General features: G+C 43.9%; 1 protein-coding gene and 1 non-coding gene across 2 annotated transcripts; both read left to right on the top strand.

Moving 5' to 3' along the window:
- Window positions 1-37216: 37216 nt before the first annotated feature.
- On the top strand, window positions 37217-37298 carry Trnaf-aaa. Its single transcript has one exon. It is a non-coding gene; the product is annotated as a tRNA-Phe (tRNA).
- Window positions 37299-48574: 11276 nt separating this feature from the next.
- Window positions 48575-60766, top strand: LOC120836524. Its single transcript, XM_040205476.1, has 4 exons — window positions 48575-48647; window positions 50264-50346; window positions 57559-57660; window positions 60665-60766. Exons 1-4 carry the CDS (start codon window positions 48575-48577, stop codon window positions 60764-60766), a joined length of 360 nt encoding a protein of 119 aa, XP_040061410.1.
- Window positions 60767-72089: the final 11323 nt, after the last annotated feature.

The following is a 72089-nucleotide window of genomic DNA, read 5'->3' as shown; positions in this document are numbered from 1 at the left end:
AAATTACAAAACCAAAATTAAGCATTTTTTTTTTGCAAAATACAAAATGATGACATTTGATACCAACTTCGTTAGTACGAAAACTCCAATTTGTAAAAGATAGTGCAAGACACGAGAACTTGAATCTATTAGTGGGAACGAATATTGGTTCGATCTTTAGTGTATTGACGGTATTAAAAAACAGCGTATAGTGTAACTTCGATCGCCGCGCCGTGCCGCAAAATTAGTGAGTGTATATAAGAGCAAACGCAATCGCTGTGCGTTTGCGTTAGCGTTGCATTCTTCACGCTGCGCATGCGCAAAGTCGCCATGCGACATTCTAAGGGCGCAGTTTAGGGTCGCGCAGTGTGGAACATGCGAAGCTAACACAAACGCACAGGGCTTGCGTTCACTCCTTTACGGAATGCTAAAACTCAGTATTGCCTAATGCGCCGTTCGCTTTTCCCGTCGTGCATTGTTGCAATGGCGAGCAGTGATTCCGGATATTACTTCTTTTTTTCTGTCTGTTCAAAACAGTATTTTTTCTTCTATTTTATAGAAAGATAGGCCAGCTTTCGCAAAGAAAGTTTGATGGTGTGCAAGGTCCCTCTGGCGGACGATAAAGTCGACGGAAAATAACACTTGCCCTTTGCGACGTGCGCCTCGCAAGTGCAAAACGGCGTCGATTGAATTGATGGTATTGCTGACAATGCAATCTCCGGATATGTTTCTTAATAATTGCGACATTCGGCTCAAGATAAATGCGTTTCTTTTCTTTCATTAGGGTTTGGCTCGATCTTGGAAGTCAGAGTTATATGGACTAAGATGAGGATTCCATTCGCGTCTCCAGCTCGACGCTCGCCCTCCCGCGGCGGTAACGGGAAGCGCTCTCGTGAGGGTCCCTCGTTTCTCCTGCTCAGCGGGCACGGCGGAACTGCTCGCGATCATGGCACGCGAAATGTCATTTCTGAATGCAAACAACACTCTTCACTGTCCGGGGTGTAGTGCTGCAGCGGGTATGGGATTGTACCTTACTGGAGAGTTTATAAGTATTGCGCATAGAAGCAAACGCAAGTGGTGTGCGTTTGCGTCAGAGTTGCGTGCCCCACGTTGTGCGCGTGCCTCATCGCCATGCGTCATCCAAGCCCGTAATTTCGGGCTCCGCGCATGCGCAGTGTGGAACACGCAAAGCAAACGGAAACACACAGCGCTTGCGTTCGCTCGTGTATGCATTACTAAAACTCACTACTGTTTCACCGGTTTCCAACGCCAACGAAACGAGCTGCAGTGAGCAGACATGCAAGTAGGTAGGCGTTCCTTCGAACTGGAAAAGCTAAAATTGGCAAAACGACGGAGCGTAAAAATAAAAGTAACTAAACGTTATAAAAAAATTGGTAATTAAAAAAAAAAATTTTTTTTTTCATTTTTTACATTTGGGTTTGAAAGGATATTGGCGGCGATTTTTGACGTTCTGTCGATTGTGAAAAGTCCCGACTTTGATAGCAAAATATACTTTACCCACAATTAATTTTACATCAATTTTTCACATTAGCTAGAACGTTTTCATTGGTTTTAGGCTATTCTTTATTACTTGGTAATTAAAAATGCTGCAATTACCACGAGTGATGATAATTAGAACACTTTTGATTGTCATATTTGTTCGCAAGTTTGAAATTAAATCGTAAGCAACAAATTACATTAGAGTTTAACAAATTACGTATTAAAATACCTTCGTTTTAATATTATTAGTATTAATACAAATCGCGGCCATGTATGCCCCCAATTAAGGCCAAGATCACGAAATTACGCCATTTAACCATAATAGCCTTTCCAGAAAGGTATAATTTTGTTTTCTTTTTAAGATATGAAAAACTGACATCGTTATCAAGATAAACAAACAGTCAAGCACTGGATACAATATAAAGTCCTATGCGTCACGCGTTGCCATAAAAAACACGCACAATTCGGCTGTCGGACTCTAATTCCGTCTTTGAGCTGTTGTAGTGAGAATAGCGTTTATTAATTTATACGCTTTGTGGACATATTGTAAAAAAATGATTTATTATCTTATTATAGTGCCGGAAATAACGTCACACCAATTAATCATCTAAATACCCAAAAGACCATTAAAAGACCCGCAGTTCATTATTTCCCATAACAATTATCTGAGCGGGAAAAGGCAGCGATAACGCAAAAATATGAGCACTGATGTTTTCAGCAACCACAATAAAGAGACACTGAAATCGCCAAAATATATTTAAGTGCATGGATCGACCATGTATGCCACAAAAGCAAAGTTTCCGCGGATAACTTCTCTAACTCAATAATTACGATGTGAGACACATTGAGTTCTAAAAGAATCCGAAATTAAGACCTATATAGAGAAATTAAATCTAAAATATAAATTATTTTCGGTTTCTCTCCAGAATTAGAACGTGCATCCTTGCGTAACTGTTACGCTAAACACCGTTTTTGTTTTCAGGATAAGGAGATTACTCGCGCTCATAACACCCTAGCTTCCTCGCACGACCAGAAATAATTTGTGTCGCTCAGTGAAGGCAGGCTCAACCGCGGCAGCATCTCCGACCCTTACTATAACCGCTATTTTAGAAAATGAGTGGCGCCACCTATAGTTAGTTGGAATCGCGCATATTGTTTAAATTGTCTTTTCGCGTATAGTTGCGCAGTCTCACTGAGGCAAGTGCTCTTGCAAAGTTACCGGCTGCTGTAATTAGAATTCCTTTTTGGTTTCTTTTTTTTTTTTTCGAATGACGTGAATGACGAGACATGTGCAACCAGACCGCGACAGTAAAGGTCCTACAATACTTCGACGTCAAGCGAAACAGACCCGGCGTAGCGCAGCGTATACAAATGTTAGCGAGTTTTAGTAGACCGTGTTTCCCCCTCCGCTAACCCTCCGTTACGATGAAACCGCCACTGCGCCTGCGTGCCGATGGCCTTGGCTGTAGAGTTCCGGGTAGCGGAGGGGCATAGCGGAGGGCGAGACACGGTCTACTAAAACTCGCTACTGATCGGTCGGCGATATCGAGTTCCTGCTCGTCGGCTAATAAGTGCGCGCGTTCTGAGCTACGCTGCGTTCGCTGCGCTTAACGTCGGAGCATAATAAAGCTTTAAAGGGGCCCTGCAACAACTTTTTGACTGGTTTTTAATTTGCACGGAACCTGAGCGCACTGAACATAGTAACTGAGAGAAACTTTGCTTTTCTCAAATTTCGCTTTATTTTAAATGTTATAGGCAAATTAGAATTACAAAAACAAGCAAAAAATAACCTCCTTCATGACGTTGTAGGTCCTGGCTTGAGTGACCGTGAACTAGAGGAGGAGCAGTGAACTCATCGAGCGCTCACGGCTGCCCCACTCCGTGTCGACGGCTCGGGAGGGCGCCAATAAAACACGTGTTGGATAGGCTGTATGAAGCGGGCGGTCAGGGCGGTTCGCATTCCATTTGCTGCGCGATTGAAGACTAATTCGGCATAACACTTCATTGGCCACAAACGACAGCAAACACGGGGTAAAGATCAGTTCAGAACGGGAGCCACTTCGCGCTGCCACACCGCTGAATGGCCAAATCGCCAGCCAAGCCCGCGCCGAAAGCCTCCGGAACGCTCGGAACCGGTCGGATCCTCGAGCCAGTATACGACCGCAGCGCCGCCGCGTCCATCCGGGACCTTTCTACGCTCGCCGTTCGTCAGAGCCTCCTCCCACTAGCTCTTTCTAGTATGCGCCGTTTTTTCGGCCGCATGGTAGCGGGTTTGTCGACGTGTCTTTCTTGTTTCCGTACTTTATAAACTGCATTTGTTTCTTTTCTGATCTAAAACACTGAAAAAAAAACTAATTTCATACATAATTGAAACGGTTCGTCACACTTATATTTTGTATTTCGACTATAAAAAAAGCTTTTAGCGGTTCTGACCAGTGGTAAGCCCAGGACCAAAGACGTCACATATTGCGCGCTTTCGGCAACGCGGGTCGCCCTCGTAGGTGGAGGAGGTTACGAAGCCAAATAGACGCGCAGTAAACTGTGTGTTCATTCAACGACCAACCTATCACTGATGTCTCTTCTAAGCAAAATTTTATAAATTGACCTATGTTTACAGGTGACCTGCAAACTTTTAAGCCATTTCACGTTTTAATTATTGACAAAATTCCCGAAGAATGTCACTAATGCCATAAGAAGAAAAGTGACGGAACGCCTCAACCGCAGGTCGAATTGTCTTGCGTAGTGGCCACAATACAGATACGGCAGGTACCTCTGGAAAGGCGACAGCGAAACTCAAAGTGGTGCGCGGATCACACGTATAGAATTACAGCGACGAGAAACACCTATTGTGAAATGCTAACAATCCACCCTTTCCACAATAAGCGCCTCTCTCTCTAACGTTTAACATTCAGAAAACAGACAAGAAACACATCTTTACTGATTGTTGACTTAAGGGGCACCTATTCCCCAGTTTTACAAGATTATTTTCAAAATTTTAGTGTGAGCTTGCCCGAGAAATAATATTTAAAAATGTGCGGGCACAGAGGCGTTTTTCATCTACGAGAAGCCGGTGTTGCATCATTCAAGCACTCCATTTCTTTAAAAGGCTTAAGTGCAACAGTAATAATTCATAGGCTTCATTTAATTTGTACAAATCAGCAAGGTAAATCCGCACGCTGACGAGCTTAAAACAAGCGTACACCATCTAGCTAGCTTTTTAGTGGAGAATCAAAGTGCACTAGGAGAAGAAATCACTGAATTACGTAATTCAATGAACAAATCTAAAATAGAATGATATGATCTGTCGGACTACCGTCCGACACAGATGTCTGCCATTAGGCATACATTTTTGTTTGTTTTGTTTGAAAGCATAGATTAATCAACTCTATCGGTTTCACTAACTTTAATATTTCGGCGCACGAGACAAACATATCTGGGTAGAAGGTACTATACTACTTTCTTCAGGCAATATCGCGTATCGTACGCAAAGAACCTTTTTTTTTTTTTTTTTTTAAACAGGATCAGTTTTTTTAGGACAGTTATGTTCAAAATAAACACAATATCAAAATCGTATAAATATGCACATGATTCAGACTGTTGCACAGGGCATAACTTCAGTCATTCCGTGCGGGTTCGTCATGCATTCGTTGTTTTCAGCAGGCACCAAAGTTATTAGATTAGCTAAGTTACGGAACTGATCATAGACCCTGCATGCACGAGCACTACACCCCCTCACTCACCACGACACGCCTCCCGTCGTTCGACGCGCCGGACGGCTGCTATAATAACTGCAGTGTATTCGATGGGACACGTACGTTTCGAAGCGCAGCATCTAGATGGCGTTCCACCGTACTCTATGAAACACACAGTTCGTAAACAAAAGTCTAGATGGCGCTCCACACGACGGGAGGCGGAGTGAAGTGAGCGAGGGGGGGGGGGGGGTACTCCTTTCCGCGTGAGTTCCACAACTGAGGCAATCTAGTAACTCTGGCAAGCACTCGACACGTCTCCAGGACTGAAGTTGCCATCGAAAATATTTAAATAACATTCGATTCTCGGAAAACTTTTGTTCTGCCAAGGCTGTATGACAGTTTTCTTTCTTTTTTTTCTCTCTTTCTCGCTTTCGCATAATATGCTTGCTGCCGAACGTTTCTGCGCTCTCGCTTGTTTACTCTGTTTATCGATACTGAAGTACATGCCGAGTTGGTAAGAGAAACTCTATGTACCCCACTTTTCTCCCAGATTGCCGTGCTTGTTTTGCTTTAGGGCCCCAGACCCAGTCAAGTTACTATATGGTAGCTTCTTGTCTGGAGATCCGCCAGAGTAAATTTCTGGAATATAAGATTTCATTTCATTTTATTTCATTTCATATAAGCTTCCTATATCTATTATTTCTAAGCCTTTAAATTCCCCGTTTAATTTTTGACCGATCGTTCTTTCGAAGAGAAATCCAGTCCACAACAACGCTCCTAGCAACGGTTTGTTTGGAGCAGTGACGTCACACTCATCGCGTCAATAGCACACGCAGAAAAAATGCGAGAAAAACGAGCAGCGTTCACTTCTCAAACTCGCAGTAATTACAAGTGGCCACCAGAGGCTCCCAAAGTCTTTCGTGGGATACTCGAGATGCCTGCTAAGCCACGCGTTTTGGTTGGTTCAAGGTAACATTTGGTGTCATATCTTTATGCGCACACGCACAAGAAGCGCACACACGAACACAAGCGCACGTACACGAACATTCGTACACTTAGGATCTGTTCGTATTTTAGCAAGCTACTTTCCACGAAAGACGTCAAATTGTAGGATCGGCCTTTCAACCAAAACCACATGAAATGATTTTTTTCTTCACCAACTTGTTCATCAAATTTAAGTATATGTCTCGATAGTTAATTCGATTTTTCTAAATAACTAAAACATTCCTCGTTTATGGTTAATTGATACTCATGGAAATAAAACAACTCCAAGCAAACGTGTTGGTAGAGTTTAGATCACGATGTGATAGGAAGCATTTCCTTCTTGTTTCTATAGGTTAACTAAGGTTATACGATAAAATATGTGAACACTTGTTACATAGTTATCCGTGGGCAACCTAAAACGGCTCTAAATAAGTATACGGACACTAGATAGGTGTAAGTTCATGACTATTCCCAACTGCTTCCAAATAGCTGCTTCGTGTTCTGTTCCTTATGTGTGATTTTTAAATATTAACCTCTTTGACCAAAGTTCTTGCATTTCGAATATATTTCGAGCTTGGCACTACAAAAAGACTTGATTAACCGCCTTTATACAAAAAAAAAGTGTACATAAATTATAAGAAACGATATCCCGCGAACAGGCTTTATTCAATTAAGTGGGTATTTACAATTTTAGAGAAGCGGCTTAATTACTCCACACGCAAAAGGAAACGGAAAGACATACCGGGTGTTTGTGAGCAATCCAAAACCGGCTTTTCGCACTGCAAAAAAACAAAACAAAAAAAAAACAAACACAATTAGACATTGCGGGGAGGAGCTCCAACTCCTTCAAATCGTAGTCCCAGTTGTTCGACCAAGATGCCAAAATGTCAACACTTACCATTACCGGAGTAAAAAGTTAGAGATAAAAAACTGTTTTCGTCTACGAGGAGATGCAGTCCGCGAGAAACAGCAGACGAAATGCCTCTCTTTGCGACCACCACTCACAGAGGGCGCCACAATCGGCCAAGGGTTTTGATTAGTTTTGGTTTCGGTCCGGCGGTTTACGGCACAGCACCGCTACACCGTTTCTTACGTGCTCTGCTAGGTTTGGGTACAATTCCAGGTTGTTAGTGGACTGTTCTTTAAACTCAGGTTAGGCTCGCTAATTTGTGTATTTCTATAGTGCTTTTGTTTATCGTGGATAAAGATGTTTTGTTGCTTCACCAGCTGGCTCTGCATTTCTGTTGGGACGTAAGCCTTTCTCTGATTTACAAGTGTAATACTGTGTGCGACATCGGACTGTATAAGATGAATGCAATAAAGCGAGCAATATCTAAGGAGAGAAGAGGGCACATACAAAGAAGCTAATTTGCATGGGCATTCAGAGACACGGGAGAGCAGGCGCGTCAAGAGTGGCCAGGCCTCATGACGACAGCATTTGGCGGCCCTAAAACGGGCCATTGTCTGGGTACTAAAATAAATAAACCGTACATTTGACGCGGAGGTGTGAGTTTGTTCCGTAGACTGTTGTCAGGTCAGTTCAAGGCAGGGCACTACGACTCTAATTCGGTTGGGACGAGGGATTCGACGTGGCCTCCTAGGCGCCAGGTAGAGAGGCCAAGCCTGATCACGTAGTTTCCAAACGCAGCAGCTCACACCTCGTCCGTGATGAGAGCAAAGGCTGCCTGGATGCGCTGCTTTAAGGCATCGAGTGTGGGGATGCGGCCCTTGTACACCTGCGACTTCACAAACCCCCAAACGAAAAATTCGCATATCGTGAGGTCTGGCCACGGCACGTTCGGCGATCCCCGGCCCATCCAGCGACCTGGGAAGCAGTTGTCCAGCCAGTGCCTTACACTTGTCGATCAGTGGGGTGGCGCACCATCCTGCATAAAAATTCATACGTTCCGTTGCAAGTGCAGTGCTTCCAACTCGGAAAAGAACTCATCCGGCATCATCTTCAGGTAGGTGCTTCCAGTTTCGTAGTCGTCGAAGAAAAAGGCGTTAACGACGCCCTCTCTCCAGATTCCGCGCCAGACTGTTACCTTCGGCAACTGCAAAGCTTTCTCGAGCGTCCTGTGCGTTCACCTGCCCGTCCAGGTGAAATATAACCTCATCACTAAACAACAGAAACTGCAGATGCGATGGATATTGTGCAATCCTGAGGAGCTCGTCTCGGCAGAAGTCGAGCCGCTTCTCGTAGTCTCCGGGCAACAACTCATGAATCAGGCCAAGCTTGTAAGGCGCATCTCGTCAATAGCTTTGCGCACGGTGTGCGTGGATACTCCGAACAAACGCGCGGCTCTTCGCAGAGACAAGTGGGGATCTGCCTCGAAGGCCCAGACGATGGCGAAGCCGAGCGGTTCCATTTGAGGAGGGACGTGGAAGACGTGCGCTTTGTTCTTGACGCTACATTCTTCTGCAAAGCGCCGGGCCCACATCCAGATTACCGTCTTCGAAGGTGGCCGTAAGCTCTATTTCGAAAAAAAACAAACTTGCGCTTGAACTTTTTGAAACTCCTCAGTTAGGTGTACGAAAGTACGACCTGACCTCGTTGCTTGCGCGTTAACTGCCGCAGAACGAACACCAGTTGGTAATAAAAAAAATCATGAATATGGAGCATTTAATGCAGGTGCGCGTAGATGACTGTCGGCGTTCGTGAACCCAGAAGCAGACGACGTCTGCTTCGGTATTGATGTGGACACCTTTTCATAAAAAAAATTCCGAGTGACATAAAATTCTAGATAATTCATTTAGTTTTGTTTCCTTCTATAAATAACCGACAAGGTTATGGGCAAAGCTAGGATACTTTTGTCAGGTATTTAAACTTTGCCGCCAGTTGTTCGGGTTAGACAAGCGGGGGAGCGCGGGAAGCTTTGGACAAGTGGCGCCATCTGCGAGATGCGGTCGCAAACAGAGCTATTTGGTCTGCTGCTTCTCACGGACGGCGTGATCTCACAGGCGAAGACAGTTTTTTAGCTCCAACTTTCTATTCCGGTAATGGTAGATGTTGACATTTTGGCATCCAGCTCGAACGGCTGGAGCTACGTTTTGACGGAGTTGGAGCTTTCCGCAATGTCTAGTTTATTTTTGCGGTGCGAAAAGTCGGGTTCGGATTTTCACAAACATCCGGTATATTCTTCCAGCTGAAGAGGTCCGCACGGGCCTCAATATCTTTCTATGGAAAATCTCTGCCGCGCAAATTTTGTTTATTTAATTTTTGATCATTTATCGAGCAAGCACACACTCAAAATTTGGAAATAATCATGTAAAACTGGGGAGTGGGCGCTCCTTAAGTTAACAATCTGTGAAGATCTGTTTCTTGTCTATTTTCCGAATGTTAAACATTTGAGAGAAGGGCACTTATTGTGGAAAGGGTGGATAGTGAGTATTTTGCGGTACATGTTGCCGTAACTCTATACGTCTCATCTGGGCACCGGTTTGAGCTTCGCTGTCGCCTTTCCTGAGGTACCTGCCGTGTTTGTATTGTGGCCACTACGCAAGACAAATTCGACTTCCGGTTGAGACGTTGGCATCAGTAAAATTTTTTTTGCAAATTTAGTCAATATTCCAATCGTTCAATCGTTTAAACGTTTGCAGGTCACCTATAGGCAAGGGTTAATTTATAACATTTTACTTAGAAGAGACAGCAGTGATAGGTTGGTCGTTGATTGAACACACAGTTTACTGCGCGTCTATTTGGCTCCGATGAAAAAGAATTGCAAGAGAAACAATGACAACACTATGGAACAAAAGTAAACGCATGTCTACGTAGATATGTCAGCAAGCTTTGAAATAGAGCATAGATTATCCAACTACCTGTTCGAACGCTTACCTCATGTAAGTCGGCAGCAAAAAGTTTGGAGGGCGCGGGAGCACCAGCCGAGATGACTGGTTCAGCCTTCTAACGGCGTGCTGCCACTCTCAACATTCCTGCTTCGAGAATTAGCTTTCCTTTATGCTCGCAGACATGTCTTTTTGGCTCATTTCCGTTCTATGCTCACGAGGTAACCGGGACCGGCGCAAGGTGCCGCTTTGTCAGCCGTCATGCCGCGCGTCCGCCTCAGCCACCGTGATATGTGACGGAGCTCGCAAGCTACAGATACCATTTCGCGGCACCTTGCGCCAGTCCCTGTTACCTTGTCGGTGGGTTACCATGTTCTTCACTCCGATGCTGGGGGGATCGGTGGCCGAGTGGGCTGAAGCGCACACCCAGCTCGACGCGCGTGGAGCGAAAGCTCGCGCTGCCGAACCCAGGGATCCTGGGTTCGAGCCCCACCCCTGCCCGTTTCGATCTGGATGAGCATCGTACCGGCGTGCGGTCGTGTATCACTACTGCGTGGTGCACGTTAAAGACCCCAGGCTAGCGGTTGTACCGCACTGGCTAAATTGCTCATCTACAGTGTAAACCAGTGTCGCCCCTACTGGCAGACCAACCTTACGCTGTATAAATCACTCAAACGTCCAATTTGACTTTTGACTTCACTCCGATGCTCTGATTGGCTCGCGGAGCCCGCATTTTTTGCCGTTTGCCAAGTTATACGAAGGCGGAGCGTGAACGGTGTCACTGACACCTTTAAGTAACGCAGACGGTGCTGCTTATTCTTTTCGCGCTGCTTGCTTCGTGATTCTTTCCTACATCTTAGGAGAAAATGTCGCAATATCGGTGGCTGCTAAGCGCTGATAAGATGTTTGAGATCGCCATACACTGCGTTTGTTAAGTTGTCTAACTATAGCGGCCTTGTAAAGCTATAAAAAAAAGCGATCTTAAAAGAAGTTTCTAGAAAAACCAAACTTTTCCTATATTCCGCGATCTGAAGGATGACGAAAATAGCCTTCTCTGCAGACGGCATCGTGACATTCGCCATTCCGTACCGATCCGACCCAAACCTGAGCGTGGTCACGGTGAACCGCCAGGTACGGCAACTCGAATGGACGACCGGCGCAACGGAGCTGCTACCCGAGGTAGAGCCGGACAGACCGAGCAACATCTTCAATGACGGCAAGTGGGTCGCCTGTGGGCAGGTGGGTTTTCATCAGTATTGTAAAAGTTACTTCAGAATTGTAACTAAGGTACAGTTACATTTACTCATAGGAAAAAGTACCTAGTACGTACCTAGGCGCGTACCTAGGTACAAGTACAGTTAGTTCCAACCTACTTTATTTATTTATTTTCCAAGTCAAAATATTTCAGAAATAAAGCTTTTAGTATAAGGATACACACAAAAATGAGTTCGATAAATGTGCTTTATTGGTGTCCAATGCCAGAAATAAGAAAAACCGCCTTCACATATAAGAATTACAGGTCATGTTATCTTTTTCACTTAAGTGCTCAATTCTACTTTAGAATCAGGACCTTCTCGAAGTGTTTATCTGACATCTTCGATCGCAGTTTAGGAGGAGGGAACAGAATGCGCCACTTTTTCCAGATACAGGGGCATTAAGAGAAACTACGCACATCTTTCAATTTATCTCCTCCCTTTTATAGCTGTCTAGAGAAGCTTCAGACACGCAATAAAGTCGATTTTGGTTTGAGAGGAAGGAAACAGGTCGCTATTTCGCCCAAACGGAGTTCTGAAGCGATTCGATAAATGAATGTAGCTGTAGCTACATTCATTTATCGAATCGCTTCAGAACTCCGTTTGGGCTCCTTCTCAGCTACATTTTCTAGCTCTATAGAGCTAGAAAATGTAGCTTGCAGGTAATAAATTAATTATAAAGTCGATAAGTTAATGTAGCTAGAGCTAGAGAATGTAGCTTGAAGTGGTCGTTCGATGAAACAACATGGGCGGGGCTTCGTTCGCTAAAACGTCGTTCGGTCCAGTCAGTGCCTCCGAGGTCGTACCCAACTCAACGTTAATCACTGCACATGGTAGTGTATTAACACTTCAAGATTTATAGTTTCGACTACTTTGACGAAGTGAATAAGAAAGGACTTGTAAAAAGCAAATCCATTTAGTTAGAAGTTACTGGAAAATGTACCTAAGACACAGTTACCGAGAAATGAAAATACCTAGATTTGTACCTCAGGTAGAACAAAAGTACCTAGCTAGATACCGATTTTCAGTTACTTGCACCTAGGTACTTTACGGCCCTGGTTTTCATTATCTGTCTCCAGAAGGGCACCTTGTCTCCGCCGGATAAAGCGGGATATATTCAATATAATGGATTCAGCCTACTGACTAAATGTATTAAACCTCTCGTAAATTTCAAATTCTCAGCCGGCCTTTCGCAAGTATGCAGCCTGCAAGTTTGTCTGCTCTTTGTGCACCTCGTGCGTTTTTTACCGCCCACAAGCGTTGTTTTTTTTTCCCCGGATTTTAGTTGATGACGGCGGGTGCTTGGCTGCCTCGTCATCGCGCCTTCTGTCGCGTTCTCCCTTTGATAGACATGCCACTCCCCATTTCGGTGCGCAACAAGCGCATTTTAGAACACTTGCTCGCCGCATACTTGGTAAAATATACTTTAGAAGAGAACCAGGTAAGTCTCGGGACGTGTGTGATTCTCTCCGGAATAGACGCTTTTTAAAAGTCCGCGCCAAGACCTCTCCGTCATTGCTTGATCACATACTCTGAGCACGTAATGCACACAAGGATTGCTTCAGCGTCGGTCGTGAACTCGACTTTGCTCGTTTTGGTCACGAGCGTGACGTCAGCGTTCGGTGAGGACTCGGTTCCAATCACGCGTTTCGTGTCCAAGCAATAGCGACCGCCAACGTTGCTTGATTATCTTTAATTCGACAAGGATCTAGTATCTAAGCAAATTTGTTTTAGACAATATTCGGGGTGCGAAAGAACCCGGTAGTCTGAGGCGTCCAGCGGGCTTCTGTTCGTAAAAAAAATCATAAGGGTGCAGGCGAGCTGGTGAATATTAGCCATGTTGAATTAACCTGAGACTAGAGTAGAGAAGAAACATCAAAACTTAGAAGGGACAGTAAATAGACAGGCCGACGTTTCAAACTCAGCTAACTCATTTATTTAGTCCACCTCCTTATATAGTCTCAATCTCAAGGTCATCTCCACCAACACAAAACGACGAAGTTATACAGATCAAGCACCAGAGCCTTCACCACACAATGCAAGAACGTTGACAACGTTTACAGGTCGACGCGATAAGGCAACATTCATCCACCCTCAAACTTGAACAAAAAGATATCTTCCCCTAGTATTCTATACACAGTTCATACTTCTGAATCATAACACGCCCTCTCTAAAAAAAAGGGAAAAAGAAAAACACTGAAACGATACTTGGGCCAATACACGTGGAGACCCACACAAAGCAAAAAAAAAAAAGATTTTACTGGTTTTTGGAAAATCACAAGCACTTAAAACAACCTAACTGACAAAAAAAACTACACTTTTAGACAGTTTTTTCAATTGCTTCCAAACTGTAGTGAAGCCTGACTTATGCAGTTGCCTAGAGACTTTATCCGCACTGTCTCCCTTCTTAGGGAGACAGTTCCTCTCTTAGTGTAATATTTCCGTCTCCGACCAGAGCGCCGTGCAGTTGTTACATTCATGAATATGTTTTGCTATTTCTGAGTTTTGTGGATTGTTCTTTACATTTCTTTTATGTTCGTTTAATCTATCATTTACGCAGCGTGACGTCTGTCCTACATACTTAAATCCACACTCTAATGGTTTCTCATAGACAACACCGGTCTCGCAACATACCGATTTTTCCCGATGAGCCTTTTTGCACTCGCTCACACCTGTTTGAAATGGCGTCAGTTTACTTAATCTGAAATCCGAACTAAAGACAGTGTCTACTCCAAACTGCCTCGCACATGCCGTCAGGTTGTGAGAGATGTCATGAAAATAAGGGATTACAGCAAAGCGGTTCCTTGGTTTCTGTACTTTAATAAACAATTCTAATTGCCGTTTTATAAAACTGTCATCATAACCTACACTTATCAACCTTTTCCATTGCCTTTCTACTGATTCAGTGATATGATAAATACAATTACCTTTCTAACGCGTTCCTGACCAATGACTTTACAATCCCCGCCTTTACGGTCTTCAAATGACAACTCATTCTTGGCAAAACTGGTTTCTACAGAAGGGGTTGGGTTGGGTTATGTATGCTTAGAAAATTCATTATCACTTAGAAATTCAAATGAATTGATTACCAGTTTGGAGGCTCATCGTGGGAGGCGTTGTTCAGTATTATCGATGGACATTAACGACTTGTATTATTCCCTAGAAAATACCCGGTTAATGCAGAGAGTCAGGGAGGCATTGGAGATGGATCTCGTTAAGTTCCATCGGGCTCAGGTATATCGGTAGAAAGTTTCTTAATAATTTTTTGGAGTTTTATCTGAAGTCAATGGTAGTGGAGTACGAAGGAAGAAAGCATATATAAAAAGAAGGTGTTTGTATAGGGTCATCAGTCACACCGATTTTAGCTGAAGTTTACTTAAACTCTTTGGATCGCGCAGTGCATGATAATCTACAGGAGTTGTCCCCGGGTACGGTAATAGTGAGAAGATATGTGCATGACATCTTAATATGCACGTTTAGGGAAGGTCTAATAGAAACCATAGAAGGTGTGATAAGGTCAACGGCTCCAGAATTTAAGTTTACTGTGGAAAAACCGGAAGATAATCTTCTGCAGATTCTCGATTTACGTATTCACGTAAATCGTGGGTTATGTTGGGAATATGCATGGTATAGAAAAATCGAAACCAGTTTTGCCAAGAATGAGTTGTCATTCGAAGACCGTAAAGGCGGGGATTGTAAAGTCATTGGTTAGGAACACGTTAGAAAGGTCATGTATCCATCATATCACTGAATCGGTAGAAATGCAATGGAAAAAATTCAAAAGTGTAGGTTATGATGACAGTTTAATAAAACGGCAATTAGAATTGTTTATTAAAGGCAGGAGAGACACTGTACAAAAAACAAGGAACCGCTTTGCTGTAATCCCTTATTTTCATGACATCTCACAACCTGACGGCATGTGCGAGGCAGTTTGGAGTAGACACTGTCTTTAGTTCGGATTTCAGATTAAGTAAACTGACGCCATTTCAAACAGGTGTGAGCGAAGGCAAAAAGGCTCATCGGGAAAAATCGGTATGTTGCGAGACCGGTGTTGTGTATGAGATACCATTAGAGTGTGGATTTAAGTATGTAGGACAGACGTCACGCTGGATAAATGATAGATTAAACGAACATAAAAGAAATGGAAAGAACAATGCACAAAACTCAGAAATAGCAAAACATATTCATGAATGTAACAACTGCACGGCGCTCTGGTCGGAGACGGAAATATTACACTAAGAGAGGAACGATGTAAAGAGAGTAGTAAGGGAGATCGTGCGGATAAAGTCTCTTGGCAACTGCATAAGTCAGGCTTCACTACAGTTTGGAAGCAATTGCAAAAGCTTTCTAAAAGTGTAAAGATTTTTTTTTGTCAGTCAGGTTGTTTTAAGTGCTTGTGATTTTCCAAAAAACAGTAAAACTTTTTTTTTTTTTTGCTTTGTGCGGGTCTCCACGTGTATTGGCCCAAGTATCGTTTCAGTATTTTTCTTTTTCCCTTTTTTTAGAGAGGGCGTGTTATGATTCAGAAGTATGAACTGTGTATAGAATAGTAGGGGAATTGATCCTTTTGCTCAAGTTTGAGGGTTGATGAATGTTGCCTTATCGCGTCGACTTGTAAACGTTGTCAACGTTCTTACATTGTGTGGTGAAGGCTCTGGCGCTTGATCTGTATAACTTCGTGTTTTTGTGTTGGTGGAGATGACCTTGAGATTGAGACTATATAAGGAGGTGGACTAAATAAATGAGTTAGCTGAGTTTGAAACGTCGTCCTGTCTATTTTCTGTCCCTTCTACGTTTTGATGTTTCTTCTCTACCCCAGTCTCAGGTTAATTCAACATGGCTTCTGTTCGAGTTCGTTTCTATAGCTCTGTTATACATTCGTTCGTTTCTGGTACTCTAATCTACTATCCCTGGTTGCTACTGCCGGAAGACTTAAGGGGTGTGTATTTAAAACATTGTATCGAAATCTTGGTGTGTTTTTTATACGACCAGTTTGATAGTACAATAGTGAACTGGCAAATGTTATGCAGCAGACTGAGGAAAATTCGCCAGCATTTAAATCAAGTGATGGCCCCATGCGAATCTGCTAAAAAAGTCGCATTCATATAGATTCTTTAAGATGTTCATCATGGTCGTAGTCACTTCGATCTGACTGAAAGAAAACATTAAAGTGCGTATTATTCGACGCGAAAGGTAAAATATCACGGACGGAATCAGGGATGGGCAAAATACACGCAAATACGTATCGAAATACAAATACAAAATATTTCGTCAAAAATGTATTTAATGACAAATCTAATTACATTTCCAAAAAAGCATTTAAGTACAGGATAGAAATACGACCAAATGTATTTGGTCTCCTCCAAATACTTTTCCAAATACATTCCTCAAAATTTGCGTCAGCGACTTCAGGGCACCTGCAACGAGTTTCTGGGTATCTCATTTTAATTTTGCATCGCACACTCGGGAGTTAGTGTGCGAGGCTCTAGTAACGTAATAGAAATATAATTAAAAAAATGCAATAAGCTTGGACGTAATAGGTGAAAAAAGTACAGAGCTTCAAGCAGCTTTCTTTGTCGATTACATTTTGGTTTAGACCGAGAGAGAACTGAGACGACCAAGACGCGCAGCACTAGCCAGATAATATTTTATTGTTGCAACTCGCACCAGTTACGAAAATCTGGACGACCCGCGCATTTAGAATGTTCCAGGCAAAAATATGGATGGAAAGCAGGCTGGAAAGCATCACAAGTTGTCACAGGCACTTATTTAGCCAGTCTGCCTGTGAACGTCGATTGTGTCACTATTCTTGCCCAGGACTAGTACCGTAATCACAAAGTCACACGACGCTTGTGCTTGATTGAGAGACACTGCATTCGGTGCAGAACGTAGTTTTCTTCCTGCTCTGGACACGTCTTAGGATGAGCAAAATGAGTCTCGACAATAAAATTGAGGGATGTATTTTCGCCCGCAAAATTGTATTTAATTACAATTGTATTTTAAATACCTACGTTTTAGTATTTAAATACGCATGTCAAATACATAACCCAATTTCAATTAAATACAAATACAAAATACACAAAGTATTTAAAATACGTATTTCAAATACGTGTATTTGAAATACTGCCCATCCCTAAACGGAATGAATATCGAAGGTTTTTTTTTTTTTATTTTTGTACCCAGGCACAATGGGCAGGTGCAGTTACGACGACCTGGTACTGGAAAGTGGGTCCCTGTACAGCTTCGAGGCGAGCACGAGGACGCACGAGCGGCAGCTGGGTATTTCGAACAGCATGACGTGATCCCTGGGAAAAGAGACGATGTTCTTCAAATACTTACTCTAGCGGAATATCTACTTGTGCCGATTTTCAGCTGAAGACGGAACGCTTAGTCAGAAATCCTGCGTTTCATTGTAGAAGATAAACTATATTTATGATGTTACGATGAAGCTGGCACTGACTGTGTCACCAGACACGGGTAGCAGCTTTGCTCATAGATAAGAAAGTTCCCACGTTTTGCTTTATGTCCACTGCGTAAACAGGAAAACGTATTGTCTAAGAAATGTTAGGCTACAGTGTACACGTCCTATGCACACATTTCTGAAGGCGCATGTAGAAGAACTGAGCCCCACCAAATGAGGTTTATATTTTCCAGGCGCTCGCATAAGAAAAGGTATTGAAAGTCACACCCTCGTACCAGCACGTTCCAGATACTCCCACGGAAACTAATGAACTGAGTGCGAGTCAGGAAACGTAAATAGGTATATTTTTATATTTTAAGAAAAAACACAAAACAGGCGTTTTCTTTTTGTTTTCTTAAACCTGACATATGACATGTAAAAAAAAAAATTAAAAAGCCGAGTGTATTACAAGCAATACAAACATCTGCGCCCCTCAGTGTCAATAATTTGAGATGTTCAGAATGTTCTTCAACAGGGGGCGCCTGTCTTTTAACTAACTATTATCCCATTACCGAACTCAAGTGTATATCGTTTTACTTCTCGCTCCGTCTCCAGGTGACAAGCAGGTGTTCTTGGACTTTGCGAACAACCAAATATCCATGGACTGCGGTGATCCCGACGTCATGACTAACGACGTCGAGGGAAAGCTTTGGGTGGCATGCTGGGACGCCTAAAGAGGTTTCAACATTAACCCGCAAACAGGGTGAGTAGTCTATACACTATTTCAAAGTTTGTCAATATATTTACTTAGGCGTGCGTTTGTTTTTTTGTCATAGTGTTATAGTTTTTCTTGCAATTCTTTTCCATCGAAGCCAAATAGACGCGCAGTAAACTCTGTGTTCATTCAATCACCGACCTACCTCTGCTGCCTCTTCTAAGCAAAATGTTATTAATTAACCATACTTACAGGTGACCTGCAAACTACTTTTAAGCCATTTAATAACGATTGAATTATTGACAAAATTCCCAAAGAATGTTACTGATGTCACAAGAATTAAAGTGAAGGAACGTCTGAACCGCGTGTCGAACTTGTCTTGCGTCTTGCGATACACAATACAGACACGGCAGGTAGCTCAGGAAAAGCGACAGCGAAACTTAAAGCGGTGTGCGGATCACACGTATAAAGTTACGGCGACGAGAAAGACGTACCGTAAAATACTCACTACCCACCCTTTCCTCAATAAGCGCCTTTCCCTCAAATGTTTAACATTCGGAAAATAGCAAAAAAGCACATCTTTACAAATTGTTGACCTAAGGAGCGCCCATTGCCAAATTTTTCATGATTATTTCCAAACATTTGAGTGAGTGCTTGCCCGAGAAATAGTGTTAAAAAAAAGAATGTACGTGGCAAAGATTTACCATGGAGAGATATTGAGGCCCGTGCGGACCTCTTCAGCATTAAGAATATACCGGGTGTTTGTGAGAACACCCGGTATATTTTTGCGGCTTTTTGCACCGCAAAAATAAACTATGCATTGCGGGGAGCTCCAACTGACAAAAAATAGTCCCAGCCGTTCGAACAAGATGCCAAAATGTCAACATCTACCATTACCGAAATAGAAAGCTGGAGATAAAAAACTGTTTTCGCCTGTGAGATGACGCCGTCCGTGAGAAGCAGCGGACGAAATGCCTCTGTTTGCGACCGCATCCCGCAGATGGCGCCACTTGTCCCCGAAGCTTCTCGCTTCCCGCGCTCCCCCGCTTGTCTAACCCGAACGTCTGGCGGCAAACTTAAAATACCTGACAAAAGTTCCGTATCCTTGTTCCGAACTTCGTCGGTTAGTAATAGTAGAAAACAAAACTAAATAAAATAACTGGAATTGTATGTCACTCGAGCGTTTTTATAAAAATGTGTCCACAGAAATACCGCACCAGGTGCCGTCTGCTTCTGTGTTCACGACGCCGAAAGCCATCTACGCACACCTGCATTAATTGTTCATAATCAGTTGTATATTTTATATTACCAGCTGGTATGCCTCATGCGGCAGTTAGCGCGCAAGCAACGAAGTCAGGTCGTACTTTCGTACACCGAACTGAGGAGTTTCAAAAAGGTCAAGCACATTTTTTTTTTTTTCGAAATAGAGCTTACGGCCACCTTCGAAGACGGTGATCTAGATGTGGGCCCGGCGATTTGCAGAAGAATATAGCGTCAAGAACAAAACGCACGTCTTCCATGTTTTTCCTCAAAAGGAAGAGCTCGGCTTCGTCATCGTCGGGGCCTTCGAGGCAGATTTCCACTTTTCTCCGCGAAGAGCCGCGCGTTTGTTCGGAGTATCCACGCATACCGTGCGCAAAGCTATTGAAAAGATGCGCCCGTACAAGCTTGGCCTGATTCGTGGGTTGTTGCCCGGAAACTACGAAAAGCGGCTCGATTTTTGCCGAGACGAGTTCCTCAGGACTGCACAAGATCCATCCCATCTTCAGTTTCTGTTGTTTAGTGATGAGGTTATATCTCACCTGGACGAGCAGGTGAACAGACAGAACTGCCACTATTGGTGTTCGACGAATCCGCACTGGAAGCTCAAGAAAGCTTTGCAGTCGCCGAAGGTAACAGTTTGGTGCGGAATCTGGAGAGAGGGCGTCGTTGGCCCCTTTTTTTTTCAGCGACAACGTAACTGCAAGCACCTACCCGAAGATGATGCAGGATGAGTTCCTTCCCGAGTTGGAAGCACTGCACATGCAACCGAACTAATGCATTTTTATGCAGGATGGTGCGCCACCTTACTGGTCTTCCAGTGTAAGGCACTGGCTGGACAACACCTCCCCAGGACGCTGGATGGGCCGGGGATAATCGAACGTGCCGTGGCGAGACCTGGCAATATGCGAATTTTTCGTTTGGGGGTTCGTGAAGTCCCAGGTGTACAAGAGCCGCATCCCCACACTCGATGCCTGAAAGCAGCGCATCCAGGCAGCCCTTGCTCTCATCACGGAGGAGATGCGAGCTGCTGCGTTCGGAAAGTACGTGACCAGGCTTGGCCTGCACCTGGCGCTTGGAGGCCACGTCGGAGCCCTGGTTCCAACCGAATTAGAGCCACAATGCCCTGCCTTGAACTGACCTGACAACAGTCTACGAAACCAACTCCCACCTTCCCGTCAAGTGTACTGTTTATTTATTTTAATACCCTGACGAAGGCCCTTTTTAGGGCTGCCAAATTCTGTCGTCACGGAGCCTGGCCACTCTTGACGCGCCTGCTATCGCGTGTCTCTGAGTGCCCATGCAAATTAGATTCTTTGTATGTGCCCTGTTGTCTACTCAGATTTCGCTCGCTTTATTACTTTCGTCTTATACAGTCCGCTGTCGCACACAATGTTATACCTGTATATCAGGGAAAGGCTCACGTCATAACAACAAAAATGCAGAGCCAGCTGGTGAAGCAACAAAACATCTTTATCTACGATTAACGAAAGCACTATACAAATAAACAAATTAGCGAGCCTAACCTGAGTTTAAAGAACAGTCCACTAACAACCTGGAATAGTACCGAAACCGAGCGGAGCACGTAAGAAACGGTGTAGCGGTGCTGTGCCGCAAACCGCTAGACCGAAACCGAAGCTACCCAAAAACCCTTGGCCGATTGAGGCGCCCTTTGTAAGTTGCGGTCGCAAACAGAGGCATTTTAAACTTGAGGAAGAAAACGAGAAAGGACGAGTCTGCGGCTTCTCGCGGACGACGTCTTCTCGTACACGAAAACAGTTTTTTACCTCTAACGTTTTATTCCGGTAATGGTAAATGTTGACTTTTTGGCATGTTGGACGAACGACTGGGGCTGCGTTTTGAAGGAGTTGGAGCTCCTCCCCGCAATGTCTAGTTGTGTGTGTGTCTTTTTTTTTTTTTTTGTTGTGCGAAATGCCAGGTTTCGGATTTCTCCCAAACACCCGGTATGTCTTGCCGTCGTTCTTCTTGTGTGTGGAGTAATTGAACCGCTTGTCTGAAATTGTAAATGCTCACTTCATTGAATAAAGATTGTTCGCGGAATATATTTTCTTATAATTTATGTATACTTGTTTTTGAATAAAGACGGTTAATCACGTCTTTTTGTAATATCAAGCTCAAAACATATTCAAAATGCAAGAACTTTGGTCAAAGAGGGTAATATTTAAAAATCACACATAAGGGACAGGACAGGAAGCAGTTATTTGCAAGCAGTGGGAATAGTCATTAACTTACACCTATCTGCTGTCCGTATAATGATTTAGAGCCGTTTTACGTTGCCCACGGATCACTATGTAATAAGTATGCATATATGTAATTATCTAACCTAAGTTAAACTATAGAAGCAAGAAGGAATCGCTTCTTTTCACATCCTGATCTAAACCATGTACGCTACCATTACGTTTGCTTGGAGTTGTTTTATTGCTATGGATATCAATTAACTATAAATGAGCGATGTTTTAGTTATTTAGTCAATGCGAATTAACTATGAAGACATTTGCTTCCAATTCAATGAAAAAGTTGGTGAAATAAATTAAAATACTCCGTGTGGTTCTGGTTGAAAGGCCGATCCTACAATTTGACGTATTTCGTGGAAAGTCGCATGCTATACTCTCTTTCCCCTTATGTTGTACTGCAGCGAAGGCTAGGAGCGCGAGCTCGTAGCGTTCGCAGCTGCACCTAATTCACGAGAGCTTATGCCGCCGAGATGTGCCGGAGAGCAAGGAGCTCGCGCTTGTAGCCTTTCCTGCGGTACATCTTAAGGGAAAATAGGGGTACGAACAGATCGTAAGTGTAGACATGCTCGTGCGCGTGCGCTTGTGTGCGTTTGCGCGCTTCCTTGCGCGTGTGCCCATTAAGATATGGCATTAAACGTTATCCTGAACCAACCAAAACGCGTGGCAGCAGGGATATCGAGTATCCTACATAAGACTTCCGGAGCCTCTGGTGGCCGCTTCTTCTGACTGCAAGTTGAGGAAGTGAACGCTGCTCGTTCTTCTCGTATTTTTTCTGCGTGTGCTATTGGCCCTGTGAGTGTGAAGTCACTGATCCAAACAAACCGTAGCTAGGAGCCTTGTTGCGGACTAGATTATAGGTATAGGAAGCTTGGATACTTACCACAACAGACGCTTTCCGAGAATCGAATGTTATTTAAATATTTTTGACGACAACTTCCGGTCCTCGAGACGTATCGAGTGCCTGCCAACGTTACTAGAGTCAGTTGTGGAACTCTCGCGAAAGGGGGTACCCCCCTCACCTACTTCAGTCCTCCTGTCGTCGTTCGAAGCGCCATCTAGATTTTCGTTAACGAACTGTGTGTTTCATAGAATACGGTGGAACGCCATCTAGACGCTGCGCTTCGAAACGTACGTATTCCATAGTGTACATTGCAATTGCTAGAGCACCCGTCCGGGGCGTCGAACGACGGGAGGTGAGTCGTGGTGAGTGACGGGGGGTACTCCTCCTCGTGCATGCAACATCTATGAGCAACTCCATAACTGAGCTAATCTAATAACGTTGGTGCCTGCTGAAAACAACGAACGCATGACCAACCCGCATCAAATTATTGAAGGTAGGCCCTCTGTAACAGTCAGGATCGTTTGCATAATTATACGATTTTCCTCTTGTATTTACTGGGAACATGACAAGCCTAAGAAAACTCATCCTGTATAAAAATATTATATTTGGGTGCGATACAGGATACTGCCTGACGAATATAGTATAGTGTCTTCTACCCATGTATGCTTGTCTCATCTGCCGAAACCGATATAGTAGATTATTGTATGCTTCCAAACAAAACAAACAAAAACATAAGCCTCATCAGGGGTTTCCCCAGGAATTGAAAGTAGGGAGAGAGAGGGGAGGTTCTAAATTTTTAGGGTGGGGAGGGGGGGGGGGGGGCATTCAGAGCAGAGGAGTCGTTGGGATTTAAGGGGGTGCCCTAGAAAAAGAAGGGAAGAGATGTACACCGCCCCCCCCCCCCACCACACACACACCTTAGGGGACTGTGCAGTTAAATCACTGGGCCTCATAGCAGGCATCTGTGTCGGACGGCAGTCCGACCGATCATATCATTTTATTATAGATTTGGTCAGTGAATTACTTAATTTTGTACTTTGTTCTCCGAGCGCACTTTGATTCTCAATAAAAAGGCTAGCTAGATGGTGCATGCTTGCTTTAAGCTCGTCAGCGTGCGGATTTACCTCGCTGATTTGTGCGAATTAAATGAAGCCTATGAATTATTACTGTGGAACTTAAGCTTTTTAAAGAAATGGAGTGCTTGAATGATGCAACACCGGCCTCTCGTCGATCAAAAACGCCCCTGTGCGTGGCACATCCTCTTTTTTTTTTTTCTTTATTATTATTTCTCGAGCAAGCACACACTCCCCAAATCATGAAAATAATCTTGTAAAACTGGGGAATGGGCGCTCCAATTAGGTTCTACAATGTTTAAAGATGTCTTCTTTGTCTATTTTCCGAATGGTACAAAATTGAGGAGAGGGCATTTATTGTGGAAGCGGTAATTGGCCAGTATTGTACGGTACATGTTTCTCGTCTCCGTAACTCTATACATCTGATCCACGCACCGCTTTGCGCTTCGCTGCCGCCTTTCCTGCCGTGTTTGTATTGTGGCCTCTACGCAAGATAAGTTCGACATGCTGTTCAGACGTTCCTTCACTTTACTTCTTGTGACATCAGTAACATTCTTCGGGATTTTAATGAATCACTCAATCGTTAAATGGCTTAAAAGTTTGCAGGTCACCTATAGGCAAGGGTTAATTAATAACATTTTACTTAGAAAAAACAGCAGTGATAGGTTGGTCATTGATCGAACACACAGCTTACTGTGCGTCTGTCTGTCTCCGATGAAAATAATTTAAAGAGAAACTATCATAACACTATGGAACAAAAATAAACGTATGTGAAAGTAAATACATATTGGCAAGCTTTGAAATAGAGTATAGACTACCCAACCTGTTTGCGGGTCAAAGTTGATGACTCTCTAGGCGTCCCAACATGCCACCCAAAGCTTTCTCTCGACGTCGTGAGTCATGACGTGGGGATCATAGCAGTTAATGAATACAAGACGGCTCGCGAAGGCCAAACGAACCTGTTTGTCTCCTGAAGACGGATCGAGAAGTTAAACGATGTACACCTGAGTTCGGTGAAGGGGTATTAGGTAATGAAAAGACAGGCGCCCCTTATGAAGAATGTTCTGAACATCTGAAATTATCGACAATGAGGAGCGCAGATGTTTTGCATGTTATGAACCCTGCTTTTTTTTTACATTTCACTTTCCGAGTTTAATGGGCAGCTCCACTATATACCGAATATTTCGTGATAATGAGTAATTCCGCATTAAAAAAAGCAGTAGTAAAAAACACAACGTATTTTGCTTCTGCAAAAAAAAAAAAGGAATATGTATCGTTAGAACTAATTTTTAACACGATCTGAAATTGAAATTCCGGCTCTGTCAGGCAACATTGGCCTTGGGCCGCCAAGAAGACGGCTATAACGTGGTACGAATTGTCACGTGATCCTCTACGCGACGACGGGCGGTATGGGGCGTACGCGTGCCAGGCGCAAGTGTCGTCTGCGCCGCACTCTTCACAGCGTTTTGGGGTGTACGACATTCGACGACGCCTGCATAACTGCGACATAAGTCGACGCACGTAATGTCCGTCGTGTGAAGGAAACTTCAGACAATAATCAGAAACTGTGAGACGACGACGGCGGTTGTGACGCGGGAGAAGGCGATAACGGCAGGACTGCGGCCATGGACCACGGCGGGGCGGCCGGACGGCTCCCAAGAAGCGCGCTGCGCAGGCGCGTTACGCCAATCGCGTGGACACCGCTGAGCGCCGAGAGGATACGTTGCTGACCTGACCCGTTACGCTTGCCCGGAGACATAACAACAACAAAAAAGGTGCAGTGGCGAAGACGTTTGGATCAATGTTGGCTACGCCCCCGCCGGAGCCTTGTCTGCGCTGTTGGTTGCGCCGCATCCATTCGCCTGCTCGAGTTAGCCGATTTCGGCAACTTAGCGAGTCGCAAAGTTTGCCGGACCGTTTAAGAAACATGGAGACGGAACTAGGTCGTTATATTTGGCGTGTGGTCTTCGTAGGTAATACTAAAAAGAACTGCATAGTTTTTTTAATGAAGCGGAGTTGTTTTTTAGGAAAACTAAAAAGAAAACGTTTTCTTTATGCAATTTAACACCGATCTTACGTTTCCCGATTTCCACTCAATCCATTAGCTTTTATGGGACTATTTGGAACGTGCTGGTACAAAGGCGCGAGTTTCAATAAATTTCCTTATGCGAGGGCCTGGAAAATATAAAACAAATTGGGTGGAGCTCAGTTCTTCCAGATGTGCCTTCAGGAAATACTGCATAGGACGTTCGCTCTTTCCACCTCAATGTGAAGGCGAGGCCGACCCACCTCTCCTCCACACGCCCGAAATGCTGAGAGAAAACAAGTGGAAAGGAGGTGACTACCGACTACATCGTGTCTCGCGCTGTCAATATTGCTCTATAAATTGTTTTGCGCGTAAAGTTAATTTTTTGACACACGTTTTCCAACCAAACTGACAAAGAAAAAACAGAAAAAAACCACGTTTTTTTAGGGGCTTTTTAAACAGCGTGAAGTCTTAACACACCATCGCCGGGGTAGTTACGCTCGACGTCGGAGTATAACAGAGCCTTCACTCTCGCCGTCTGGTCACATATCTAGTCATTGACATCATTCGCACAAAAAAACAACACCGAATTATACTTACAGCTGCCAGTAACTTTGCAAGTGCACTTCCCTGAGCGAGACTGCGCAACTGTACTCGAAAATAAGATTTAAACGATATAGAATCCTCATATCTGTCCAAATACCTCTTGCTTCCAAGAGCGAGCAAAACCATTAAGTTACAAATATGCAATTATCTTGAGGAGAAAGTCTCAATGCTTGAGAAACACATGCTGGGGATCGCATTGTCAGCAACGCCAACAAGTCAGTCAACGCCATTTGGCACTTGCGGGCGCACTTCGCAGGCGGCAAATGTTCTGTTTCCTTGAATATATCATCCACCACAGAGACCTGGCACACCACCAGACTTTGCAAAAAATGGCCTATCTTTCCATAAAAAAGAGCAAAAAAGCAAAGTTTTGAGCAGACAGAAAAAAATAAATAATATCCCGAATCACTACTCGCAATTGCAACGAAGCACGAAGCGAAAAGCAAACGGCGCATTAGGCTATTTTGAGGCACGGCGCGATGCTGATAGTCTATACTCCGTTTTTCAAAACCGTCAATACACTAAAGATCGAACCAATATTCGTTTCCTCTAATAGATTCAAGTTCTCACCCCTTGCACTGTCTTTGACAAACTAGAATTCTCTTACTAACGAAATTGGTATCGAATGTCATAATTCTGTATTTCGCGAGAAATGCTTACATTTGCTATTGTGATTATTTTCTATTTTTCTTTTGTTCTATTAGTCTTTATTGAGTGATACCAATCTCAATGTCTAAGTTTATTTCGGCTGCTTAAAACAGTTTTTATGCATACGCGCGAACATCGCTCCAGATTTTAAAATTGCCTTGAAGTAATATTAACTTGAAGTAATCTGTATTTTGCGCGAAATGCTCAACTCCACTTCAGTGATTTCCTTCTCTTAGGGAGTTTTTGTAGACCGTATTTCACCCTCCGCTAAGCCCAACGAAATGAAGAAGCCGCTACTGCGCCTGCGCGCCGATGGCCTTGGCTGTAGAGTTCCAGGTATCGTAGCGGGTTGCGGAGATCCTTGCGAAATGGCGAAAACGCTCAACGAAAACTCCCTATTCTCTTGACTAAGTCTAACTTCGTTGCGCCTGCCAAAATTTGACTTATGTATATTTATGAACTTTCTTTGTGCAGTGTGGGCAAATTGGATTGAACGCAATTTAAACTTTTTAAAATTGCGTTATATTTAATGATGAAAATAATCCCTGGAGAAGGGGAACAAGAGGGACAAGGGACAAACATAAATCTTTGGAGATTAATGTTTGTCCCTTGTCCCTCTTGTTCCCCTTCTCCAGGGATTATTTTCATCATTATTGTCCAGCTCGCTTGCCCCTTTGCATTTAATTGCATTACAATTATATTTAAACTTGAAGCTGGTGCATTCATTAATATAGACTATGAATTCACTATATTTCCAAAGTAAAAAAACAAAAACAAAAGCAAAACTGGTTTTGTATATAAAAACATTGTCGCTAAGCCTTTTATCACAAAATCATCAGAAAATTGTTGGGGGCTATTCTGGCGTTTCTGCGATTGAAGAATTTTTGAAATAAAAAAAATACATAGAGTTGGCTTACATATTCTTCACTTAATTTGGCCTATATAAGCGCCACAGTAACACATATTATTTTTATTGTACATTCAAAGTATTGGCAAAGATTGCTTTTGGTCTCTCTTGGTTCACTTACGCGTGGAAATCTCTCCAGAATTTTAGGGAAAACGTCCAACAAATTTAGGCACCTCTGTAGTAAATCCTAAAGTGATAAGTTAAAAAACCGATTTATGCGGCCATCTTAAATTGCGTTCAATTCATTTCGTACGCGCTGTATATTACAAAACTTGTAATACACCGCGCGCTGTATATTACACGCGCTGTATATCACAAAATATTACAAAACTACTTTCTGCATTTTCGCACTTCCCCCCATGTAACACATTGCTCGGAATGTCATTGAGGGGTAAAAACTTGAACTTGAACATGACCGCACTTCACGGACTGGAGTACGTGGACTATACAGGTTCGCAAGTTTAAATATTACACTAGTTATCTACAGTTAAGGACCAGACCTTTCCATTCTCTTTTAGAAGTAACAATGTTAGTTGTAACACCTTATATTTAACACTAACCTCGTAAGGAAATAATTCGATATTTTACGACGTAATCTTTAAGTAATTTTCTTACTTAAGTAAGGGTGTGCTTGTTATGTTACATTTTGTTTTCATTCACCAACAACAACATACAAAACGCAAGGCCTGTCGTTATTCGGATGCTAAAAACTTTCTTCACTTCACCTAAAACCTCGACAATTCAAATTCTATTTCTCATGGTTGTTCTTCGATTGTAACTCGCCAGCTAGTTCGGCCTCGGCGAAAGGGGAAGCACACTGATACAAAGCACCGGACTCTCGGCGCCAACAACAGTAGGCAAACTGTCAAAGTGCACGCGAGCTTGTGTCGTGGATCTGTGCGCGCCTTTACTTTTTGCCCTTTCACTCTTTTGCTTTCGAAGATGCGGAGAGGACACAAAACAATCGTCGACTGCGTGTCTTGCATAACAATGCCCTCCTCGGTTACAATGACGACTAATATTTTATGTCAGAACAGGCGGAGAAGCTCCATTTTCTGCCGAATAAATTTCAACGCAAAAACTAACTGCAATTGATGTGACATTAACTGGCAAGCTGCTCAAAATGTATTAGAACACACCATCTTTGCGAGAAACCAACGTTTATTTGATTTGGTTCTGTATTTCACCTAATGTTCTACAAGCTTCAAGTTGCCTATCATCTGTGTAAGGCTTTTCGTTTCTCATGTTTTTGTTTTAAATTTACAATATCAGGATGCGTTATAGGTAATATATGGTAACTTTCAGCGATGATCGTACAGCGGTAATAAAATCGTGCTCCATAGCTTATGGATGTACGGCTTCACAATGAAAGTGCTTGCTTAGACCTTCCGGGAGTGGAAGTATTAAGTAAGACTCTTATGTAGGTCGTATTTCCAAAAATAAGGATTACGGCTGTCCATGTGGAGACACTGCCGTCGCCTCACCTGACACTAGGCTAAAGAAGACTGAGCTGTGCTACGGCCGACCCGTGCTATACGTGGGTTTTGGACGGCATCAAAAAACGTGCGTCTATACTTCCGCTTCATTCGACGTTATATTTTTATTTTCTAAGGGATTCTTTAATGTTTTTGGTGTCATATGTTTTAAAAATTCAATCTTCTTATTTACTGACGTCTCAACCAATGCACGATTTCTGCTCAGAGCCAATGCAGTAGTGATAGAAGCCTGACATCGAGTTTATTTGTAAGGTGTGATTACTGTGTCTTGCCTTTTTCCTGTACCACTGTTTTCCAATATATTTACAGGCTAAAGTATGTTTATCTGATATATTGACATACATTATTTTTATTCGAAGTTTTAGTATCTGTATTCCAATGTTTTTAGTTTTGCGATTCCAACAGGGCGTCAAACTCCGACTGTAACAACGTAGCATTGCGCTTACACCAGGACAGAGAGCCGTTCCATGTTACTCAAGGATCGCGCTGTGCAGTGCGTCAGGCATTCGTGTGTGCCTCAATTGAAGACGTGTTCAGCGCCGTGGACGTCATCTTCACTTCTAAACGGGGCAAGACGTCCGACTAGACTTTCGAGAGCCAGCTGTTGCTCAATGTCACTAAAGTGTGACTGGTGGCAAGAATAAACGCTTCCACAACACTCTTGTGTTTTGTCTATTGCCGTGGGATAGCAAGGTAAAAATAACGCCGAGAAAGTAACGAATTAAATTTTGGGGTAACGGTGACTTACTTTTGTGGAAGGGTTATCGTAAATGTAATTAGTTGGAATTTAGCATTACATAATCTTAAATGTAATTCCTTTTTTTTTTAGTAGCGTGTACAAGTCTGGTGCGGACTGTACAGATATTTTTATTTTCAGATTGTGACGAGTCGTCCCGGATTTCGAGAATGAGAGACTATGTTAACGATAAGTTATGTGGGGTACAAGCTTCTTTGTGAGCTAACTCCGGGGTCACACTGCTCGTATACCATACAAAGGACAGTGTACAAGCACGAGTCACGGCAATATTCCTGTTTCGAATGCAGCGTGCCAAGGTTCTCCATGAACTCCTTGCCATGCGGAATAGGCCTCCTGCACTGCCCAGGTGGCGCTGCGAAAAAAAAGGACTTGTTAGGACTTGTTCTGCGTGCTACCAACTTGAGCGTCTCAAACTGTCACACACGTAGAAGCGTGCCTGCTCTGGTACGGAATGCAAAAACAAGGAAGACACAAAAGGACAAAAAAAAAAAAAGCTCTTAAGGCCTGTCCACACTCTTGCGACCTCTTAAAACTGGGTTCCATGAAACCTCTTACAACGAGAGGACACACTAGCGCCATCTATTGGGTAGCACTGTAAACTTGGCGGTCCGACATATTTTCTATTTCTCTCGCACATTTTCGTTTCTTTCTTCACTGGAAGAACTTTTGTCAACGTTATAAACGAGCCTTCCTTAGAGGTATTACGCACATTTGACCTCGGAAATACCACAAAACCTTCGCTCTTGTGAAATGTAGTTCCAGGGTCAACGCATAGATTTGCGCCAGCGTGCCAGTGTGTTCTCTCGTTGTAAGAAATTGTAAGAGGTTCATCTCCTCTCGTCTCTCTCGGTCGTACTGGGTTGCAAGAGTGTGAACGGGCCATTACACCGTCGAAGCACAGGTCAAAGCTAAGACGATAAGCGCGTCAACCAAGAAACGCCTTATCACACAATCCAAAGAAGGGGGAAAAGAAAACGTCAGGACGCCGGATGTTTTGACGTTACCACGAGAGATAAGATATGCGTACCCTTGCGGTGGTGGCAAGGATGTGGGACTTAATTATGACTTGTACGTCACTTCCGTCTGGAGGGGACTCGGCGCCGCACAAGGGGAGTGCCCCCCTTGGTAGGAGCCGTATTTGAAGTTGCGAAACATGGCACCAGGGGGCTCGCGGCTGACACGTTCAGCCTATACTGGAAATCTAACAATCCACGGCTAGAGGTATATGAAAACGTCTGTTGCTTGGAATAAAAGTTCTGGCTCCGGAATCTTATCCCCGGGCGCCTATTTTTAGGGCACAGGCGATAGACCCCCTAGCAACGACGCTCACGCCGGATCGGCTGCTCGTAGAGATGGACGCAGCCACCGCCCCACATGCGCACGCGCTATTGCATGCGTCACAAGAAAAAAAAAAAAGATAGGGGTTTGCAATTTTGCCCGTTTTGCTGGGACACCTTCGCAGTTCTGGCGATTCCAACTTGGATTTCGGATACGGACGGCGCGGGTATCATGTCTCGTTATTGACGTCCTTTGCCCCCCCCCCCCCCCCCCGAAAAAAAAAGAAAAGAAAGAATAACTCCCTATGCTTACCGCAGCTGGTAACTTTCCAAGATCACTTGTCTGAGTTCAAGTGTATATGACCGTGCAACCGTACGGGAAGACAACTTAAACAGTATAGAATCCTCATCTTAGTTCAAATAACTCTGACATCTAAGAGCGGGTGAAACCATAAAAAAACAAAAATATACATTTATCTTAAGCCGACTGTCGCAATGCTTGAGAAACATATCCTGGGAATCGCATTGTCAGCAACGCCAAACAACGCAATCAACGCCGTTTTGCACTTGCCAGACGCACTTCGCAGACGGCAAATGTTCATTTTCTTTGATTATGTGGTTCACCCCAAAGACGTGGCGCACCACCAAACCTTCTTTGCGAAACATCACCTATATCTCCATAAAACAAGAACAAAAATGCACAGTGTTTGAACAGACATGGAAACAGAATAATATTTAGAATTACTGCTCACCATTGCAACGAAGCACGATGGCAAAACCGAACGGCGCATTAGGCGATTTGAGCCATGGCGCGGCGCCACTAGTCTTGCTCCAGTGCGCCACCTGTCCTAGTCGAAAGGTTCTCTACTCCGGTTCTTGATACCATTAATGCACTAAAGATTGAACGAATATTCGTTAACACTAATTGATTTAAGTTTTCACCTCTTGCACTCACTTTTACAAACTGGAATTCTTTTACTGACGAAGTTGCTACCGAACGTGATCCTTCTGTGTTTCGCAAGAAATGCTTAAATCTGCTTTTTTGTAATTCGCTTTGTTCTTTTATTTTCAACGAGTGATTCAAATTTTCTTTCCCCTATTTAACATAGTTCGTATGTATACTTGTGAACATTGCTCCACATATTTAAATTGTCTTCAAGAAATCTGTATTTTACCCAAAATCCTCAACTTCATATTCTTGATTTACTTGAATTGTCTTGCCTAAGTCTACAATTTTTCCGGTTGCCTAAAATTTGCCTATATATATATTTGTGAGCGTTCTTAGTGAAGCGTGGACGCAATGGACTGAATTCAATTTCAACTTACCGCATAAATCAGGTTTTTTACCTATCGCGCTCGGATTTACTAAAAGGGTGCTCAAACCTGGTGCATTAATTAATTGAGAGTTTGAATACATAAAAAAACCGTAGTTAAAAGAAAAAAAATTAAAACTGAATTTGTCTTTGAAAACAATTTCGCGAATTTTTTTACATCACAATCATCAAAAAGTTGTTGAGGGCTATTCTGGAATTTATTATGATTAAACAAATGTGAAATGGAAAGAAAATAGAATTGCCATACCATAGGCCTCCTGCTCTGCCTAGGAAGCACTGCAAAAAAAAAAAAAAGACTTGTTATGACTTGTTCTGCGTTGTACAAACTTGAGCTCTCAAGCTACCACACATGCAAAAAGGTGCCTGCTCTGGGCGGAACGAGATAACGAGGAAAATACAAAGAAACCAAAAACTTTCCAACGCCGTCGAAGCACTCGTCAAAGCTAGGACGATAAGAGTGCGAACCAAAAAACGCCTTGTCACGTGTTCCAAAGAAAAAGGGGGAAAAATACAACGTCGCTACACCAGATGTTCTGACGTCACCACCCAGAGATAATAGAGGCGTACTCTAGCGGTGGTGGCAAGGAGGTGGGACCACATTATGACTTGTTGTACGTCACATCCGCCTGAAGGTGACTCAGCGCCGCACAAGAGGGTTCAAACCCCTGGCGGCAACCGTATTTCAAGTTGCCGAACTCGGTACCGAAGGGCTTGAGGCTAACACGTTCAACCCCTAAAGGTGTATTAACACGCCTGGTGCTTGAAATACAAGCTCTGCCAGCAAATCTTTCCAGGTTCCATTTCCTTTAAGAAAAGATTTTCTGAGCTCAAAAGATGGTGGGGTGCTGTAGGATGATCGCTCCGGTCTAAACACATTGCTTTCTAACCACACGGAGTGTGCGTTTGCACGGTGTTTCATAAAATCGCACTAAAATATTCTTCTAAAGGGAATGTATCCAATCGTACCGACAATACATATAATATATAATTAAAAATATTTAAGAAATATACTTTGAGTTAATTTAAAACAAAACAAAAATCTCCCTCTCTCTCTCTCTCTCTCTATATATATATATATAGATGTGCGTTATTATTCTAGCTTGTTTTATGTGTTTCAAACACTATAAAACCAGAATTATTTACCCACGCGCATCCTACTTCCATTTAAAAGCAGGAAATAAGGTGTCATAAACTTCCAACCTTTGGAGGCCAGGAGAGGAGAGGATATTAGGTGCTTGGACGACACGCAAATCCTACCAAGCGAAAATGATTGAGATAGGAACTTCGCAATTAACACGAATCCTTTCCTTATCCAACTGTAACAAGGTATTTGAACAACCGTACTGACTTTCTTGACACGAGGTCTAGTGGAAGTGGGCTGAAGATGGCGCTGATGATCAACCAGAGGCCGGTGTTGCATCATGCAAGCACTCCATTTCTTTAATAAAAGATTAGGTGGCCTAGTAATATTTTATAGGCGTCATCTACTTTGGAGAAATCAGCCTGGCGAACCCACACGCTGAGAAACTTAAAACAAGCGCAAAAGGCTAGCTATGTCGAGCCTTTTCCGGGATAATCAGAATGCACCCGAATACGAAAGTACTAAATTAAGTGGTCGCAGAACAAATCTATGATAGAACGAAGTCAACTGCTCTGCTCATTAAAATATGGGGTGCTATAATTAAGCTTCTTGCTCTAAGTATTGCACACCAGAAGCGAACTATAAAGTGAGTGTCCTAAGCGTGATTTTTGTAAGGTAATTCATCGTAATCTCCTCAAGTTGGTTCATTTTATCAATGAATGCTGGAAAGAAAGGTGGCATTAACATCTTTGCGGTATTGATGGGGCACATGTTCTGCGTGTTTTGAAGAATCTCGAGGCAGGGGTAGGCATTCAATGCGTTGTCGGTAGCTGTAAACTTTTTGTTGCTGAGAATAAATCGTACGAAGTGGTTTTGGATATCTTTTATATAAAACTTCTAAGAATAACTGACGGGGATTCCTCTAATATCATGGTATCAGTTTGTCCACGAAAGCACCTTTGATATATCACTGGAGCAGCTTTTAGCTATCCTTACCGGGTTACAAAAGCATCAAGGGCACTTGCAGTGTTAAACGATAATCCGCTGCAGGTTACAGATTACTTGTAATTCATTGGTTTTTTTAAGTAATTTTACAATTGCCTCATTACATTTTCGCAACAGCAGTTTATACACTAATTTAATAACAAACATTCTTTAATTTACTTTTAAGTTTGCTCGTTACTTTCATCAAAATATAAACCAACTACGGCAGTTAATTCTATATCTCCAGTTGATTGGCCGTTAACATTTAACGCTAACTGGAGCATGCAACAGAAATGTGACCTTATGCAAAGTAGCACACCTTTTTGTGTTTTTGTTTTTAGCCATGAGTTTAATTTCATTGGTATATTTTGCTGAAATCAGGCGAAACCACGAGTGAATCATCAGGAGATCACATAGTCGTAATCGATTGCATGGGCCAGTAGATTTCAAATTAAAATCGCTTTAATAGTCCATTGGCATGGGTTGTGCACTCTGTGTGACTGCACGGGATTTAGCATGCACACGAAGAGCCAAAGTTACAAAATTACATATGCTGTTCATGCTTCTCGAAGCTCTGCAAATTTAGAGAAACTATAAGGGGCTTTGGTCATAAGGTATGTAACGTAATTTTCGTCATGCATCATATAAAATCAGTAACCAAAATTTGTAAAACCTCGCACTTCATATGGTTTTCGCTTGAAAGTTTTTTCTTTTTTTGGTACTTTGCGACAGAACACGGCGCAGTTTAGGAAATGACATGGTCAAAAGCTTATATCTGTCGAAAAATGTTTAAGGTGTACGAGGAAGTAGTGCGCGCAACGAAAGCTGCTCCTGAACCTGTGCTCTCGCGTTCATGCAACGTCCGATACTGCAAGCTTCGCCCTCTGCGCGATCTCTCTGCCTTCGACGGCGTTTCGGAGTCTGGTTAGTACGCAGGCAAAGCACAACGGAAGGCAGCGGGCCAGAACTAGATGAGCATCGACCGCAATTTTACCCTAGCTGCTACAGACAGATGAGATAAGCTCTAGAATATGAGACAGTAGAATATTCTTTATGCTGAAGCGTGCTGCTAACGTTGGAGACATAAAAAAACATCATAAAGGGGATGTGGAGGAGAAACACCACCGAACTAAATAACTGAAATTTTATGATAAACATTTTGAATTAACCCCCAATTATCGCGAAGATATATATATATATATATATATATATATATATATATAAATATACAGGGTGTTTTTTTTATTCTTACACATTTGTTAAAAAAAAGACCTGAAAGTTACACTAATGCGGTTTGTGCAGGTGGGTTATACGGACAGGCGGACATTATGTGGGTGGCTAATCTTTGCGATAAGTCGGCTAATTAATTAAAATTCGTTAATTATATATTAACCCACCTGCTCAAACCGCATTAGTGTAGCTTTCACGGTTTTTTTTAAACAAATGTGTAAGAATAAAAAAAAACCTGTATATATATATATATATATATATATATATATATATATATATATATATATATATATATATATGTGGGTATATTGAAGTCCTTTCGTGATGGAGAGGTTCTAAAATATAAAATATAATTGCGCCTACAGAACCATGAAACAAATATTGGCGCGAGCAAACGTATTTGGAATTACAGCAACTGTGTTCACAATGATCATTCTGAGGTCATATAAGAATATAAAGGGAGGCGACAGTATTGACGAGAATGTAAGTCGATGGGTGATCACTTGTGTTAGTCATAACAGTATGAGTGAGTGCATTATTGCATTATTTACAATGCAGTCATTTTGACGGTAGCGGATGTGTGCAACAATGTGAGTAGTAAAAGATTCAGATTTTGTTATCTGACCCGTTCAAAATACGTGGAAACAGACAAGCAGTGGTCGTGTTAACGCCCCGCGTCGGTTTTCGAACGGCTTTGCTAACTCCTGCGGTCTGGCTGCACATGCCTCGTCTTTCAAAATATTCGCACCAATCGAAGAAAAACGAATAAGGCTTACAGCAGCCGGTAACTTTCAATGACCTTTTGCCTGAGTTCAAGTGTATCTGACTGCGCAACTGTACGGGAAAAGAAAACTTAAACGATATAGTATCCTCATCAATATCCAAATAACTCTAACTTAAAAGAGCGAGCGAAACCATAAAGTAAAAAATGACCGCATCTCCACGTGGTGAATGATGTTGATTGGGGCGGAGCTCTGGTGGTGCTGATGAGACTGATTTTGTTCATCGGTAGTGATGATGGTGCTGATTTTTTTTTTTATTGCTCACAGGTAGTGCTGAGTTCCGGGCTGCGTTTCGAGAACATCCCCAGCTCTTGAGTTACTACCATATCTCAGAGCCCCCTACTCGTCCCGCAGTCGTGGCCGAGTGGTTAAGACGATGGACTAAAAATCCATTGGGGTCTCCCCGCACAGGCTCGAATCCAGTCAACTGCGCAAACATTTTTTTTTTTTTTTAAGAAGACAACTGGGATGGCAGTCGATGTGAGCACGGACGCCGGACGGACAAGGCTGGACCCTAATGAGCTTCGCCCCCAAAAAAATATGAATTTCGCTTGACTTGAATGTCGCAGTGCTTGAGAAACATATATGCTGGGGATCGCATTGCCAGCAACGCCAACAATTCAATCAACGCAGTTTTACACTTGCGAGGCGTACTTCGCAGAAGGCAAATATTATTTTCCCTTGGTTATAATATCCACTGCAGACACAAAGCACACTACCAAAGTTCATTTAAAAAAAAAAAAAAAAAAAAACGCCTATTCTTTATAAAAAAATAAAAAACACGGTTTTTGAACAGACAGAAAAACGAAATAATATCCCGAGCCACTGTTTGCCATTGCAACGAAGCTTAAAGGGAAAGCGAACTGCGCTTTTGGCAATTTGGAACCACTGCCCGGCGTCAAAAGTCTGGCTCCAGCGCGCCCCCGAACCCAAAGGAACGGTTCTATACCCCGTTTCTCAATACCGCCAATAAACTAAAGATTGAACCAGTATTCTGACGCACTAATAAATTCACGTTGTTACCTCTTGCACTCCATTTTACTAACTGAAATTATCTTACTGCCGATGTTGCTACCGAATGTGATCCCTCTGTATTGGGAAATAAAAATAAAGCTTATTATTATCTAGTTGAAGAAATGGCATTTTTCCGGGCAGTTTTTAGTTTTAGCTTCTTTCATTTCAAATATTAAAGTTTTTTTCTGAGGATCCAAAAATCTTTTTAGTTTACATATGTGCATCATACATAGCCTAGGTTTCTGGCGAGTTAGAGTTAGGAGGTTGTCATATTTGCTTACTGTGACTTGTTAATCAAAGCCTTTAATACTAAAAGAAAATGATAAATCTGCCAAAGGCATTGTGGGCGCACCTTCACGATTACCTATTCGAGCCGCCTGGTCCATAAATCCGAGAACAACTTAAAACAACCAAGTGGCCAGGTTCACGAAACGATCTTGCGTCAGAAAGGTGCGTACGACAAAACGTATGAACAAATTCGTATTCTCAAAACAAAAATTATCGTAACTTTTGCGCAAGTTACGATGGAAACCTACGACAGCCCCGGAGTTGTCTTACGCGCTTTCTAAGATCAAATAAACATGGCCGACAGCGGCGCTCAGTTACTTGGTCGCGACTACCAACGGACATTTATTTTTCTACGTGCTCTTCTCGCGTGTCCTAACTTCAAGCAGAAGAAAAAAAAAAGAAGTTCGTGAAACCGGCCACTAAAAACATGAATGCTGGATCCACAAACACCCGGGGAAAGCTACAACGGCAACGATCCCACCGACTAAGCGAGCTCGGCAGAATATAAACTTAGCAGGCACTCATCCCTGCTCCGACGCAGCGTTGCTCCGACGGTCCTTGGCCAAGACCGTCTGCCCACGACCGGCTGGCTTGCTATGGAATATGCCCGCGCGACCCTTGTGGACTCTTCTCGTACTAATAGTTTGTTCGGTGACCTCAATTTTAGATTAAAAACTCAATCTCTTCCCCTTGCCATCTCCTTTTGTTTTCTAAGGCAGCGGTGACGAACGCTGTCGTCGAAAAGGGACTCTAATCGATTCTATATCCTTGTTTTGTGTTATATAGACCTCAAATAAACGCCGTATAGATTACCTACGCAACACGGTTTGTACACTTTGTTATTAGTATTCTATTTTAATTCTAACATGACTGCACGTCACTGTGGATCTATAACAGTTCGTGGGAGCTACGCGATGCCGGTCCAATCTTTGCCGAGTGTCACGTAAGTATCGAGTTGCAATCGTAAAAGATCGGTCCTGAAGCGCTTACCAATTCGCTGTCCAACAGAGCGAATACAGCACTTCGATCAAACGCGCGCGTCCGCTCCGAGTGTGAACAGGTATTTACGTGGCTCTTGCTGACACTCTCGTTGTTCAAACGTATCTTTTTTAACGTCGGATCGCTCCTGCATCTTCGAGGCCGCGAAAAACGCCGCGGCACTTTGTTTCCATCTACGTCGCTTTGCAAACGACTGACACGGGCCGTGCTTTACCAACGATGTAAGTTGTGTTGACGTCGTAGCGATCAAGTACGTAGCAGTCAAAGGAGGCTGTTACGCATCCCGGCCTCGGCATTCGGGCGCGTTTAATTCGTGTTAGCGTCGACATATCACTGCACGGACACGAACGCCAGACAAGCGGTGGAGGAAAGGCCGCCTGTGTTTGTTATTAAAAATTCACGTGCTCCGAACTGCTCCGAGCCATAGCGAGCTCTCCGATTGGTTGTTCGTGCTGCCGAAGACGCCGTCGCCATTACAACAGCACCGGTAAGCTCTAGTTTGTCAGTACGAAAACGTCGCTTTCCTCCTCTCACTTAAGAACGCGTTCGCGAATACCGATTTCTCCTCTTCTTACGATGTTCTTAACTTACAAACTTCTTAGCTAAGTTGTCGTAAACTAAGCCGCTCTTCGTGAAGCTCTTCACGGGCCTGAGGCTATACACAAGAGGCGTATGGCCTCAGGTCACCTTCACAAGAGGCGTATAGCCTCTTGTGACGGCTATACGCCGTCACAAAAGGCTTAGAAACCGTTATTGTCTCCCTCGGTCTTAATCGGTTACAAGTATGTGAACGGGGCGTAACGTTCCTGACGTTTGAAATAGTGTAGAACCAAGATTTGGAAAAAAAGAAAAAAGGTATTGGACGGTCACTATTAATGAGGGGATTTATAGAAGGACATGAATCTGCCAAGGTCATTTGCTTGGTTAGCACTATACAAAGGTGGGGGTAACGGAATTACAGCTAGTAATTTTATTACTTATAGAAATAATTTTTAATATAATGAACTACTCTTAGGTGTAGGTAAATCTACAATGTAACGAATTACCTAATGGTAATGAAAGTGGTAAAATACTGTTTCGGTTTCAAGTGTATTTTCCTGGAAATAAAATCACCACCAACAATTTGCCTGCTAAAAAAAAACAGCTTGATTGTTACTAGAGAAAAGTAAATATTAAGAAATAAAAACGGTATGTGCGACTCATGGAGACGTCTTGAAGAGTTCAAATACCTGTAGCTCGTTGGAAGCCTGCGAGAGTTATGCGTGAGTGTTAAAAAATACAAAGCTATTTGTAAAAAAAATTAAAATGGTAGGAGGAATTTAAAAGGCTTCGTTCTCGAAATAGCAATGAAGCACCTTTCATGATAATGTGCTTAGGCAACATTATCTATTCAACCTAAAACAATAGGCAAAGTGAAGATATGAATCATCTAGATTCGTTGAGTTATCCGAATATGGACTGCCAGAAGACATCTCTCGTCTCTAAAACTCGCGTCTACATCGTCACAACAAGCTTCGCCTTGCTTCCAGTGTGGAAGACTGCAAACAACGGAGTATGCAAATTAAGTTTCTATAATATATATATATATATATATATATAGCCAAGAAGTAACAATTAATTTTTGTACTGAAATTAAAAAGAAAATTATTGAGCAATTCATTTCTTTTTCAGTAATTTGCAATAGTAATTAAGCACTTTTTTGCTGTGGTAATTTTCAATGTAAACTAATTGCGTTAGTTGTATCAGGCAAAGTAATTTGTAATGTCATTTTTAGAAAGCAAAAGTAATTTTGGCACGTCTGGCCGAGTGCTACGACGAGGATAATTTTCTCCGGCCCTGAAATCTCTGTTCTATTCACATTGAAACCAAGACTTTTTAAAATGTATTTGTCTTCTTGTTTGAGGTATTACTGGGCCTTTGAACAAGTTTTCAGTTTCGTGGCTCCTCTACCGAGAGAACGGCAGTGGTTTGACTGGCGTAAGAGGATAATAATTTGGAGACGTATCCTCTTTCTCTTGGTTTACGAATAAAAACAAGTGAATGTATGGCAGGTATAAAAATACACTTATCATCATTTAAATACACAAACCAGAAAAATAATCAACTAAATCTGTAATGATTATACTGTAACAAAGATGCAACAAGAAAAAAAAAAGAAAGATTTTTAACTGGTTCTTGCAACTCAGTGGCGATTGAATCATGAGGAATTCTAGTAATCTGTAATTGTTATATCATAGTATCGTTGCACAATAAAAATGAAGAAATACGAAATGAACTTTGGATGGCGATTTGCAACTTCGTTACGATTGAATCAGTTTAAACTTTATATATATTTTTTATGAAAGGGGGGCCCAGGGGGTTGCGGCATCTTTATAGGAATAAGTAATTTCTTTTACATGCCATTTCTTGACTTACTTTTTATTCGTAATTTCGTAATGCAAGCGGAAGTGATATGCACTCCTACTATCCTTCTTTGGCGCTTAGGCGTCGGCGTTATGTCGGTGAAGGAGCGACGACGAATAAACCAAAGAACGTGTTTCAAGACACAATAGCGTAAAAATTGCGAGTTTGCGTCATAAAAGTATGGAAAAAAGCAAAATAAGAATTTATAATAGAATCTGGTTTTGATGGGTGGGTTGGAGCCTACGTTTTGCGCGTGTAATTATTCAGCAAACTCGTAAATTCTCTTAAAGGGTCTAGGACGTCTGATACGTCACCTCATCAGACGTAACCCTTCAATAGTATTCTTCTTTAATTTTAGTTTCAGATAAATTCTACAGGCAGTAACTTTCCAATTGCTTCTAAATTACACGGACAAACTTCCAGACTTGTACCGTAAGCATTACAAGTAATCAAATTACTTTTTGGAATAATTTTGTAATCAGTTGATTACTTTTATTAGGCACTAATCACAAGACTAATCTGATTACTTTTTGAAGTAATAAAATTACTTGTAACCGTTACAATTTGTCCCATGGGATCCCCCCCCCCCCCCCCCGCCACATGCCTTTTTTTAATGAAATGACAAAAATAATATTTGCTTTTTTTTTTTCGAACGGAAGAAAGAAAGATTCTTGCGGAGCTGTAGGAAACGAGGTCAATCTCTTTCTATGTACAGTTTCTGTGGAATGTCCGTTTTTTCTTTTTTTCGAGCTGGGACTGGGTGTGGGAAGCCCCAGGGAAGCCACAGTGCGTGACAAAGGCCATTCAGGGCGAAGTTTGAGGAAGCAGAATGTGGCGTTGTGAGTCCTTCGTTCAAACTAGCCCCCTCACGCACACACACACAGAAATAAAAAAAAAATCCTGCTTAGGGTACCTACTCGCAGCCCGTAGGAGAACCAGAGCCGAAGAATGCCTGAAGCGGATGCAAAATATAACAAAGGCAGTTGAAATATTCCCCATTTCCCCTACGTGGTCTTTGTGACAAGCAATGTTTCCAGTTGAGAAGTGGTCGAGGCGATCTCTTCCGCTAATGGTTACTACACATGATCCGTTTCAAATCCTGGAGCTGCTGCTCTTTTGTATAACATGCGAGCTCATCCACATGTGAATAATAAAATGAGACGCATACTTTGAGCGACAACCTTTGCTCAAGCTTAACAAGATCTAGAACCCCCTCCGCTCCCCCCCCCCCCCCCCCACACACACACACACACTGGCGAACGCCCAAATCATTAAACGTCTTCAAACGAATTCTATGCTTGTGTCCGCATTGTGAAGGTGCAACGACCACGAAGAGGGAGCCAGTTTTTCTTCTTCGATACTTGTGCAAATGTGAAATATAGGTTGGAAGTAGTTCATTGTTATGAGCGCTAAAGATGTGGCTTTACGCAATAAAGTAATCGGGAAAGTAACGATTACCTTTTTAAGTAATGTCCAATTACTCTTGCCGTCGAGTAATCAAGTAATCTAATCGAATACTTTTTAGCGAAGAGTAATAGTAATTGTAATCGATTACTTTTTTTAGTAGCGTCTACAAGACTGGGACAAAGCATATTTCGCATATATATATCAAGAAACTTAGCATTCTTTTCCCAGAGCTAAATCCAACTTTTACGAGCCTAGCCAGCAGGCCTTCGCGGCATTTATTTAGGTACCGTGTAGGTGAAACAAATGATGCTTAACGCGAAAGCATTAACTTTCGCATGAAGCGAAGCCGGCGTTGTCTGTAGCAGCGAAACGAGCAGTAAATTCCCATCGGCTGCGACGCGTGATATCAGATGCCTCGTCACGGAAGCTGGTGAGGCCACTTTATGTCAAAGGGGACGCGCCTCAGAAATAAAAAGCAAAGGAAATAAAAGCAACCCAGATGCATCATCCCGGAAGCCGTGGAGCCGGCGGGGGTGCCGCGCATGCGCTGTGAGGGAGTGTGATGTCGCCGCCGGAGTGCCATGTGAAAAACGAAGACGTGACGCGCTGCTTGTAGGAATGCGCTGGGTGTTGGACTGCTTTCGCATTCTTACACATCATCAGTCCAAAATGTCTTTAGCGAATCAGTTATCTGGCAGAGTAAACAGACCCAGGGATCGTTTCTACCCTATTCTTGGGAAGCTCAAATAGTTCCCCTTCCCGATAATGCTCACTGCTTTAAGCCTTGGGGCAGCAGCACAAAACTGGTTGACAGTGTGTAGCTCACTATTAGCAAGTCCAGCCCTCTGCTCGCCCTCTCGCGGACGAACGAAGTACCAGAGGAACGGGGGCGACGGCAGTGGCGGCGCGGAGACGCTGGCAGCAACTGTCGGCCTTGGTGCCTTGGTGCTGCTGTCATTCCATGGTTCTGGTCGTCATCTTTGTGCGTAAAGCAGTTTTAACAAAAAAGTGGGCGCGTTACAATAGGAATTCTTGTGTTCCGCCTCGCGGTGGCGTTGCCCGAAGGGACCCAGATGTGTAATTTCATTAGGGACTTTTCGTATGTCGCATACGTTGCGGATTTCTGGTCTTGTGGTCGCCAGCCCAATCTGTACTCAACGGGACGGCAAACGCTCCCGCTTGTAGTGTAAACCTTTAGCGTGCGGTCTACGAGAAGTCTATTACTTGCCATAAGTGCAGAATAAAACTGATCGCGCATCGGTATATCGAGCAATAGAAATCGGGAACGGGTTTGCGTTTTAAGGCCGTTAAAAGGAACATGACCCTTTGCTCCAAGCACTTTCCAACGATAGAATACGCATATTTGTTTTCAGGTAATTGTAAAGGCAAATAGAGAAATGCACGGAGATTTTTAAGCGCGTCCGCGTTAGAGAGCCGTTCGTGACGCGAGCTTAGTACGGGCAGATTTGGCGAGGCGGGCCGCGACGTTATAAATATCACGGTACACAATAGTACGGTATATTAAAAGTTTTCTTTTCGATAGAGCAATAAATAAAACCCCTAAGCACGCCGATGATGGTAATAGGCATTTTTAGTTTAGCGTTACCTTAGGCTACCGTGAGTACGGCACCGCACCCGGCGCGCGTTGAAAATTATGCTAAAAAAATGCAGCGCGAGCTTCCGGTTGCAATGCTGCTACGTACGTAGCCTGCGGTCACGCTATTCCATAAGTTCCTATCAATAACCAAGGCGCAGTTCAATCACATGTTCCAATACTAAAACCACGACGATAAGCATCGAGTTGTAAGCCTGTGACACGAAGACATCAGAACTGTGAACGCTGCTCTTCCGGAGATTTGACGGTTACCGTGCGCGGCTCAACTTTTAGAGCCCTATTGACCAAACAAAGCGAGAACACCACGATGTCTTCTTCACCTTCAAAAACATTTGACCACAAACAGTTACGTGGCCGGTACCTAGAACGCGATCGCCCTCCACAAAGCTTCGCAAGGTGAGGTTTTCGCAACTTTTGAATGTCAACATTCTCGTTTTATGCTCCTCTTCTGAACGCTTCGCATTTCGAGACCAAGAAATTACTTTTAGCGCGGCGACGAGCGTCAGCGAACCCGCGCACGGGAAATCCCAGAGAATCTATCCCCGTCTCTTCCGCCATCTCGGATCTACCGCCCAGCCATCTATAGGGCGTTGGAGTTGCGAATATGGTGCTTTCACTCACGTGATTTTGTTCACCATAATTTTTTTTGTTGTTGTGAGCTGTCTGGCGTGTACTAAAGGCGAGCATTCCAAGGACATACATGATCCCTCATATGCGTGCAGCATCGAAGCTTATCTTACCACGCTGACATCTCCTCGACAGGTTGCGACGTAATCCTTCAAATTAGTAAATTTGTTTGAAAAAGTAAACTAACAACAACATGGCGGATGGACGTCAAGTGAAAACACCCTATGCTCCATTTCATTTTAGGTCCGACTGCAGCCGATGCTACGATTTTAGGGAGCCAATCGAGCAATGCTAAAATCGCACGATCACTGCTCTCGTTGTTTTCGTGGATTTGCTGTCAGCGGGCAAATCGATCGCGCACCGAAATAAGCGCAGCATCCGGGCGGCATTCACTCCGCGTGATTGGTCTTGTCGTTTATAACAAACGCGTAAGAACGATAGGCGCCGTGACGATGCACTTTCGGCGCTGTGTGATTGGGTACATATGGTCGTAGCGTCGACGGCTGTAATGGAACTCGAAGGGGAACACACTATACTTCGTTTCAGCTTCGGTCCGAGCGCGGCCGATGTTATGAGCCGAAGGACCAATCAAACAGCGAAAGAGGCACAACGTCGTGGCGTGCTCTCTGCAGTTGATAGGACCGGCCGGTATTCGCCGCCTCTCTGTGCGCGTTCCTCCGCCGGCTAGTCCTATCAAGCGCAGAGAGCACACCACGACGTTGTGCCTCTTTCGCTGTTTGATTGGTCCTTCGGCTCATAACATCGGCCGCGCTCGGACCGAAGCTGAAACGAAGTATAGACTGCCCTGCGTTATCTTGAAGACTACCCTGGGCCTCTCTGGAGTTACCTAACAGTTCTGTAAGACAAATCCCTGCATACTCTGCGCCGCGGCTCTAGATTGTGCCGACAGCGTAAAATATGATCTTTTAGAGGTGTATCGTACTCTTCTTACGAAAAATATTTGAAAAACCAAACGCGGTTACAAAATCGAAGAAAATAAAAGATGCGGCAAAAAAAAAAGTATATATATATACGTATATGTTTAGACGCACATTCTTTGCTGTATTGTTTCTTTTTCAAGGGCGGCAAAATGATCTTCGAATTGAGTGGAAGGGTCAAGTTTACAGGTGCCGTCTTTGTCTCCTACCACCTGCTTCCGAAGCTACGATTGGCAAGGAAATGCTCACGTAATCACACGTTGCGAGGCACACGCCTACAACCAGGGATATAAATAAGCCCGCAAACTTTCGACACCTCAGACTAGCAGCAATCGCCACTTCAAGATTCTTGAAGCAAGAAAGCCTTAGGTAACTTCTCCTCGAAATTGCAATGCTTCTGTTTTAGTGTTTGTCGCAATGCCGCGCTCTTAGAGGCGTCTAGATTTCAATATGTGCTCGTGAAATTGTATTCATAACACCCTTTGTGTAAATAACGGATTGCTGTCGATGTTGTTTTTTTAGCCACATTGTTATCTTATTTTTGGTATTTAGGGGATAGTTTGCCCTTTCAACGATTTAAAAAACCTAATTGTATATCTTAATTAGAAATACCAATTGCGTACTCACGGACCACATCTTTTTAGGGGGTTCTCTCGGATAGCTGAGGAAATAAAAAGTCAACATATGTTAATGAACTGAATGTAAGTGGGCAGGCCAGCTGGTGTATATTTGGTCATGATAAGAACCCTGATAATTCAGGTAAAAAGGGCGACAGATTGTTCAGACATTTCAGCCTTTTTTTCTTCGTTTCTTACCTGCTTTCTCGGGTGTTTGGTCCAGAAATACACCCAATGCGTTACTAGTAACGAGCTGTTTCTACCTTGTTACTTGTTTTTGGTAAAACTAACCTATTTAGTCACTTTTTTAGAAAAGGAACTAGTAACCTACTGAGCTACTCTTAAGGCCAAGTAACGAGTAACGGTATTTCTTTACTTTCGACGAGTAACGTGCACAAGAACTTGGATACAGTCTCATTTCATTTCTAACCTGAGTAACCGTTTGTTGCGACAAGGGCAGGTGGGCAACCCGAAAAACAACTTAACAGTATGAGGGCATAGCAACGTTTATCCCGGAACACGCCAGTCGAACTCTACAGCTGGGATTGTCCTTCACTCAGGTGAAACAGTACGGTTCATTTGTCGAAGCCTCTAGAATCGTGTACAGACCGTATGTAATCCCGGAGGTTGCCAAGTTCAACACGGGAAGGAACAGAACCCATTGTCAACTTCGAACTTTAGAAATAGAGAGAACAAAAGTGAAACACTGCCGTTCCTTCGAGTGCGCCATGAACGTCAGCGTCCGCGTTTAGTGAGGCTGTTCCCGCTCGGGAGCTCTGCCCGCACCATCTTAGCCACGTCTGCGCCTTCCCGCGGCCGTGTTTCTCGATCTCGCTCCGGAGTGAAGCTGTGACACCTTGAAGTTATAAAACCTACCCTAATCCCGCATTCTCGGCTTGTGTTTTTACTTTATTCGACCCGCAGGAGTTGCTAGGAACTCGGGTTCATTTGTGCGTCCCGCAGTTGCAAACGCCAACGGCGGCAACACGACGCCATGTTTCTCTTTTACCTGCTCTGGAATATGCCTTAGCAAAGCGTTCGTGTTTTCTGCAGTTTGGAAATCCCTATGAGACGAGGTTCATCAGAGCCAATAGTTGATGAAATTTACGTGCGAAGCGTTTTTCGCTCCTTTAAAAATCATATTTTTCCTCGCTTGCCGGAGGATTGAGTAGACGTGCTGGAATTGAGATGATCGCGACAGTTTTTGCCGGCGCATGTAGGGGTTCTGTGTTCTCGAGTTCAAAGTCTCGCGTAAAAAGAGTTAGCGCCGAGTGCGGTCCTGAACGTAGCGCTGTGCTAAGGTAAGCCAATCTTAGAAACTAAGGTAGGCTGCTACACAGAATGTATACGCCAGTCTGGTCGCGTTAAACACGAAATGCCTCTTCGAGGAGTTGCATCTTGGCGCCACTGTCTTGTCGCAAACTTCAGAGTGCTACAACGTACAACGAGGGCAAAGGATCCACTCTTGGATACAACATTTGATGTGAAAATTAATGCCGCCACTGCTCAGTGTGGCCAGTAGAGCGGAAGATCGTGATGCAGATGCGTAAACTTCAGAAATTGTTTTCTCAAAAGAAAATAAATATTTTTTGTGGGATATTTCATAGACTTATTCAGGGGAAAATATTTAGTGCACGCTGAATGCTTGATAAAATATCGATGACCATTAATATTTCGCAGGAGCTCTGCTTTAACCACGTTGACACTACTTTCCGAGAAAAAGATGGCGCTGTCGAGTTTCGAGGCTATATTCATATTAATTTTTCTCTTTTAGGAGGACGTTCCTGTTAAACTTTGATGATGTGTCGCAATATAATCTACATGCTGCTCGTACTTTTCGCGGTGGTGCCTATTCTACTGGCATCTCAAGAAGGTAAGCCGTATAAAGATATAGATATTTAGCGAAGATAACATTTTTTTCTGCTTTCTTTCGAAATATCTTTTGCCAGGTTTACTTCTTTAAGAAACACCTATGCCACCGCTGCCCTCTGAACGTCGTTTGATATAGCAACAATGCTTTAGAATATCAGGTGTCTGACGAGGGTATAGCAAATAGTGCTAATACACACCTGACCAAAAGGAAGTCACTACATCGTATATCGTTCATAGGTGCCCTTAAATGGTTTCTAAAATCGCCTAGATACGGCGATAACTCACTCTGCGAGCTCAAAGCATTCTAAAAATTCATAAATCATAGCGATGTGCAGCTTATTTCTCTGTTAAAAAAAGCTAAAATTGAACACACCGAAGTCATCCCCGGCGATGGGAGGAGCATCGTTCCGACAGCCAGGACATATGACAAAAAAAAAATAATAATAAACGCGACATGTAGTTAAGATTGCAACCACTGCTACTACAAAATATGTATGCTTTAGTAGATGATAAAAGCAGGTAAGAGAGTACTTGAAAAATGTTAGGTTTTCGCAGAGACGGAATATATTGTTGCAATAATCGTATCAAACACCGCGCACTATTTTTTTCTTGTCTTCCGCGGTAGTAATGTGTCCGGTCGTCAGCTCTCGAGGGCTGTAAGGGCAGTAAGCCGCGCGCATTCGAGATATCACTCCGCGGTTCCACCGGTCAGTATTCGCCAGGATCCTTCGCTTGCCATTGGCTGACAGTGCTTCTTGTTTCGGAACATGTATACCTCCCATCGCCGAAGACGACCTGGGTGTGTTGCGATCTTTGATTGCATTTTTAATAGGGAAATCGGCCTCGTATCTTCCTGATTCAGAGATGTTTAGAATGCTTACAGCCAGCAGAGTGAGTTATTGCCATATTTAGACGATCTCAGAAACCTCCTCAAGGCACCTTTAAAAGCCTCACACAGGCTGCACTGTTGAACCGATAATGTTTTGTCTATACATGCGTTCAAGGAATTGGATAATCTTGATGTAGCAAATCCAGCTGTTACGACACCCTGGGCTTTTGCGGTTTTGGAAGCTGCAGAGAGGGTTAAGCAATCAGTTATTAAATATGCACCTAATGTGTAGTGCTAAAAATAACGAATGATGATGTTTATCGACATCATCGGATATTTTGTGCAGGTCGCCCAACTTGCAAATCTGACAGTAAAAAGTTTAATTGAACAACTGGAAATGATTATTGTTGCGAATAAAAATGCTTGACAAAGGTAAAACTTAATATCAGTGTTTACTTGGGCGAACTTGTGGCTACAATACTAGCAATGTACCCGCCTTTTACGCAATGTTGACGCGAACGCACAGTGCATGCTATGATAATGAAATTATTAGAAATGTGCAAGCGAGCTGGACAAGAATAACGATAACAATCACTTGAGAAGAGGAACAAGGGGACAGAGGATAAGCAGAAATCTCCAAACTGTGTTTTGAGATTTGTGTTTGCCATTTGTCGCCCTTGTTCCCCTTCTCCAGAGATTACTATCAGGGCTTGCGTTTGCTCGTATACCTAATACTAAAACTCACAATAATCTCCTTGCCTAAATGTACCTTCAATTTTTTTTTTCAGAGGGGTCTACGACTTCCTCAAGGGAGTGCATGCGTGCTCTTCGTGAAGGAGCAAATATATTTTGCCAACTCAATGGATATGAAGTAAGTCTTGCAAACAAACAAAAACAAAAATATTTCCAAATAATCCAAAAGTCTTTCTATTTTTTATAGCGCAAAGACTAATTATTTATTACCATTTTTACTAAAACACTGGGTTTAGCATAAAAACCCGCAGTATTTTTGGAAGCACTGACAAATTTACCAAGTTAGTGACACATCGCGTAAACACGGGGGCACATAGAGCGAAAATACACGGCGGTCTTTCCATATCGTAATTTCTACTGGTGTCACGTGGAGCGAGTAATAAGACAAGCTCGAAAGCGGTAGGTATTCAAGAGGGAGAAATTCCTGGACCTAAAAAGTGTTAAGGGTTTGATTTTGGAATCTTTACCTTGCGTAAAAATATTTTACAATTCTTGAAACGAAGAGTACCTAAGGTTTCTGGTGCTCATTCGTTTCTTTGCGCTAAGATGACGCTTGTTTCTTCACTAGCTTAATATCCCAGATTCCCAGGTTATTTAACACCTGGCGCAATCTCACGAAGCTCTACGGTGTGCTTGACGACTGCCAACGTCCCTGATCAACTCACGCACTAATAGCCCTTTCCTATACCCCAACATTCGGCTATGACGTCACGCAGCTGTGGTGGCGCTGCTGTCGTAACAGCACATCCGCAGAGACTGACGCGGATCTGGTTCCTGCACACGCGCAGTCCCCACCCCTGGTTTGGGCAAAAGCTAACTTGTTTGTAAAGAGGTCTCACCGGCAAACCGCTGACAAACAAGTCCGCGTGTGGCGTGGGGACTGCGTGTGCATAATAACCAGACCCGGCGTCAAGTTATGCATCTCCTCGTGCGCTGTCCCTGCTGACCCTAATCGAGTCGACTGTTGATTTCGGTAGGCGCAGCCTGCGTAGGCGCAATATCAAATATTGCTAGCGGCTAGGTTCCCGCCTTTTGCCGCTATTTCTTTTAGTTTCACAGTGTTCGTATTTTTCTGTGTAAATTTAGAAAGCACTTTTTCATAGTAAAAAAATGGTGCATAGGAGTATCATGTTGCACAAACTTCCGTAGAACTACATGCGGATGGCACAAACAATGAGAGGTAGGTGGGGGGGGGGGGGGGGGTTCACGCTTGAGAGTCGCGTGAATTTCCTGTGCCGCCGAGGACGCGAGCTCGGCCGCTGTCTAGAGCGCTGAGCGGAGGTTATGAAATCACGAGTGCCGGAGCCGGTCTACCACCGTTTCATTCAGACAGGAAGGAGCGCGCCGCGTTGAAGCTGGCAAACGAGCAAGCCAGCCATAAGAAATTGCTTCAAAAACCACTGTTGTTGGTTGTGTATGAATTGCGATCGTATTCGTCTAATAGAACCTCGAGGACAACGTCTAAGACGACGGCGAGGACGACGTCCTACAGGACGACATCAAAGACGACATCTAGGAAGATTTCCAGGGCGATTTCAAGGACGGCGTCTAGGACGACGTCTATAACGACCTCTAGGGTTACCTTAAGAACGACTTGAAGGAGGACGTCCCAGAGGACGACGTCAAAAAGGGCGTCAAGGAGGACCACTAGAACGACCTCAAGGACGACCTCAAGGACGACCTCTAGGATGACGTCAAGGGCGACGTCAAGGTCGTGAGTTCCTTCGAAGAGGGTGCGAATGTGAAGGAGCAAGAGAATGAGCTAAAATTGTCTACTGCGCATACCTACTACGCATTAGGAGGCCGGTGTTATCTGTGTGACGTCACTTCCGTGATCATGTTTCTTTGGCATCGATCTCCCAACTTTGCACCCGCTTTCAAGCGCGGAGAAAGACGCAGTTCTACGTCAAAACTGTGAACTATTCTTGGGGATACGTGCGCGTCAAAGCGAATGCTACTGGAATGTTTTTTTTTCTATTTTATGATGAGGTTAAACGCCGCCGCCCGTTCAGCTGTGTCAATCGAAAATGCGCTTAGCTGTCGAAAATATATTTGCAAGAAAAGATAGCCGAAAGCCATTCATATTTCTCGCCCACAAATGGAGTGATTAACGACCTCCGCGACAGGACTCGTACATGAAATTCAACAAGTGTGAGCGTTCGAACAATGCAAACCGAAAGTTCGTCTACTTTTTGCACACGGGTTTCGATGACGTCAGAACGTCGAGCTCTTATTGGCTGATTGAAAAAATACAGAGGGTAGACTTCAAGGCATCTAGCAGCGAGGTGAACCCATTATGGCACTATCCTTTCAATCAAAGCCAATCACAGCTCGGCGTCGTTTTGACTAAAGATCAATTGGTGGGCTAGTTAGTTGAACATCTAGAGGGTGATTTAACAAAGCACTCTGTCCTTTCCCCTTCTTCTCTTCTCAGAGATTTGCGCTTTGTAAAGGCACAGCAAAAAAAAAGAAAAAAAGAATAGTAAATTTTATTTTGTTTGGATTTACTTTTAAACTTTATTGCACCCACCACACACTTGCAAAAAATACCAAACAGGCGGACAAAAAAAAATCGTAACATGTCCAGGAGAAACTGAGAGGTGATTTTCTCGCTTTATGTTATGGGAGGGTTTGCGAGGAGGAAAGTGAAGGCCGGGTTCCTTTTCTCTGGTTGAGGGCAGGCCTTTAAATTCACCTTTTTAACTTTTGTATTGGTTTGTTTGTTTGTGTTACGAGGCAGTAGTAAAGACTCAGACAGGCCACGTCCGAGGGTGTCCCAGGCGCATGCTGAACTGCTCGCGCCACCGGCGCCCGTGCATTGCACTGCTTTATTTTCTAACGCGCGTGTGTGTCAACGGTGGCGCCAGCTTTTGTATGCAGCAATCGTAACACTCCTTCCTCCGAGATTGTTGTTCTGGGAGGATAACGACGCACTGGTTTTCTTGTGCGCGTTGATTTGCGCAGAACTGGAAAGTCTTTTGTAGCGATCGATCTCTCGACAAGTTTTTAAGGAGACAACGGCGGTGGCATTGATGCTCGAGCCCCTGGTGGTTCTTCTACCTGCCCCATTGTTCCTGCCTTGGCTGCTGGGGTGCTATGTTGCGCTTTTTGGACTCCCAGGAGACTAAGGAGAAGGAAGTGACGTCAACGACACAGGAAACGCAGATTGGATGTTGACAGAAGAAAACGAAATCAACACCCAATCTGCGTTCGCACTGTCGTTGACGTCACTTCCTCCTCCCTAGTCTCCTGAAAGTCCAAAAAGCGCAACATAGCACCCCTGGTTGTTCAGCAAACGAAGTGAGTGCATTTCGTTCTGGCAACTCAGGCGTGACCGGTGGGAACCTGACGTCGAGTCTGATATGGTCGCCGAGTCTGTGCCAGTTGGTTCTGTCTTCCAGTTGTACTTCCACGGACGATAAACAATTGTTGGTCTGATAACAGTGGCTGGCAACCACGCTGAACCATGGCCTGAAATTCTTCACAATGACACTAGAGTCAGGCGTCGGCAATTCTGTACGACGTGCTCCTTTGTCCTGATGTAGCTTCTGCTTCAGTTGTTTTACTACAACATTTTTCTAAAGGTCCGGACGCAGCGCTTTGAGGGGTTCTCAGCACCCTTCCCATGAGTAGTTCTGCAGGAGATCGACCTGTCAGGTCATGAGGTGTTGTTCAGTACTGAAAAAGTAACCTGGCGATCCTGGTCTGAAAGTCGACGGGGTCAGCATTCTTCAACTTCTTTTTTACTAACTGAGCTACGCGTTCAGCAGCACCGTTTATGCGGGATGGTACGTCGGTACCCTGACACCTCGAATCTGATTCCTTCTGAGGAACTCCAGAAATTTCGCACCCGTGAAAGCTGCTTTGTTGTCAGATACAATGATCCATGAGTTGAAAAAATCGTCCTTAAGCAGTTTATAGTTTCTTCTGAAGATGGAGAAGACACATGCATGACTTTAACCCACCTGAAGAAATTGTCAACGACGACCAAGAAGCAATGACCTTGGAAAGGTCCACCGAAATCAATGTCCACTTTTGACCACGGTTTCTCTGGAAAGGGCCAAGGTGTTGAGTGCACTGGTCGACGTAAGTGCTGATGTTCGTGTCAAGTCGCGCAGGACTTCACCTTGTTTGAGATGTCTTCATCTATACGTGACTTCGGGCGATAGTTTTTATCTTTTCAATACCCGGGTGACTTCCGTGAATGAGCTTCAGGACTACCTGTCGAAGAGATGCGGGAATCACGATTCTGGTTCCCCAGAGCACGGAGTCTTCTTTTAGACTGAGCTCATGCTTTCGAACTTTGTAATACATCCATTCGGCCTCCCGAGGGAGGTTGTCACCTTCCAACAAGATGTCATGAAGCCTCGACAAGAGAGGATCCCTTTTTGAAGCCTGAGCTACTATGGCTGACGAGAGCACTCGATGGTAGCACCATTCCAACATGAAGATGTCGGCTGGCGGCTCCACGGTGATGTGCTTGCTCTTTCATGGCAATCTGCTCAATCCATCAGTGTGTCCAATTGCCTTGCCGGGGTTATAGACTACGGCGTAATGGTACGCAGCTAACATGAGGGCCCAACGTACCACTCTTGGAGAGCTTCGCTCTGGGATGGCCTTGTTTGGGCCAAGAAGTCTAAACAGCGGCTTATGGTCTGTTACTGCTTCAAAGTGCCTTCCCCAGAGGTATTGACGGAACTTAGTTACGCCGAAGATTAAGGCCAAGGCCTCTCTGTCCAGTTGTCAGTAATTCTTTTCAGCCGGCTGTAGGCTCCTGGATGCGAATGCGATAGGACGTTCCACGCCTTGGGCATTGCGGTGGGCCAGAACAGCTTCCAGACCAAAGGGGGACGCGTCACAAGTAAGTGTAAGTTCCTCCTTTGTGTTGCAATGGACCAACACGCTGGCCGAAGTCAGAAGTTTGTTTCAGTGAAGGAACTTTTTTGTTCATTTTTCCAGCACGATGGTGGCCCACTTACCAGTAGGTGATGCAAGGGATGTAGAACAGAAGATAGGCTCGGGTGAACTTCCTGTAGTAGTTAATCAAGCCGAGGATACTCTGCAGTTTCTTGACATTGCTTGGTGCAGGAGCCTTGAGGACTGCTTCGACTTTGCCTGGAGCAGGGTGCAGCCCTTCTTCGTCGATGATGTGGCCCAGGTATTCGACAGCGTCCATCATAAAGTTACACTTGCTGAATTTCAGCTTGATTCCTCTGTCTGAAATTCGCTGGAATACCTTATCGAGGTTGCTCAGGTGGTCCTTGTCATCCGTTCCCGTCACCAGAATGTCATCAAAATAGACGACGCCATGGTTGAGACCTTGGAGCAGGGTTTCCATCTCCCCCTGAAAGATTGAAGGGGCCGAAAATAAGCCAAATGGTAACCTATTTTACACAAAAAGTCCTTTGGGAGTGTTGATTGTGGTGTATTTCCGTGAAGTTGGATCGATGACCAACTGCTGGTAATCGTCCTTCAGGTCAAGCTTAGTGAATTTGAAGCCACCTGAAGGCTTAGGCAACAACTTCTCGACTCTTGGAGTGGGATACTGGTCCAGAATTGCAACAGAATTTACAGCCACTTCCTAATCTGCGCATATGCGAATGTGACCGTCTTTCTTTGTGACTGGGACGATCGGTGCTGCCCAGTCGGAAGACTTCACGGGTTCAAGCATGTCCTCTCACTCTAATGTCTGGAGTTCTTCCAATACTTTGTCTAGACAGAAAAATGGGACACTTCGTGCCATGAAGAACTGTGGTTTGGCGCCTTCTCGAACTGACAGTTTCACCGAGACTCCTTGGAATGTTCCTGGTTCGTCAGAGAAGAGAGTGGTGTGCTTATCTATGAGCTGTTGGACATGGTTGACGAAGTAGATATCTGAAACGTGGAATACAGTCATGTTCAATGCTTCCATCCAATCACGTTACAACAGCGTAGGAGCATTGCCTCCAGCGACCAGTAGTGGAAGCTCGAAGTGGTGGTCCTTGAATTTCGCAGTCACGGTGACTTTCCCGACCACAGGTTTCAAGACTCCGGTGTAATTTCTCAGACTGACTTTTGAAGGCTCGCAGGGAAGGTTAGCAGATCCCTGGTGGAATGTAGTCTCTCCTTTGATAGAGACACTTGCCCCGGTATTGAGCTCCATTTTTATTGGCTTACCTTGAAGCTCCAGCTCAACCACGAAGGGATTGGGCTTTTTAGAAGTGTCCAACCTCCACATGTTGTAGGTTTCCCCGTCGTTTGACGAAACCTCTTCGCGCTCTGGATGTTCAACGACGTGTACTGGAGCTCGCTTACTTAAGTCACTCCTTTGTCCTCCCTTCTGCTTTGTTGCAGACGCACGTTGGACAGAGCTTGCGCTTTTCGTTCTGCAGACATTGGCTATGTGTCCTTTCTTCTTGCGATGGTTGCAGATGTCCCGGATGTGCGGGCACTTCGTTGCAAAGTGACAGTCGCCACAACGATAGCAGCTCACGTGCTTCTTCTGAGGAACTTGAGCAGCGTTGATACTCGCTGATGAAGATGCCGCGGCTTCGCCTAGCTCGGTTACGTCACGCTTTGCGGATTCCATAGCTTGTGCAATCGTAACCTAACCACGAGCTCCAACGTTGGATGGTGCACTTCGAGCAGACGAGTTTTTATTTGTCCGTCATTAATGCCGCAAACAATTCTGTCACGTAGGACGTCATTGAGGAATGAACCGAACTCGCAATGTTCCGATCTTAAGTGAAGCTACGTAGTCACTGATCGATTGTTCCTCTTAGTCGTACTCGGCTATCAAACTTCAAACGGCTCACCATGACAGACGGTTTCGGCGAATGATGGTAGCTCAGCGTTTGTAGGGCTGGCCTCCTGTGTCGCTTCCGTCGGCTTCATTGGTGCTAACATACTTCGCAGCGTAGAATACGTCCGCGATCAACAACAGCACAGGAAGACAGCACGTTGTTTGGTGGCTTGGACTTCGTTTGCTGCGAAGAACTGTTCCAATCGTTCCAGGTACTCGTACAAGACTTGACTTTCGGGGTCGAAAGGCTCAAGTGTACCGTACTTCAGCATCTTGTAAGCAGGTTGAATACGTGATTTGCCCTTCGTCGCCTGTTGTTACGAGCTAGTAATAAAGACCGAGACAGGCCACGTCCGATGGTGTTCCAGGCGCATGCTGAACTGCTCGCGCCACCGGCGCCCCGTGCATTGCACTTCTTTATTTTCTAACGCGCGTGTGTGCCAACGGTGGCGCCTGCTTTTGTATACAGCAATAGTAACAGTTTGCTTTTTATAGAAAATAACTTTATTTTTATTCTTATTTGTGACATTATATGTCGACGTATTGCAGTATTTTCGTATTTTGCATCCTGCGACGGGCGAGCTCGAATGCGATAATGGTACCATGAAGGTGAAGTTGCCGGAGTCAGTTTGGCCCCACGGTTCAAGCATGGTAAGTAACGAGGAAATGTTCTCGCTGCCTTCGCGCTTTTTTCGTTTTGTTTGTTTTACGGGTGTCAGTTTTATGGCAGCTGCCTTCTTTTATATATTTAAAAAAATATTGTTTGTTCATTTTTTTTTTTTACAAAGACATGCCCCAATTCTGTTGTTCAGACATGACAAAAGTGGTACTTATTGTCTCTCAGCTTATTCTGTGCAGTGCTAGTACGCGAACCATGTTTTACAGTTGCAAGACCATGCGTCATTCCATCAAATCCCCTGGGAAAGACATAGTCAGTCATCTTTGTTATATAAATTCAGAATGATCAGACATTTTCCTAATCCACTTTATTGACGCATATAGCACGAAATAATTTTAACGTGCAACAGCTGCAAACATTGTTGACAATCGTTTCATGGAATCGAAAACGCCTCTTATTTTATACCCGACTCCACATGATCACGTCGACTACTAAAGAGGCTGGAAGCAACAGAAAACTAACGATCCGGCCAAAATTCGCAGGGCCGCTTAGTGTTGCGTTTATGCAAATAACCATCTTAACGATTACTGGTGGACGTAGATGGGGAGGCAATGGCCACGTGCAATACCGTTAGTCTTTCTGCCTGGTGATGAGGCGAATTTCTGCTTAATATTTACGACTGGTCCTCCCTGTTGCTTTGCTGCAATAATTATTAGAATATCAAAATATAATTGTGAAAGCATTAACTGCCCATGGAACGAAGCCGGAGTTGTCTGTTGTCGGTAGCAGCGAAAAACGACACCTAAATACCAGTTGGTTGAGCGACACGGCACGTAAATTTCCATTAGCTGAGCGAAACGGCATATAAAGTCCCATTGGCTGCAAAGCAAACGCGCCTAAAAAATAATTAAAAAATAAAATAAAACACAAAGAAAAGCACGCCAACGCAGATGCGTCGTCACGAAAGCCGTGGAGCCGGCGGGGGTGCCGCGCCTGCGCAGTGAGGGAGAGTGACGTCACTGCCGGAGCGCTGTGTGAAAAAGGAAGACGTGGCGCGCTGCTTGTAGGAATGCGCTACGTGCAGGAATGCTATGGCATTCCTACACGTAAGCAGTCTTAAGTGTCTTCGCTTATTTTTGTTACATAATGATATAAGTACTAAAGGTGATTGTATATTTATCAAAAATAGGGGCAGGAATAAAAGAAAGAGTATTAGCAGTGGTAGCAATATTAGAGAAAGTAGCAAGTAGTAATATTAGTATTTAAAATACCTTGGAGCGATAGGGAAAAAACTATATAGGGACACAATACATAAAAAAAAAGTTTTTATGAATGTGCTGTTCGTGTTCTGTTAGAATTTTCATTCTTTCTCACGTCTTTAAACTAAATCAACGCCCTGAGCTCCAAAGGAACGACGTTACGTTGGGACGTGTTTCTTTTTACACAAACATACTGGAACTTGTGCTCGCAATGAAACTGACCATGAAGCGTCTTTGTCGCTGTGTAATTTGGACGATACGGGTGGAATTTTTCTTCCAACTTCTCCCTCGTCAACCATAATGACGCAGTAACGCATATCATATCGTTGTCGTAGCCGCGGGAATATCTTTAATAACTATATTCAAATGCAGCTCATAGTTTGGACCCGAATACTGCGGGAGCACACGATTTGGTCTCATGACAATCAATGCGCAAACAAGTATTCGGGTGGTGATTGGAGTAAAATCGCTGCAGCCACGGGAACAGCCGACCCCTAACCCCCCATTCACACTGGAAGCGGATCCGCGTTCTCGAAGCGGTTGCGAAAGCGGTTGTATAAAGATCCAGTGCAATTGCACGCGCATTTGATGTCATCGTGTGCGCGTGCAATTGTACTGAATCCTTATACAACCGCGTTCGCAACCGCTTTGCGAACGCGGATCCGCTTCCAGTGTGAATGAGCCCTAACACTGTCTGCAGCTTAGCACGTGCGATGTGGTTGCCAACCCCAGTGCACGGCTGTGATGAACTTTGAGCGGCACACATTCTGCACGAGATCATGTGGCCGCTCATTCTGTCCGTAATTTGAGGAAGTAATGCCGATTTTTGTATATTTTGTGGTGACTGTCATTATGAGATATAATCTAGCCCATGTTTTGTAGGTTGTGAATGTCAAAGACTAATGCTGCGCGTTATTTACTGAAAGCCCAGAAATAGTGGCACGGCACCTTTACTAAAATAGTCAAGAGGATAAAAGTATATTTTCATGGTGCAAGTCTTGAAACGAAGCCTCCTCCCCAAATAGCCCAATCTGATTGGGAAAGAAGAAGAAAGACGTTTACAAATATCTATAATGAAAAACTAGAGCGCAGCTCTTGAGGAGGAGGAGGGGAGGGTACGCCCCTCCTCCTCTTTTCCTTCTCTCCTATTCATCTTCCCTCCTCATCCTCCTCCTCCTTTCCTCCACCTCTCCTCCTGCCTCTGAATTTGTTCATGGCTGACGTGACTGGAAGTCGTGACGTCATTTCCCTCGCTAAATTTAAGGAGAAATTGAATTGGTGTTGAGGCCACGTGACGTGAATTTCTCCGCTTAGTTTTAGCAAGGAAAGTTTCCCGCTATACTTGGTGGGAAAATTTTTCCGCTAAATTTTGCGGGAGATTTTTCTGCTAAGGTTAGCAGGTAACTTTATTAGCGAATATTACCGGAAATTACCCACTAAATAAAGCGAAGAAATTTCCCCGCTAAATTTAGCGGGAAAAATTCCCTGCTAACATTAACGGGGAAACGTCCCATAACGCAATGCGCGCGGTTACGCCCACGCCGACGGCGACACCGACGGCGTCGCCGACGCCGCTCAACGCGGAAACGGGCTCCTAAGAGCTGCGCTCTAAAAGTACATATGTGTGCCTCTTTATGGGTGGATCTTTTATCACGCATTTCATTACATAAAAATTGCAGTGGAATTAAAGAAGTGATTACCAGTAAAGCGAAGTTATTCGAACGCTGATATTTGTGTTCTGAGTGCTCTGTAACCAGCATTGCATTTTCTTTTTCAGTCTTCCTGCTCTCAAGATCTGAAAAACACCCTCGAAGAATTTAGTAGCGTAATGAAGACGATTAAAGATAGCCTTGAGAAAAGGGGGTGCAATATTTTCTAACAAAGGAAGCAACTTCTGCTACGGAGACTGCGATAAATAAAGCAGTGTCATGTGCCCTTCATCTGTATCTATCATTTATAAAGTTGTATATTTCCTATTTAGTTCATATTGTGATATTCAGTTACTACAAGCTGGGCTTTATTGCGGTAAAAGTGTTTTCTGCTGTGTCCTTGATATATCCTCTTCTAAGGCATCTACTTCAACATGTAGCAAGATAAAATTTGCAGACGGTATTTGTAACTCAGGAGTGAAATGTATTTAAAATTATCGAATCTGTTTCAAGATTTTCCTTGTCTTACACAATGTGCTACATATGGTTTCAAAAATTAGGGTTCGTAATTCAAGGGAAACAATGAAGGCAATGGTTAGTTGAATGTTTCACAGCATCTACTTGAGAAATCTGGAACAGTGCCTCGGCAAACCACAAACAAGAAAGAAAAAAGTTAAAATAAAAAAAGAAGAAAAAAAATGGTTTCAAGAATGGCTGCTGGGGAACTCGGGCGCTAGCATTTAAGTATTTCGTCGTCTTCAATATTTTTTTATTTATGTTTTACCACACAACAGTGCCTGGGATAAGGTGATACGAAATACACGCTGTGTTGCATTTCTGGCATGCATGGAGGGGAACGGCGTTCGATTTTCCCGAAAACAATTGTTTTCTGAGGAATTAAATCTCTAGGAAGTTCACCTTTATTAATTAGACTGTGGCAACGTTTGCTACCCTAGTAAAAAAATCATTTGTATAAAAAATGTATTGTGTCCAATAAACGCATATGAATCATACAAGAGATATAAGAACTAATAAGAATTATATGACAACTATATAAGAATTATATAAGATGTATAAGAACCCCATAAGAAACTTATAAGTAACTTCCCACTAGTTTCTTATATGGTGCTTGTATGTTTTCATATATCTTATATAGTTCTTATATAGTTCTTATAGGGTTCTTATATGGTTCTTATACGGTTCTTATATGTTCTTATATCTTGTATGATCCATATGTGTTTATTGGACACAAGCGTTTCTGATACAAATTAGAATTTTCAATAGGGTAGATTGGGATCGTAGCGAATCGAATTGAGCAGTGAGAAATCGCACGCACCCTGTCTTCCTGCGTTTTCTTTTCCTACCTATCTGCTACCACTCAAAATATTTAAATCTCGAATCAATACGCTACGGTCGCATCCATGGCTACGTTTAGATGAATGCGATCGTACCGAATAGAATAGAGTGGAGACCATTCGCACCGCTGCCTGCCTTCCTACTTCTTCCTCTTCTACCCGTCTGCTATCAATCAAAATAGTAAAATTTTGATTCGATGCGCTCAGGTCAAATCCATGTAAATGCCGCTCATGTAAATGGAGCCAATGATGTGCGCAGTATTGTGCGGCTAGGAATCTGCACGTGACGTGCACGTGCCACACACGTTCTATTGTACGCGTGGGTGTGCGAGGTCGACGAGCGACTACGTTCGGGGTGTTCGGAACTTAGTGCCACGCCGGAGGCAGCAGGGAGACGGACACAAGCTCTCCTGAATTCCCCTTGGTTCTGCCTTCAGCCCTACTCAGTCCCAAGCCTACGCAAATGGCTTGAGTGCGTGTTCGTGGGCCACCACTGAAGACACGGCAGTGCCTTCTCCCCGAACACCAACGCCTGTACACTGCGACCTGCCACCGGCTCATCCTTGCCCCGCTGCGCGTCGGCAACTCTTTTACTCAAGCACCCTTTCAAGAACAGTGAGCATGGGACTGAACATACCGGCGGAGGAACCACCGCATCCGGGGGTGGTTCCTCCGTGGCTCACTCTGAGCTACGCTCCCTTCCCAGTTTAAAGACTCGTCCTCGGCTTCCTAAGGCGCATCCATCTTCTAAACGACAGATCTCTGTCTGTGTTTTCATATACCCACTTGAGTGGTGTCTTTTCCATTGCCAGGGACTTGCATCGCAATTCGCTGTACCCGCTCCCATTCTTCCCCTATTAAAGAAAAAAAATATATATATATATATTATCAATTTAAACGGGTGGCAAACTGGTTGACCCGTTCGAATGAAACGGATGGCAAACTTGACGATCACTACAGATCAAACGTGATCATGAATATGGGTACCCTTGTGAAACGGTACACATTTGAAACGATACTCGTTTGAAACCGTGTCCGTATGAAACGGTATCCGTCTGAGGTGGTACCCGTTTGATACGGGTGCCCGTTCGACCTGGCACGTGACCACAAATTTGAACGCGCCCTCCGGATAGTTAGCCAAAGTATTCGCTAGCCCTAAATGGGTATCGTCCGGAAGGTTCCCTAGCGAAAAACCTAGGCTAACTTTTTCCTATCTTGATTATAAAAATGAAAATCAGTTTCTGGAAACTCGAAATCCAGATTGAAAACGAAGGAATAATATCTAAAAACCTGAACTTCGGATGTAATCCAGATAAATTTCCAGTTTCATAACCCAGATAGCGAAAAGTTGTACAGGTTTTTTCGATAGGGTTGGTTAGCATAAACTTATTTAAAACGTCCCCAAAGTTATAAGCCTAATTATAATTTGGAGGAAACCCGTAAAAAACATCCCCAGCATTCCTGGACACGGTCTCCTGGCCTCTTGGCTACCCTATTGGAAAACCCCAGTATAAACAGCGTATTATGGATATTGGTAAACAATATATTTTTATTGTATTGCAATACAATATAGAGTGTGTATTGGAAAACATTACATTTATTGTATTGTATTACAATAAGGATTTGTTATGGGATTCCAATATCCATAATACGCTGAAAATATTGGAATCCAATACCGTATAAACCCTTATTGGATCCCCATGTGTCGTATGAGGATCCAATAAGGGTTTACGATTCCAATATACTCAGCGTATTATGGATATTGGAATCCAATATATTATATCGGCTACCAATAAAACTATATGCGAGTTGGAATATCACGTTCAGCACGACATTTTTTGCAACGCAGTCTCTTCTTGTGTGTATTTCTGAGTGATAAAATAAAAAGTGTTGTTGTCAAATTATGAATAAAGAAGCAAAACACTGGGCTTATCCATACCAAATATATTTAACATATTCCTGAACTGGAGGATCTCGCATTTACTGCAAAAGAAAGTTAATTGTTTAGGACCCTCATTCAAAAACTTGCTGTTTGAAAACAGAATGTGAAATCCTCACCTTTTAATGAAAGCAGCACCTGCTAGCTGTAGTCATATAGAAGCTGCAAAATAAAAATTTGTGATAAGTTCGCAACAAGTAGCAATCCTTCACTAAGCCGGATAGATTCAAAGTTATGTCTGCGTTCGATTGTGGAAAAATAAGCTTCCATTCCACTGCCACGGATCATTCTGAGCTCCGTCAATTAAATAAACCCATCGGCTCGTCTGGCTTCACAGTTCCTGCTTTGCACCTAACTAAAGTATCTGGAATGCTCACCTTTGATGGAAAACAAACTGGTGCTTGCTTGCTTGTAGGCCATAAAACTGGAAGAGAGATTTGCGATTAGTTCCGTTCAAGTAGCAATTACATTGAGTAGCCCCGTAAAGTACACTAAGTCGAAAAGATTAAAACAATTACATGCGCAGGACATAGATAACCTCTTGCAACGTAACTGGGCATACGTCAATGTCGCTCGCGTGTATTACAGAAAAATAAGCTTCAATGCACGAGCCCCCAGTCGTTCCGAGCTCTGTCAATTAAAAATGCTGTACCGGTCGTCTGGCTTCAGTATTCCTGCTTCGGGAATCTGGAATCCTCACCTTTGAGGAGAAGCAAACTGGGACCTGCTGGCTCTTAAGCCTTGGAAACTGTCAGAAAGATTTGCGATTAGCTGCGTCCAAGTACCAATTTCTTTGACCAGTCACCTACAGCACACTAAGCCAGATAAAATCAAAATTACATGTGCGTGACATAATATGCCTCTTGTGACAAAACTGGGCACATGTTTTGTCGCCTACAGCAACACTGAAGCCAGACAGACAAGCGATACGGCATATTTAATTGACGGAGCTCAGAACGACTGGGGACGCTTTCACTGAAGCTTGTTTTGCTACAATACACGCGTGTATTGCAGCAAAACAAGCTTCAGTGAAAGCGTCCCCAGTCGTTCTAAGTTCCGTCAATTAAATATGCCGTACCGCTTGTTTGGCTTCAGTATTGCTGCTTCAGAGCAAACTAGAAAATCTGGAATCCTCACCTTTCAACGAGAGCGAACTGGCACCTGCTGGCTTGTGGGCCGTGGAAACTGCAAGAGAGATTTTTGATTAGTTACGTACAAGTAACAATTTTTTTCGAGTAGCTGCCTACAGCACATTCAAATTACACGCACGGGACATAGATGCCTCATGCGACGGACCCCCTTCATCCTTGTTTTCCATTAACTCTGCTCACTTTCACCACCCGCCTCCAATTTCTGCGCTACTTCTTTATTGTCGATTCCCTGGTTCCCAAAGGCCATGCCATGGCTTGTGCCAGTCACAGGTCTGTCAGCTCTGCAACTGGCGCCCTTGTGGCAAAGACGCCAAAGTACCTGGCGCTTGATGTGCTCTTTTGATATTTTGAGCATTGCTGAAAACAGGTGTCTGGGTGTCTGGTATGCCCTTTGATTAGTTGCGGATCGTTTCGAATCAAAGGGTAGGCGCTTCCGCGATCTCAGCGCATACTCGGTATTTCACAATAGTTGAAATTGAACTCTGCAGGAATCTTCAATCATAACAAACAGTTGTCAGCTGACTGCACCTGGAACGCACACATTAACGACGTTGTTATGAGGGCCGGCAGAGCGCTTGGTTTTTTAAAACGAAATTTAAGAAAATCAACTAAATCTATCAAAGAGCTCGCCTATCTATCTTATGTGCGCCCAGTGCTACAGTACGCCTGCACCGTTTGGGATCATTCTCAGCAAAACCACATTGTTGCTTTAGAAAGAATTCAGAGTTGTGCCGCTCGTTTCGTTTTGGTGCGGTACGGCCGCTTTGAGAGGGTAACCGACATAATAAAAGAACTGGGATGGTCTACATTGGCATTAAGACGAAGAAATTTGCGCTTGAAGTTTGTATACAACATTTATAACAATAAAACTGGCATTAATAGCTCATTTTACTTATTACCACCAAATTATATCTCAAAAAGAAAAGACCACATTCATAAGATTAGAGAATACCGCACCAGGACGGAATTGGGCAAAAATTTCTTTTTGTTAAAACAATTAAGGAGTGGAATGCCTTGCCCAGTGCGATTGTGTGTGCCGTGAATTCAGAAATGTTTTTTCAGAGTTTATTCGCCCCCTGCGATAATGCCTGATGGCGCTGCAGGACAATGATGAAGAAATAAAGAATAAATAATGTGCATGCCAAAAGGCTTAGCAATTGAAACACTCACCATCTATCTATTTTCGTTTCTTGTCCGCAAGAAGCTGTCGTATATGTAGCCTCCCTTGCTTAAGCCGCTCCTCCCTAGTGTCGCGGTTGGGTTTCGTCCTGATGAATCGTCGGTGGAGACCTGAGGTGCAGTCAACAACAGATTAGACCTTTTGAGACAGAACCATATACTTGCTGGGAGGAAGTACACCCAAACGAATTTTAGCCATGTCATTCATAGGGAGTTTTAAAATGAAAGGCCTGACGTAAAAGGAGACGTCAAAACTGACGCACCCCTTTTGCGAACCTAAAATTTTGAAGGCCTTGTCCCCCTCGCTAGGGGGACAAGGCACATGAATCCCGGCATGTGGATGAAATTTTTACCTTAAGATCCTGACTCAATGCCCATCCCCGAATATTCGACCACCACACTTCTAGAAAAAGATAACTTTTTAGAAAACACCAAGTCATCGACCACCCCTTCAAAAGCCTGAACCAAGCCTACTCGTACCGTGGCTTGTTTGCTCCGTGCCGCCTTGAGTTAATTCGGGCTGACAATTTTTTTTTTTTTTTCAAATGGAACCCAGATCCTTAGTTTTGGTTTCACTTGTAGAGGCAGGTGGATACTTTTGTAAAGCTTCCTCCCTATGCGCTTCTGAGTCAACATTTTTGCAATGGACAACCCCCGGGCTGTGATTTTTGCGCTCCTTGACAAATGCTGAAACTCATATAGCAGTGATGTGATTGGCCTAAGCCGTTTTGGAGCAGAAAAAGTGGCCTTTGGAGCAGCCAAAACAGTGTTTAGGAGCGGCAAAAGTAGCTTTTAAAGCAGATATTCTAATAAAATAAAAATATTTGTTTTAAATGCTGGACATTCTGCAAGGCAAACATTCTGCAAGGCTGGAGCAAGCTTTGCTTTAGCTTAGGGTAGTAATGAATGTCCAATTTCAATGTCTCCAAAGAAATATTGCGACATCCCACAAGTGTACAGTGCTGTAGGCATTGCCAAGCAATTCCGAAAAACTGCTTGCCACCGTTTTACTGGTTGCCGACGTGCCAGAGTTTCGTCAAAACTAATTAAATGTAAAACAATGAATTGCAAGCGTCCCGGCTGGTGCCTCTGTTGTGCAAATTATGTTCGCATCGTTGGTTCACATGCAAGTGAGGGCAACTCCTGCAGGCTTGCAGGTCACGTGCTTCGTCGCGCGAGCGAAACGGCTGTTCGATCGAAACCGAAACCATGCCTCTCCGCTCTGCCGCCAACTGGTTGCCAAAAGTCTATGCAAAATGTAACTGCCCAGCATGCGACAAAAAAGAGTCCAGCGCCGCGTGCTTGCAAGGCCGGCAGGTGAAGTATGAGATAAACAAAGAAAAAAAGAACCTGAGCGCATTGATGCAAGACATCGCGAGCCAGGGTTGCTTTGTGCAACGACTGAACTCGAGACAAACAAGCGCGCTCTGTGGGTTCAGCGTGCAGACATTCCCTTCTTTGCTTCAGCTCATTTCAACTTTTCTTCGCGACACATTTTTCACGTACCGAAGTCCGTCTCGAAAGAAAGCCCACCAAGGGAAACCTAGGTAATCAATACTTCGACACAGCAGTCTTTGAGCTAGAGAGGGATTTTGTAGCAGCGTATGTTTTAAACAAGAACATGAATGTTGATGAACATGCGGCGGTCCTTATGTTTCAGTTTAGGAAGCTCCATATCTCCAACGTCTTGCGGCCGTTGATTTCAGGAGCGAGAGCTTCAGCTCAAAAAGTAACTAGCGCCGCGCCGAAACATAGTTTCGTTTCACAGCGTCACGTCATGGCTGGTACCCAGCACGCTAGCGTCGCAGCACACACACACACGCCGGAAACTATCGTTAAAAAAAAAAAAGCGAGACGAGACTTACGCTTACGAGACGACGAGACATGAAAATAGAGACGGCATGGCGGAAAAAACCATGCAAAAAACCATGGACGATTGATGCAGGGTGTTTTGTGTCGGGCGGCCGTTTGCGCCGCCTAGCTCATGCATGCTCAGTTACGGTACTTAGTTTAGTTTCAGTTTTGAAAGGCGACAAAATTGGCCCTTTGGCGCAGATTACCCATATTTTGGCAAAATGTAGCAGGATGTGGCAGGGTTAGCCCCTTGGCGCAGTTTGGCGCAATTGGCGCAGCTATCACATCACTGATATAGATGTGATATCACTGAACACAGATGCTTTGGCCGGACAGAGACACAAAAGTCTGATACAAACCACAAAAAGCAGGAAATAGTGTCTGCGAGAGATGAAAACAGACCGAGGTGGAGAGGCTCGTTCTGTTTCACCTTAGTCAAAAAGTGTAGCTCATTTTGCTAAAACAATGCATATTTGCTAAAAAATGTATAATATATATTTTGCCCCACTTAGCAGAGTTTACTGCCAAGGGTACCTGCAAACCAGAATAAGTCAGACTTAGTTGTTTTTTTCTTTTGATGAGCGACAACAGAATCCTAAACGGGTGGTGAAACAAAATATAAGCCTACCAAGCCAGACTAGTTTGCCTTGATGCAAGTACAGTGCCTCGGCCGAAAAATGAGTTTCTATTCTTGGTCACTTGTCATATTTGATGGGAATAGTAAAGTAAATGAAAATAAGGCTATCTCTCTTGCAGCCGACAGCTGCAAACGAAATTCATATACCTCGATAAACGACCTAAAAATAAAATTGGGTGGTGGCCAAGTGGTTTATGGTGTCAAATTTCAAATTTACAGACTGTGTAGTTCTGGTTTAAGTCTTCCTGGTGTATATATTTATCCTTATTAATTTTATTTAAACTTTTTTTTTTGAGGCACTAGCACGTAATTTATATGCTAATTCAACTTTAGAAGCGTTTTAAGAATACTCCACGGCTTAATAGTGCTCGTAATAATTTCTCATGAAGAGCGGCTTTCAATTTTTTTCTTGCTCTCGCTGCTGCTTGCTTCCTCACCCTTAAAATGCTGACAACTCGACACAAAAGTAATAAAAAAATGTGCTTCAAATGTGATGAAGATGAGCATTTCCAAGTTGTACCCCTGCTTCATGCCCTGACCATGCTACCATACCATAGCTGAGCACAGCGACGAATGGTCCCAGGTGCTGTGACCCGACCGTATATAGCCTTACGGTGTGGCGCAACTCATGCAGCCGCTATGCTTGATGATGGAGCCAGTGTGCGAGGTGCGACCTGTTTGAGCTGTGCAAGCCACAGCTTTACAGCCTGCAAAGGGTGGGAAGATGCCCCTCCCCTTTGCAGAGCTTGCAATAGCTCAGCAAGAAGCTATTGCAAGCACTAGGGAGCCAGTGTGTGAATAAAAGCACTTCTGAATGTGAATTAGTGTGTAAATTATGCGTCTATACGTTAAAACTTAAAAAAAAATTATTTATAAACATAAATATATATATATATATATATATATATATATATATATATATATATATATATATATATATATATATATACTGTAAACGACTAAATTTTCGCGAGGAACTAATTTTTGGCGAATCGCCTACAAACGCGAAAAATACGTCCCGCGAACAACTCGGGCAATATGTGAACACTACGGAAGCTAAGCTCGGTTCGCGAAAATTAGAACCCGCGAATAATTTCAAATTTTCAGCTTTGGCCCAATTCGCAAAAATTTGAGCCCGCGAAAATGAAGTCGTTAACAGTATACTAAAAAAAAGGCAAAAAGAAAAGAAACGTCTCCAGGTGGGTTTGAACCGAGAGCTCCACTGCCCTTGATTTCAGTTCCCTAAGGACCACTTCAGACGGGGCAACGTTTCTAGCAATTTTGAGGTTGCTGCTGGGTTGTTCCCTAGGTTTTCCCAGATCAGCACGAATTTCTAAGATCAGGTTCGGCTCAAAACAGACAAGCAACTCTAACAAACTGGAGAAGTTTGAAGCGGCAGCAGCCAATCAGGGACGCCATATTTTCGCGTGACACCCCTATGGTGGTGAGGATGACAGCTGAAGACTTGGTCCTGGTTTGAAATGTATCATTTTGGAAATAAACTCTTTCAGAAACATGAGTGAGTATTCTCAACGCCACTCAAAGATATAAAAACACGTTTTTAGCACGTAGTTGTGCGTCTATATAGCGCAAGAAAAACCCAAATTCATGATGATGGCAAGTCATAGCAATTCGGTTGCAGCGTGTGAACGCAGGCGGCCCGTGTTGCTGGTGTTGCGACGGTAAGTTGCTGGGGGAAATTGCCCCGTCTGAAGTGGGCCTTAGGCTCGCTTCCACCGTTCACGCTCAGCGAGCAAGCCCGCTTCAACCGTTCACACCTCAAGGCAAGCTGGACAGCTACAAGCCACCTAAATGTCTACCGCCGCATCCCCGGCCAGGTCGTGACGCGACATAACTTGTTAAAAGTCTTGCTGTCACTGCCACGACCGGCCAGAGTGAAGTCGAGAAAGAATCATATAAATCATTTCGTAGCTTTCTTGGAACGACCCCCCTCAAGGGAGAGTCGTCCCTCCGCCCTTCGTCGATTGTTGGACTGACGCAAAGCAACTAGCCGTCTTGGCCCAGCAGTTACAAATAATAGTGCTCATTAACTCGCCTGCAAGCATTCCAGGTGCCAACCGCAATTTCCGCCAGTTTACCCGACACCCGCTGACAATCTTGTCTGCCAGTGTTCCCGGTGTCAACTGCCATTTCTGCAATCTTTCCAACACCCACTGACAAAAACCCATCTGTACTCCAGGCCTCGACAAGCGCTTACTTGCCTACCGCATCACCCCAAGCCTAAATCCTAAATCTGCAATGAGTCCTGGCTGTTTCCCCTCCTGCCACTCGTTATCCTGCCTTCCAGCGAACATGCCGTGACTCTCCTCTGCCTCTGAAGCCAACTTTCTTGCATCTTAAACGCGCTCCCCGTCTCTTGCCAACCACTAATCTGGGGTACCCAAGAAAGCGGGTCTGCAACCTCGTTCTTCGAGCCCTTTAGGTACTCGATTCGAGGAGACACCTGCTGAGCTCTGCCGTGAGACAAGTCGCCAAAATTCCAACATATTTGTCTCAACGGGCATCGTTAGCGTTAGTGAACAACCCGCTTAACGAATCCGTGAGACTCCCTGGGGACGACTAGAAGCAGAGGCATACCGAACGAGCCCCACGTTGGATTTTCCATTTTAATGTTGGTTTCTTTATGGAGTTCGCTTAGCTACTAATAATCACCGCCCAATTGGTATGCGCTCCGCCTGTCACCCAGGGAGTGACATACAGCAACGAGAAGACAGTGAATAAGTTGACTGTACCTCACGGTTGCCCGTCGTTCGGAGCCGGCAGTCCAGGCACGCCGACCCTTGTTGTCGCCCGTCGATCAGAGCTCACAGTCGGAGTCAGTGTACAGGCCTGCGGATCGTCCTTGCCACGCCAGCGCTGCATAGACTGGCTGTCCCGGGCTATCACTGCCCGAGTCTCGCTGTGGAATCACCCCGGGATCGTCATGACCTAGGCTAGATGGCCAGGACTCACCGTTTCTACCGGTCCGGACTTCAAACCTCGCTGGTGGACCGCTCCGGAGTTCGGCATGGGCCAGGCCAGGCAGCCCGGCTCCGATGTTCCTGCCCAGCTCCAGCCTCGCTCAGCACGCACTGTCTCGCGCCAGCTCGTGACTTCTCCGCCGACCGCCTGTCATGCCCTCTGCCTAGTCTTTCACCCTTGGCTCCCAGAAAGTTAAGGAAAGGGAATGTACCATTATGTTCAGTGAAGTTCGGTGAGAAGACCCAGGACTCGGACAAGAATGCCGTTATCCTTGGTGTGACCCTATGAGACTCTCTTGCTGCCTTTGCTGGAGTTTATCTAACTGATGTACCTGTCTGAAAAGTAGAAGAAACATATGTGCATAACACTCATTATTCACAAGAAAATTTGTCAACATCCAAAATGACCCACGGAGAAAATTATGCGAGGAATTTGTCGGCCACGTTGGCCGAGTTA

The sequence above is a fragment of the Ixodes scapularis genome, unplaced genomic scaffold (genome assembly GCF_016920785.2).
Source record: "Ixodes scapularis isolate PalLabHiFi unplaced genomic scaffold, ASM1692078v2 ptg000312l_1___fragment_3__unscaffolded, whole genome shotgun sequence".
Classification (NCBI taxonomy): Eukaryota; Metazoa; Arthropoda; class Arachnida; order Ixodida; family Ixodidae; genus Ixodes; species Ixodes scapularis.
This window is presented reverse-complemented; position numbering and strand designations above follow the sequence as displayed.

Coding starts and splice junctions, on each gene's coding strand:
- LOC120836524 (XM_040205476.1), top strand. CDS start 48,575: ATGTGTCGCAATATAATCTACATGCTGCTCGTACTTTTCGCGGTGGTG. Junction 48,648..50,263: donor TCTACTGGCATCTCAAGAAG/GTAAGCCGTATA, acceptor TTTTTTTTTCAG/AGGGGTCTACGACTTCCTCA. Junction 57,661..60,664: donor GGCCCCACGGTTCAAGCATG/GTAAGTAACGAG, acceptor TTTCTTTTTCAG/TCTTCCTGCTCTCAAGATCT.